This window comes from Podarcis melisellensis, assembly GCF_964234715.1.
Source record: "Podarcis melisellensis genome assembly, chromosome: 7".
NCBI classification, from domain to species: Eukaryota; Metazoa; Chordata; class Lepidosauria; order Squamata; family Lacertidae; genus Podarcis; species Podarcis melisellensis.
This window is the reverse complement of record NC_138539.1, coordinates 14,188,450-14,241,825: the sequence shown is the minus strand read 5'-3', so window position 1 is coordinate 14,241,825 and position 53,376 is coordinate 14,188,450. Positions and strand designations below refer to the sequence as shown.

General features: G+C 46.4%; 1 protein-coding gene and 2 long non-coding RNA genes across 3 annotated transcripts in view; 1 reads left to right on the top strand and 2 right to left on the bottom strand.

Moving 5' to 3' along the window:
* The window catches only part of LOC309373966, a 1,272-nt gene extending 145 nt beyond the window's left edge, over positions 1–1,127 (bottom strand). Inside the window, exons 1-2 of the long non-coding RNA XR_014170318.1 lie at positions 176–1,127; positions 1–139 (exon numbers count right to left, since the gene is read on the bottom strand). The exon at positions 1–139 is cut by the window's left edge and continues 145 nt beyond it. This is a non-coding gene — a long non-coding RNA (uncharacterized lncRNA). The remainder of the gene's footprint in view (positions 140–175) is intronic.
* A 7,703-nt stretch (positions 1,128–8,830) lies between these two features.
* FBXO32 (F-box protein 32) lies at positions 8,831–40,955 on the bottom strand. The gene is made up of 9 exons (XM_081918939.1): positions 40,647–40,955; positions 27,297–27,409; positions 25,887–25,936; positions 24,714–24,806; positions 15,068–15,161; positions 13,327–13,511; positions 13,028–13,210; positions 11,679–11,822; positions 8,831–9,311 (listed from the first exon to the last, which is right to left on the bottom strand). The coding sequence occupies exons 1-9, from the start codon at positions 40,769–40,771 to the stop codon at positions 9,222–9,224; spliced, it is 1,077 nt and encodes a 358-aa protein (XP_081775065.1). The 5' UTR covers positions 40,772–40,955; the 3' UTR covers positions 8,831–9,221.
* On the top strand, positions 38,924–44,913 carry LOC309374269. The gene is made up of 3 exons (XR_014170474.1): positions 38,924–39,184; positions 43,469–43,491; positions 43,628–44,913. It is a non-coding gene; the product is annotated as an uncharacterized lncRNA (long non-coding RNA).
* The last annotated feature ends 8,463 nt before the right edge of the window (positions 44,914–53,376 follow it).

The following is a 53,376-nucleotide window of genomic DNA, read 5'->3' as shown; positions in this document are numbered from 1 at the left end:
ACTTAATTCGTTCCAGAAGTCCGTACTTAACCTGAAACTGTTCTTAACCTGAAGCACCACTTTAGCTAATAGGGCTTCCTGCTGCTGCCGCGCTGCCGGAGCATGATTTCTGTTCTCATCCTGAAGCAAAGTTCTTAACCTGAAGCACTATTTCTGGGTTAGCGGAGTCTGTAACCTGAAGCGTATGTAACCTGAGGTACCAGTGTAATGCGTTTGGACATTTCGGTTACCAAAAACTGAATAAAATTAAGTGAAGTGGAGCTTTCCCACGGGGACTAGAGTACAGGAATTAGCATGTGGGAGCAGCAGTAGAAAACAGAAATGTGTGTTCGTATGTGAAATCCCTCAGTGCATTGCAGAAATGTCATTATTTTGGCAGCAGCAACCCACTTACTCTTCCCTTTAGTGAGCCCTTTCTTAAGTAAACATGTTGCAGACTGCATTCCGTGTGTGTGTGTGTGTGTGTGTGTGTTTGATATTTCCTGCAACTTCCAAATACTACTCAAAAACAAAACGCTGCTCAAGTAGGCTGTGGACTCAGCAGAAAGAGAAGGTTTATATCTCCACTCATTCTACAATGCTGGGTATTTCCTGTACTTCTCTAGATCTCCCCCACTTCATCACAACTGTCTAGACGCATCTCCAAACTACCATTAACCCTGAGTCCCGTCTTCGTGTTAAAAATAGCGGATGTATAAGCATGAAGCTTGCGGTGACGGGAAAATGGTAGGTTGCACTTCAGTACCCCACAAGCCAGCTATTTTGAGGAAAGAAACATTTAATTTGCAAACAAAAAAGGGACTTGAGGAAATTCTGAAATGAGTGCAGCAAAGCATGTCTCGTTGACACTGAGGGTGCAAAATGAGATTTCAGCAGGAGACCGATTAGGATTGTGGAATAAAGTTGTTTAGTCGTGTCCGACTCTTCATGACCCCATGGACCAGAGCACACCAGGCACTCCTGTCTTCCACTGCCTCCTGCAGTTTGGTCAAACTCATGCTGGTAGCTTCGAGAACACTATCCAACCATCTCGTCCTCTGTCGTCCCCTTCTCCTTGTGCCCTCCATCTTTCCCAGCATCAGGGTCTTTTCCAGGGAGTCTTCTCTTCTCATAAGGTGGCCAAGGTATTGGAGCCTCAGCTTCATGATTTGTCCTTCCAGTGAGCACTCAGGGCTGATTTCCTTCAGAATGGATAGGTTTGATGATCTTGCAGTCCACGGGACTCTCCAGAGTCTCCTCCAGCACCATAATTCAAAAGCACTAATTCTTTGGCGATCAGCCTTCTTTATGGTCCAATATAGTTAAAAAGTAAAGGTATAGGGACCCCTGACCATTAGGTCCATGACTGACTCTGGGGTTGCGGCGCTCATCTCGCTTTATTGGCCGAGGTGGCCAGCATGACAAAGCCGCTTCTGGTGAACCAGAGCAGCACACGGAAATGCCGTTTACCTTCCCGCTGGAGTGGTTCCTATTTATCTACTTGCACTTTGACATTGGCAGGAGCTGGGACCGAGCAACGGGAGCTCACCCCGTCGCGGGGATTCGAACCGCCGACTTCTGATCGGCAAGCCCTAGGGCTCTGTAGTTTAACCCACAGTGCCACCCGTGTCCCTGAGCCACACTGGATTACTCTGGATTAAATCTCATCTGCACCAAAAGTCTTGATTCAGTTGATACTTTTCAGGGTGGGGCAATGCATCTTAGGCATTGATTTGGACAACAATCCAAACAGACACACACACACACACACACAGAGAGAGAGAGAGAGAGAGAGAGAGAGAGAGAGAGAGAGAGAGAGACCCCAACTCTCAAGAGTGCACGTCACATCTGACACAATGCATATGTGTTTTGTACAAGTGCGGAACTATCACATATAACACAGCCCCAACTCTGACTTAAGGGTTGCAGAATGTGAAATGCAATTGGCAAATGCTGATAGGATAGAAGCTCTGTGGCTTCAAAGGTAACCTAATTTCTCTTCTGTGAACAGGACAGGAATTAGGGCTTCCAATCTCTGCTTTTCACTCTGTAGCTCCCACAAATTCATAGGAGTTGCGGACTGCTGAAGAATGGGGAAATTGACAGAAATCCCTCCCCTCTTGCATGAATAAAAGAGCCTGTAAAACTTGTATTTAAAACAAGTTATTTTAGGGAGGAAATCCCAGAGAGAATTGTTAGATGTTTAAAAATACAGTGGTACCTCAGGTTAAGAACTTAATTCGTTCTGGAGGTCCGTTCTTAACCTGAGGTACCACTATAGCTCGTGGGGCCTCCCGCTGCCGCCGCGCCATCACCACTCGATTTCTGTTCTCATCCTGAAGCAAAGTTCTTAACCCAAGGTACTATTTCTGGGTTAGCGGAGTCTGTAACCTGAAGCGTTTGTAACCTGAAGCGTCTGTAACCCGAGGTACCACTGTAACCAATATAATGATGATGATGATGATGATGATGATGATGATGATGCATGTATTTAGTGTTTCACAGATTTGGGGACAGATCTAGCTCTTCAAACATTTCTTTATAAGCGTGAAAGCAAGCAGCTTATTTATTCAACAGCAAAAAGGGTTTTGTTTTTTTAAAAATTCAGAAGAGCAACATTAAGAGATTTTCAGCTTATCTAAAACTGTAAAATGTTTGGACTGATATGTAAGAACATGAGAAGACCCTTGGCGGATCATGTCAAAGGCCCATCAGTGGCCAACCAGATTCCTATGGATATTGTGATTGGAGAGGAATGACTTAAAATAAAATTCGGAAGAATGGAGAGACACAATACAGTGGTGCCTCGCAAGACGAAATTAATTCATTCCGTGAGGCTCTTCGTATAGCGGTTTTTTCGTCTTGCGAAGCAAGCCCATTGACAGCTTAGTGGATTAGCACTATTAGCGGTTTAGCGGCTTTTAGCGATCAGCTGTTAAGCGGCTTATCAGCGGATCAGCTGATAAGTGGCTTAGCGGCTTAGGAAAAGGGGGGGAAAGGGAAAAAAACCTGAAGGAACTCGCAAGACTTTTTCGTCTTGCGAAGCAAGCCCATAGGGAAATTCGTTTTGCGAAGCGCCTCCAAAACGGAAAACCCTTTTGTCTAGCAGGTTTTCCGTCTTGCGAGGTGTTCGTCTTGTGGGGCACCACTGTACATTTAAGCTGTCCCCATAGTTAGGTGAGCAAGGCAGGGGGGAGAGAGATAAAAGAGAGTGAAGCAAACCTTGGGACGTGGATCAAGCCGGGGCAAGTTTGAGTCAAACAAAGACAGGGGGGAAAACACAACATTCATAATTTCTGAACATTTTATTTATAATTCAGTGTCAAAAAAGTTTACAAAAAATCTTTTTACATCGCTGCTTGTTCCAAACAGTTGTAAAAATCAAAAACGGCTGAACATGCAAGAAAAGAATGTGCGACATTTATATGAAGAGATTTTCAAGCACCCCATTATACTTAGCACAAAAAGGGTTTCAGTTACACAACAAGGTATGCTTTTCAACCTCTGAACCACCCTACTGAGCTACATCAAAGTAAACCTCCTTTAAACAAGTAAAGTTTCCACTTTTAGACAAATATAGGCAGCTATATATTATTAATGGCAATGGAGTTCTTTTTTAAAAAAAACATGATTTTCTTTTTTTAAAAGAAAATAATTCATTCTTGAGCTGGCCTATTGGCATGATGTAGAGTGAGATATAACTTTTTTCTGTCAAGACAGTACGTGAGAGGGAAAAAGGCAGGAGTAGCCGGAGGGCCAAACGGATGCCTCTCCCTTTCCCCCAGTTTCCAAACAATGCACGATTCTGAATGAATGGAACGATTTTCATTTCTATAAGGCAACGATGGAGAGCTTTTACCCAGCCCTGCTTTACAGAGGCTGCAGCTGAACTCCGCTGATGTCAACATGCATTGTCGTGGCATCTTTGGTGCAGCACAAGGATGGGCAACCTGTGGTCCTTCAGGAGATTTTGGATCATCCTTCACATGCTGAAAGACAACAGATTCCTCATCTCTGGTCTACAGCCACAAATCCCAGCCAAAGTACTCTGGAGAAGATCTGATGGTAACCAACAAGGTCATTCTGGAGTCAAGGTTTCTGAGGGCTTTCCCCAATGTGGCACATACTACTAATCCCAAACACACAAACTCAGAGATCCATTGAACATGAAGATGGAGGCCCCTGGATGTAGGAATGCTACAAGGGTCTTATGGCTGTATCTTCAGGTTGCTGTTCTCCATCCCGTGAGGGATGGAGAAATCTATCCATTTTGGTTCTCCCAAGTTTTCTTTAAAACAACAACAACAACAACAACCCTCAAATTCAGTTCTCCGCCCTTCCACAATATTTTGCAATTATTTTTTAAAGAAAACACCTCATGAAAACTCATCAGCATTTCCATGCTAATTTCTCCTAATAGATGCATACACCGCCCCGCCCCCCCAAAAATCAATTTCCTCTTAGAGAATGTATTTTCGCACACATCGCTTGGCTGGAGAATCGCGCTGCAAAATTTTGGAAAGGTGCAAATTTCTAAAGATGGCTTTGTTCCAGTTCACGTATTGCTTCAAGATATTTGCTAATGGGGCAAATTTGCCTTTAAATGCTAACTGGATCGAATTGCTCCCCAATTCCTGGCTGCGGTTGGGGGGGGGGAATGCCTGGAAAATATGTCTGGAACAGGGAGAGAATTCTTTTGGGAGAAATTTGTGGAAGTGTACTGAGATTGTCATTCTATTTGCTGGATGTTCAACAGAAGGGAAACCTATGGTTTTATCCTCTCAAAGAGAACAAACCCTACCCATTCATTCCAATAAGAAGAAAAGGCAGTGAACATTCATCACCGTCCCAAGGTCATGTCAGGAGAATGACCCATGGCACCCCTCCTCTAATTTGCCTCTGCCTTTTCGTCCTCTTCACCATCAGAGCTCCAATTTGGGGGAAGGGCAAGCAACAGCACAGGCATAGGCAAACTGGGCCCTCCAGAGACTACAACTCCTGAGACTACAACTCCCATTGTCCCTGACCACTGGTCCCGTTAGCTAGGGATGATGGGAGTTGTAGTCCCAAAACATCTGGAGGGCCGAGTCTGCCTATGCCTGCTATAGCAACAGTTCTTTCCACGGCTGCTGGGAGGAAGCCCCTCTATCGAGAGCAGATTTCCCTCTCTGCCCACAGAATACAAGATTGGACATATTGTATGGCCCTTGGGACACTCTGAGGAACCATAGGATTGTGCACCCAAGTTCGTTAACCCTGAAATCAATGGGCTTTAAGTCCATCAGGATCAAGCCCATTGCCTTCAAGAGGTTTTCCCTGCACTACATCACGTTTTGCAGCAGTACTCCTCTACATTCCCAGAGTTAAGACGCTACAGATAGAGATTGTTCAATGAGTGAAAATCCAGCAATGTTTGTTGGACATAAAACCTGTACGAAAGACATAAGACTCAGTTCTGACAATGGAATGAGAAGGGTGCATTTTCCAGACACATCAGCATCTGAAAGCTAAAGGAGCTCTTTGTCACTTCCAGTTGGAAAACGTCTTAATGACTGCCGTCACATTTTTAAAAAAAGGGTTAAAAAAACAACCTTGTCAGTATTTTGCCTCACGTATGTCACAGGCAGAACTCCAGAATGCTTAACAATTTTTCTAAAATAGGGGTGGAGGGGGAAAGAGTTAACCTCATCTGCAAAAAAAAAGGAAGCGTGACTTTAAGTCATAAAGGCTTCACATTGACAGCAACTCATTGTTTTCGCCAGCGAGTCAGCTAGCGAGAGGAGTGGTTTCAATTAAGTAGATGGGTTTATGGCAAGATGCAAGAAGGGTCGTTAAAATGAGCCTTGCGACAGGTTGCACGGAAATCTGTGCCAACATCTCCCCCTTTGCCCGCCCGTAGAACAAGTGGATGGTTTCAAGCCCAGGAACATCACGTCAGTTTTACGAGAGACTTAACTGCACTTGGAAAGATCCTGGTTTGTTTCAGCTTAAGCCATCCAGGGACAGATAAATCTGGCAAGGAGGCAAAGTTAGTTTACTGTTGGGATGCACTCAAGGAGGAGTTTGGTGTCTGAAGTTGTACAGTACTACATATCCACAGGTATCCATCCTACAGGTGCCCCAGCATCTGATTTTATGTCTTACAAAGAGTCCATACTTGCCAACCAAACTGCTCCCAAAATGGTGCCATTGAGGGTTTTTGGTCACCTGCATGCATGTTTTTCGACACATGAAAGAGATTGATTCATCCAATAGCTAAACAATAATATATACAAGGTGCATACAAAACTCCCCCAAACAACGGGTGGAATAAGTGCTTCTCTAGTATAAAACTCACACGTTTTGTAAAAATCAAAAAAGTCCTATCCTAATATAAACCAGGGGAATTTGTTTGCCAGAGGCTAGTTTGGATGTAGGTAATGCTCGATAGGTTCAGAAATGTCATTGGCGCCCATTGGTACTGGTAGGGCAGAAGGCGGGGAGGCCAACAGTAGGTGGCGCCAGAGCCCATGACAGGCACAGCCAACTCATTCTAGGTTTGCCCCCATCCTCCCCGCTACTAAATTCATGGCAATGCTGAGACCATGGAGGAGGAAGTCAATAGCCAGTGGATGCAAGTAAGAAAGGAGCTGGAATTGGCTGAGGGAAGACAGGATATTGGTGGGACAACTTCTCATTCAATCTAAGGGACCACTGAATCTCCTCCCTCTTTCATTCACGCATCGTCTAAACGCCAAAAGCCACTTTCTGCTTACACTCAGACCCATAATCTATTCTCCTAAACTATATAGGCTGCTAAATTCATTTCCTGAAAGACCCAACCACACGGCCAACGTATCAGTTCCATAACAACTTATACCAACTCCTCGCGTCAACCACCACCAACGCCTCTGCTCTCAGTTCCCTGTTCCAACCTCACTTCCATTTCTGCAACTTCCTGGCTCCAGCGATGCCCCTAAACAACCCTTAGCATCGTTAAAAACCTGTGCTTCTATATTAAATCTTAGAAGAAAAAAAGGTATTTTATGCACATACCCTGCTGTCAGACTGTACCTTTGTTTTGCTTTACTGCTTTGAATAATACCAATAAAATGATCGTGATTATTTGAAATCTTTTACATCCCTGTGCGGGGAATTTCTGTGTTTCAGCACCAAACCTGATACAGTATATAGGAGCAGCAGCTCCAAAGGAGAAATGTTTTCACACGACACAGGGCAACTTTCATCATGTTGGTTCTTTGGATAAGGTAGCTTGTTTGAGTGCAGCTGTACCCTTTATTAAACCATGTGTGGTACCAACATAGGCTAAGCACAGATACATGTGCCTCATGGGGGTTTAGACATTCTTAATGCACACACCTGCCTGTAGTCTTATTCAAGCAAAAGGTAATAGCTCATCTACAGTTCTCCAGGCCACACACTTCTCAGAATCCAACATCAACACTTATTAGGAGGACAGAGGCAAGTCCTTCACCTTTGGTGGAGTGTTAGTGTTTCCCCTGCAATTAATTTAATACTGGGCCGGTTCTGCAAGGAAGGAGAAGGGTAGTGGTAGGGGCATCCACTTTGCAAACAGAAAGCCTCAGGTTTAATCCCATCCCAGCGGGATCTACAGTTTGAGAGCAGGTGATGTGGAAGTTGCAAATTTGTTCTGGGGGGTGTGTGGGAAGGAGGAGGTGGGTTCACAGGCACCAGCCAAAGAGTGGATCTTCCACATTCAAGCTCCACAGAGCTTAAAGCCTACACAGCAGAATGTATTGCATATCAGAGCTTGCCCAAGAACAGACAAGCGACGTCTCTTTGCAAAAAGCAAGGCTGGCTACACCACTTTCACAGCACAATGTATTTGTACGTACGCAAAGTCAACCAGTGCTGGAGGTGACATTGCAGTGCCGCTCCTCCCTGGTCATTCTGCTGCTCCATCACGCTGAGAGCTAAGCCATGGCTTGCTTGCGCATGTTGCCCGAACCCGGACTTGTGGTATAGCCCTTCCACACAACCCGTAAGCTGTAAACCACAGAGCAGACCTTAGGGTACAGCTTGTGGTTAGTCTGGACCAACCATAGGCAAACTCAGCGCTCCAGATGTTTTGGGACTACAAGTCCCATCATCCCTGACCACTGGGTCCTGTTAGCTAGGGATGATGGGAGTTGTAGTCTCAAAACATCTGGAGGGCCGGGTTTGCCTATGCCTGGTCTGGACAGAGCTTAGCCATAAGACTAGGTTTGGAAGACATGCTAATCCAAACTATGGTTTAGTTCAGCACAGTAGCTGAATGACTCCAGAGGAGCAATGCAGCTGCGATCTCCGCTCCCACACCCAAGCATTCATGCTAAGCCAGTTTGGGCTCAGTGTGACATGTGAATTTGGGCACTGTATTGGAGAGAGATTGAGAACAGCAACAGCAGGCCTCTAGAAAATACACAGGGCCGATGTGATGTGGCACACCAACCAGAATCTCCAGCATTAGCTCTTCTTCATGTTTGTTGTTTTACCAGCAATCACAACAGGCCCACTGTTCTGCTGGAGCCTTTCCAAATTTCTGAGAACCAGGTTTTTCGAACAAAAGAGCAAGCAGACTCTTAAGCAGTAACAAAAAAGGTGTTAAGTCTACTTTTGCCATAACCCCCCCCCCCCTTTTAAATCTCTACAAAGTACAAACACTTCACATTGCATATCGGGTTGGCTGCAAAGCTTTTCAGAGGTAGAAAATGGTGTGGTGTGTACATTTTACATTGATTTTCATTTTATCTTAAAGGAGCTATGCCCTTGTAAGCTACCGATTCTAAAAATGTCTTCGGTATAAATATCTATTGTAAACAAAACCCAGAGAGGGAAGTAGTTCAACAGCTTTAGCCTAATCATGGTGTTTTAATTTCTCTAGGCTTTGAAACCAGAGAGACATTTCAAACGGATGCAAAAAAACAAACAAAACAAATTTGAATTTCCTAAGCAGAATAAGGATTCTCCCCAGTTGCTTGCACTCAGATTCTTACAAAGCATCATATATTTACAGTGTTTACACATTTATCAGTTCAGTTGGAAGGCCATATTCTCAAAAAGAGTTCAATGCCACTGAATCATGACTCCCTTCGCCTCCTAAAATCCTCTTGTCCTCTTGACTCAGGAACTCCAAAGCCGTAATATTTACACACAATATACAGGTTGAGCGGGCCTGTTCGGCAGTATAAAGTGTCCCATCAGAATAGCAAAATATTTACACAGTGAAATTGCTTGGGGATTCAAAATCTGAACAAGTTGATGAAGTCCTGGGGTGAAAGAGAAGTCAAGCAGCCCTCTGGGTTGTTAGCCGTGCATGGATGATCGGTGCCCTGAAAAGGAAGAAAATCTGGTTGTATAGAGATGGTACCAATGTTGATGGCATATCTGTAAGGTAGCTTAGCGACAATAAAACAGCTTATTTGCAGCAAGGGGAGTTCTGCTGCTGCTGGAGGTACAAGTTGCAAGCTCAGCAAAGTCACTCATGCCGTCAACGTAGTACAAGTGGCTGTTGGTCCACATGCATCAGAGATGGGGAACTTGGAGCCTCAGGGCTACAATTAGGACCCTCGTACCTATGGGACCACCTCTCTTGGTATGCCCTGCGGAGGACCTTAAGGTCCATAAACAACACCACTTTGGAGGTCCTGAGCCTCAAAGATGTTATATTGGTTTCAACTAGGGCCAGGGCCTTTTCAGCACTGGCCCCGACTTGGTGGAACGCTCTGTCACAAGAGACCAGGGCCCTGCAGGATTTGACATCTTTCCGCAGGGCCTGCAAGACGGAGCTGTTCCACCTGGCCTTCAGCTTAGACTCACTCTGACCCCTTTTATGGAATTTGGTATACAAATTTTCCCTTGGCTTTTTTTGCTGGCCCATGTAGGACCAGCATGGATAGCTGGCTCGGGTGAATATCTGATGTTTCTTCCCTTTATTTTCCCGATTTATGGGCTACTACTAAAATGAGGCTGCATTTTAAGCTGTATTTTAAGCTGTATTTTAATTAACTGTTTGTTTGTTTGTTTTTCTTTTCTATTATGTTTTATTGTAATTTATATTTGGTGTTAGCCGCCCTGAGCCCGGTCCTGGCCAGGGCGGGGGGGGGGGGATATAAATAAATTTTTAATTTATTTATATTATCATCAACATCCCAGACCATTGGCCATATTGGCCAGGGCTGATGGGACATGGAGTCCAACCACAGCTTCCCTTTTCCCCACCATGGTCTTTAAGTTTTAGGAAGTGCACCAAAACTTGTCATTGTGGGCTATACCACTCACATCACAGCAACAAACATGGGTTTAAGGATGCTGAGGGGAGTCAGGAAACCCCTCGCAGAGCTACAATTCCCAGCACCCCTAATAAACTACAGTTCTCAGGATTCTTTGGAGGATGCCATGACTGTTAAAGTGGTATAAGACTGCTTAAATGTATGGTGGGGACTGTCAGTTTGCATTTCTTAGTGCAGAAAGTATTGATTTGATGTGTAGAGATCTTTCCTATTCTACTTAATTCAAGAGGGTTCTGGAAGCTTCTCTGTGCGAAAGAAACAAGCAGAAGGTTCATGATGTTTGGGTTATTCCTTCAGAGAAGCTCAGCACAGCTGCCTTAAACTACAGTCATACCTCATGTTACGTCCACTTCAGGTTGCGTGTTTTCGTCCTGCATCCCGTGGCAACCCAGAAGTACCAGAATGGGTTACTTCCAGGTTTGCCGCTTGTGCATGTGCAGAAGCGCTAAATCTCGCCGTGTGCCTGCACAGACGTGGCGCTTCGAGTTGCGGGCTTTTCACATTACGGGCGGGCCTCTGGAACGGATCCTGTCCGTAACATGAGGTACCACTGTAGTTCTCTTATCTCTTTCTGTCATGGTCATGCTGACTATCTAAGGCCAGAAGGAGCCTGGGTTTCACTTTCTCTTTCTATCTCTTTTCTTTCTGGTGTGGTGTTCTCTACATAGTATGCTTAGTGCTAAGGTTTAGACGTACTATAACTTATTGTAAGTTTAACTTAATTCTGCTGCAAGTGGATTTCTTATGGGCAGTGACAATCCTGAATGTATTGGATTTGTGACCATGATGCTCATTTGCCTTCAGTAGCAATAAGGCTCTGCTGGATGATAATTGTCTATTTTTGGGGAATCCTGCAATGTGTTTAAGTTTTTACTCTGCTAAGTATACATTGGAATCTACAATATTGAGTAGAATTTCATGGCAGGGATTGCCACTGATCTGTCTAGCTTTCGGTTTATTGCATGGCTGAGATCTCCACCCAACAGAAACGCTTTCACCGTTGTAACACCAAGGAATGGTTTGTGAAAGCGACTGACATCTTGCAGACTAGGCAAAGAAACCAGAGGACGGACTAGGCAAAGAAACCAGAGGACAGGAGTCACCTAACCAGCCCCTGTGCAAGGACTTATGCTCATGCAATGGGTCTCTTGCACCTCCATGAAACTGGCTCTGGTGGAAAGTCAGGAGAACCTTCAGAACAATGCGTGGAGGAGGAGAAGAGGAGAGATCGTGTCATCTAGCAAGCAGAACAGCTGGGAGAGTGCAGCACTGAATTCCACCCAGAGTCCAAGAGCTCAAGCTTTAAGATGCTTCGAGTGAGATGCTGCAATTGCAGTCCATGCAACATATCCTCTGCCCCAAGCTTAAACCTCCAGCCATCAAGAGGATTTGGGACTGGCCACCTACCTTCCAAGACAAGATATGGCAGTGTCTACAGAGCTGCAAAGAATCGCCGTACTGCTCCTTCCTCGGGTAACACCTCACAAGCTTGAAATACATCTTCTTCCAATCCAAATGCCCCTTCTCCGACATGATTAGCCGTTTACGAATCTGAAACGTAAGAAAGTCCCACAATGCAATCACAGGCCTGGGAAATTTGTCCAAGGACTGGCTAGTTTAGGGCAGCTGCCGCAGCTAGAGTAACAGAGCCCCTGCTCTACATGCGGAAAGTCCCAGGTTCAAATCCTTGGCATCTCCAGATTTGGCTAGGGGGAGACCCTGAATGAAGCCCCGAAGAGCTGTTGGCAATCCTCACAGGCAATACTCAGCTGAGTGGATCCCAATGATCTGACTCTGTATATGGCAGCTTCCTATTCTCCTATGAGCCACACAACAGTGAAATGAGGATCTGGCAAATCCAAGAACCCCCCAGAGAGAATATGCACCACAACCAAGCAAATTAAACACCCAAGTGTGGCATAAGTAGGAGACAGGAATAGTAGTAAAATTTACATAAATTCAGATTGATAAAACTAGGACTGCTGCCTGTTCAATAGTGAGAATTGTTCAGCATAGGATACGAACTAGGATCTGAAGCAGATCCTACGCAGGAGGGGGGAAATTCAGGAGCTTTTTGTGGTGAGTTTTGCAGCAAGCCGCTTTTTCAAATAAGGGGGGGGTCTTGTCTCTTTGGGGGCAGAAAATGCAGATATCTTGTTTCTTTGGATCCCCACCGTAGGACTTAAGAATGGTACAGGCATGCTCTCAGGAATTTTGCAGAAAGCTGGCAAGTACCTTCAAGACCCAAGACTGGTCTGGGCAGTATGGATGGACTAATCTGTCAAGTTAGGTTGCTCATATTTCCAGTCTTAAATTTAGTTATTCACATTAAAGTTTACTCGTGTGTGTTTTAAAGTCCTCCTGAAAATCCACCAGCGTGTAAGTGCTAATTTCGCCTAACACACACACTTTTATCTGCAATTTTGACTCATTGACACTTTTTTTGCAAAGCAGTTTTTTACTATTGCAATGCAACTCTGCATGATACCATCACTAACACATTCATTTCTGCGAACATTTGTTTGGTTGAAGAGCTGAACAGCAAACTTCAGAACAGTGTGATTTTTGAAAGATGGTTTATGTATTGTTTCAGAAACTGAGTTACACAGGTTCGCCTTTAAACGCCTAATTTCTCCTGCTTCACAACCGGGCAGTAAAACTAAACAAAACCCTGGTCTTATTTTCAGCATTTCTGCTGCTTCTGTGATCATCACTCTCCCCATAGTTTCAAGATTACAGCAGCCTATTATTATTACCTGTCTGTCTGTGAAATGGTAGTGACAAAGCTTTTTCCACAGCAGCCGGTCCTCACTGAGCACCTGAAGACTTGGAGCTACTTGCCCAAGGCTCACCAGGTCTCTCCCATCTGTCAGACGTTGCATGATGTTCAGTTGCAAACACAAGGGGAGGTCTGTAAAAGTCAAGCCCTTAAAGGCAGGCTGGCAGGGAAAAGACAGAGCGTGCAAAAAAAATAAGGTGTGAAAAGAGCTTCGTGGAAGAGTAAAGAAGCAACGTTTTCAACAAGAAAACAAACAAGGCAGGATACTCCACTCACCCTGGTGATTTGGATATTGTTCAGCTGCTGTTGCCAGTGAAGAATCGTCTCCATCCTATGGACCCACATGTTGATGTTGCCAACCAGGACAGACTTGCCAACGCTTTGGACCAACGTGCACAGAGACAGATACAGAGTCTGCAGCAATTCCCTGATTAGCCGGATATTCTGCTGGTCCTCCAAGACTTTTCGAATAGGAAAAGAAAAGAGGAGTGAAATGAGACACAAAGATGACAAAAAATGCTAAAGAAGCGTGCATTCTATTCTTAGCAGTGAGACCATGTTTGCTTATTGCAGGGGTAGGCAACCTAAGGCCCAAGGGCCGGAGGCAGCCCACGAAGGCCGTTTAACCAGCCCACGAGCTGCCCCTGAACCGAGCTGCCTGCTCGGTGAGTCCCCACGCGCTGCACTAAACTGGCGCAGCACGGCAAGGGGATTCTCTTTTGTGGCTCTGGAAACTGCTTCTGTGCATGCCCAGACGCCGTAAATCACGTCTGTGCATATCCACGGTGCCGGAAGTTGCTTTTGCGCATGCCCAGATGCCAAAAATCGCTTCTGTGCAGGCGTGATTTTTGGCGTCTGCAGAAGCAGTTTCCGGCGTCGCGGACATGTACAGACGTGATTTGCGGTGTCGCGCTGTGCTGGTCCGGCCCACGGAGGATCTCTGCAGGAGTGATCCACTCCATGCCCAGTAAGCCTTGCCGACCCTTGGCTTATTGTCCTTTGGCTCCGGCAAGATGTGGCTCCACCTCAGACAGCAGGGGATGGCTATTCCAAAGCCATTCCTCCTAAACTCTCTTGTCCATGAAAAACACGAGTTGTGCATCCCACACTTCTGGCCCTGGACATCCTAAGTGAGCCTTTTGTGCAGGTACCAGCACTAAGTAAGGGCCCAATCTGCACTATACATTTAAAGCGCTAGCATAGCTCTTTAAACCGTCATGGCTTCCCCCAGAGAATCCTGGGAACTGTGGTTTAATGGTACTGAGAGCTGTTAAAAGGTAAAGCGACCCCTGACTGTTGGGTCCAGTCGTGGACGACTCTGGGGTTGCGGCGCTCAGCTCGCTATATTGGCCAAGGGAGCTTCCGGGTCATATGGCCAGCATGACAAAGGCACTTCTGGCGAACCAGAGCAGCCATTTGCCTTCCCGCTGGAGCGGTACCTATTTATCTACTTGCACTTAGATGTGCTTTTAAACTGCTAGGTGGGCAGGAGCAGGGACCGAGCAACGGGAGCTCACCCTGTCGCAGGGATTCGAACCGCCGACCTTCTGATCGGCAAGTCCTAGGCTCTGTGGTTTTAACCCACATTAAAACATCAAACAAAACCAGACAAAACAAACCCAAGCTTCAAGGAAAATATTTCAGATCCTTCTCTGACATTTTGCTTCCCCCAGTCACCATCCTGAGATCTCCACATGGTCGCAAACTGGACCTGCGCCAGGTGCAAAACACGCCCGGCTCCCAGCTAATTTCTAACACTGCCAATGGGGATTTGAACCATGGTCTCTCAGGTCATCATCCAACACCTCTGGCTCTGCGGAAATGCACTGAGAAGTGTGGGATGAATAAGGGAAGACATAGCCATCGCACGAACAAACCAGGACGAATGTTCATCATTGAATGACCTCTATTTGAACAAATCAAATGTTCAACAAACAGCTCATCTGGAGGAACCCACAGCCTACTGCTTGCGAAGTTGGTAACCTTAGATTTTCACCTCCCCGCCTGTTGCCTTTACCTTTCTGCACTACTTTTTCCAAGATGTTCATAAAGTTTTTCTGGGCAATTCCGCTCAGTGACGTTAGCTGAGACTTCGCTATCAGCTCCAACAGCTGTGGATAAAAATAAAGACATTCAGCCTTAAAGAGCACAAAGGCACTTTTCTAATCTTAGCTTCCTGGTCATGTGATGCACAGTAAAACAGTTCAGATGCTTGTTTGTTGCTTGACACACACTCTCTCTCTTTCTCTTTCTCTTTTTGGAGGAGGGAGGGAGGGAATGGCTAGATAGACAAGAGAGCCAGAAAGCAAAGACAGATGCAGCAGCTTAAGCGATAGCAATCTTTCTGCCTCTTCTCCTTGGCTTAATTACTAAGCCAAGTCATTAAAACTGACAGCAGAGGAGAAAAATAGATTGTGGTCATCTAAGCTGCTTTGCTGAACATGGGAGCATCTTAACCACAAAGAGGGATGTGGGCAATTGCTTTTGCTACAGCAAGCAACTAAATTTTTAGGTTCAGCTGCAGCCTCCACGGCCAGCTACATTAAAAAAAACTTGGGGGACACACTCGTTTCCGAAACATCCTTTCATATTGGCTATAGCACTAAGCATAACTTCATACACACCAGGGTCCCTGCCCCCTGGGAGCTTGCAATCTGAATTTCACAGTAGGAAATGCAACAGGATGTGGAGGGAGTGACAAGTGTAGCAATGGATTGTTATGAGCAAATGCGGTGAGATAATATGTAAACTCAGTTGGAGGACCAAGGGTCAGGCTTCCAAGGCAATGGAAGATATTGGTCCTGATTCAGTAGGGCATGCACACATTGCCAGCACGGATCAGATGCAGATACGTTCCTGGTGTCTGCCGTCCCCATTCAGGTCTGCACAACATAGATGGTGATAGGTCCCCTCTCATTTGTCTTGTGACACAGGGAGTGTGCAATAATGTGCGCATTGGCCCAAACTGCATTAAAAAGTGTGCCCACAACGTTAACAACAACAACATTTATACACCACCTTTTAATAAAATATCTCAGGGTGGTGTACAACATTAAAAACATTTTATGGAACATAACAAAACAAAGCATAGTAACGGACAGCAATATGATAAAATAAAATAAAATAATAATAATATAATAAAATAATAATAATAATAATAATAATAATAATAATAATAATAATAATAATAATAAAAATAATAATTTATTTATACCCCACCCATCTGGCTGGGTTTCCTCAGCCACTCTGGGCGGCTTCCAACAGAACACTAAAATACAATAACCTATTAAACATTAAAAGCTTCCCTAAACAGGGCTGCCTTCAGATGTCTTCTAAAAGTCTGGTAGTTATTTTTCTCTTTGACATCTGTTGGGAGGGCGTTCCACAGGGTGGGTGCCACTACCGAGAAGGCCCTCTGCCTGGCTCCCTGTAACTTGGCTTCTCGTAGTGCGGGAACTGCCAGAAGGCCCTCGGAGCTGGACCTCAGTGTCCGGGCAGAACGATGGAGGTGGAGACGCTACTTCAGGTATACAGGACCGAGGCCGTTTAGGGCTTTAAAGGTCAGCACCAACACTTTGAATAATCAAAATAACAGCCCCTCCTAACACCTTCAACCTGGCCATAGGTTATTCAATGGCTAAAGGCCTAGGTAAAGAGAAATGTTTTTGCCTGGCACCTGAATGTAACAATGGCACCAGGCGGGCCTCTCTGGGGAGAGCATTCCACTGATGGGGAGCCACCACAGAAACGGCCCCTTCTCATGTTGCCACCCTCTGAACCCCTCAGGGAAGGGCCTCTGATGAGAAGAGCAGGGTCTGGGTCAGTTTGTATAGAGAGAGGCGGTCCTTAAGGTATTGAGATCCTGAGCCGTGTGAGGCACTACAAATGCTGTTGAATTTCCACAAGGACCTTTTAAAGGAAAAAACCCAAAACTCGCTGTGGTGATCACACAGGGTCCCCCGATATTTCACCGCCTATTGATCCCTGTGCCACCACTTTATTTCTCGCTGCCCTACCTGGTATAATACTGGGTCCAGTCAGGGTTAAATTGGAACATAAACTTCTGTTTATTTATTGCAGTTTAACAAGCGTGTGATTTCATAAACTGTATCAGTCAATTACAATCATGGGGTGCCTATCCAGACCTATAACTTCCGCTACCTGCTCTCACTCACTAAACCACCTCGCAGATATTTACTTGTCTTCCTACCTCCTAACTGTTCCTGATTCAGCTTATTTCGCTACACTAACTCAACCTACCCAGAGACTCTATCCCACTGCAACCAACCACCCAACTCCCAACGAACTCCTCTTTCACCCCTCCCAGAGCTTGTTTTATAGTCCCTCTGACTCCACCCCCTTGGGTTCTGATTGGGTAACCTGTTTAACTATTTCACCTACAGCACTCTCATATGTTAACGTCTCACTTGCAAACTGGTTTGGAAGTGTGGAGATATGAACCTACGATTAGAAAAATGAGAAAATGTATTTGGCTGATTCACTTATCCCTAGTGAGAAGGGATTTCCCTTCTCTTCTAACCCTCTAGAGATGCTATTGCAGGCACAGGTAGTTGCAGTGGAAAACAGAGAACAGGTAAGTTTCCTTCCTTGAACCTCCCCATGTTAACGTAACTCAGGATTTGAGCCAGTGTCAAACATGCAAGATCTCTGCTGCAAGAGCTAAAAGGAACCTGCATGTGCAGATGCAATATACCTTCACGCCCCCCCCCCCCAAACCCCATGTCCTGTTCATGAATTGTCACCTTGCTCTCCGTCGTTGGAACAACAACAACAACGCCAGGCAGTTTGGACTTGTCATGAACCCGGCCAGGAAATTCTGACCATGTTATAATGATAAAACACATCAAGCCATGGGTTGAAAAGTGCTTTGCCCAGTAGGAAGAATGATAAGAATTTGTTTGCACTTATCAACGCCTTTCTATAAAGCCAGAACACATGGGACAAGGAGGAAAAGGGGGGGCGTGGAGGCGTAGAACAGGAGAAGGAGATCGCTTCAGCTGCTCTCTCCTCTTACACAGCGCTGTCACCACCGTGTGACTATCAGCTCAAGGCGGGGAAGTGGCCGAGGGTGACTGATCCACCCGTCTGTTTATCTCCCCGGCCAACTTCGAACGCCAACAGATGGCTCTCCTGCGTGAGTGTTCTATTAATACCTTGCGTGTGGCCACATGACTGGTAGAAAAACCGAGGGAGACCGGGGTGGGGAAGGAGCCCTGGCTAATTTGCTAAGCCGTCTAACCCCGGCTAATCGCCTTCATTTCTATGACTCACCATTTCAGGGGAAGTTTAAAAAAACCAAAACATGAATACGCACACAGGTGTGCATTTTTCAAATAGCTCCTGATGTGCTAACTAATCGCACACACAGACACGACAAGCGGAGTGATACACAAGCACATGACATCGAGATGCTTTCAAACACAAAATCACATTTCCGTGTGGTACAGCCCTTCACAACTTGGGCCCTGTTTACCTGCCAGACTGCCTCATTCCATGCATGCCCAATCAACTTCCTTGATCAGAGGAATCAGCCCTATTACAGGTGCCACACAACACCTGTTCTGCATCTATAAGGACCTGATGCGCCATCTACACTTTGGAACTCCCTGCCTACTGATATCAGGCAGGTGCCTTCATTTGTATGCACCGCCTAAAAACATTGTATGTACCTCGGGTTACAGACGCTTCAGGTTACAGACAATTCAGGTTACAGACTCCGCTAACCCAGAAATAGTACCTCGGGTTAAGAACTTTGCCTCAGGATGAGAACAGAAATTCGGCGGCATGGCAGCAGCGGGAGGCCCCATTAGTTAAAGTAGTACCTCAGGTTAAGAACAGTTTCAGGTTAAGAACGGACCTCCAGAACGAATTAAGTGCTTAACCCGAGGTACCACTGTATACACAAGACTACCTGGATGTTTAGAAAGCTGATGAGAGTCTTGATCTGTTTCTTAGGTCTATTGCCATTTTACTTTTCAAACGTTTTAAACTGTTGTTAATTTTGCTTAGTTGTTAATTTTATTGCTTGGCCTTTTTTTTTGGAAACTGAGGATTTTTGACAATCCGGCGGTGTATACGTTTTATGAAATCAACAAAAAGTCCTGGGGAACTGTGGTACATGGCCTGCTTGGGATTTGAAGCTGCTCCAAGAATGGTGGTGTTGTGGTAGTGTTTTTTAATTAAGCTTTTAGACCTTAAGATTGTGGGGTGGGGAAATGTCCTGTATGGCTTGGTACCAGGAAATCCTGACCCCACACAACCATGCCTGGGTTTCTAAGAGTTTATTCACACTTACATTTTTTCCGCTCTTTCCAGGCCTAGTCCACGCTCCTCGTCCCAAGTGCCCACTCTCTTTTTTGTTTTTGCTCCAGAGCTTCCCCTGTGAAAAACCCCTCTTTACAGCTGAATCGGGAGGAAATGTCAAGTCGTGGAAAAACCTAATTGCTGTTTGCTCCGATTCAGCTTTAAAGAGCAGGTTTTTGTAGTGAAAGCTCCAGAGCAAAAAAAGGGGGGGGGGAAGGGGTGGTACTCAGACAAGGATATTTAAAGCCCAGACCTGTGCCTAGAAAGATTAGTGCAAAAGGTAGGTGTAGATAAGCCCCAAGATTACCACCTGAGGTGCTTTTCCAGGTACGCAGCTATCAGAAATTAGGTGAGCAGTAAAACAAGAAAGAGCTTTTTTTAGCCATGGCAGCCTGCCTTTGAAAGGGAGCCTCCCCAATTACTTTTGCATATCACACAAAGATCTCTACATTTGCTCAGACCTTTTCATGTTCTTTCTGCTGCTACTCACTGATATTTTACTAGTAAATTTTATAGGTTTACTTTCTTAAGACACCAAGACTTCCAAGTTCACCGAATCCCAAGAGAGGATAAAGGGATACCTTAAACAAAAGTCAGTAGAGCATGAGTCTCTTAATCACAGGGTTGTGAGTTCGAGTTCCACACTGGGCAAATGATTCCTGCATTGCAGGCGGGGTTGTACTAGATGACCTTCGTGGTCCCTTCCAACGCTAATTCTATGAAAACAACATTTTTATTCCATCTTATATACTGTTTGGGGACGCGGGTGGCGCTGTGGGTTAAACCACAGAGCCTAGGACTTGCCGATCAGAAGGTCGGCGGTTCGAATCCCTGAGACGGGGTGAGTTCCCGTTGCTCGGTCCCTGCTCCTTCCAACCTAGCAGTTCGAAAGCAGACAGTGCAAGTAGATAAATAGGTACCGCTCCAGCAGGAAGGAAAACGGCATTTCTGTTCGCTGCTCTGGTTCGCCAGAAGCGGCTTAGTCATGCTGGCCACATGACCCAGAAGCTGTATGCCAGCTTCCACGGCCAATAAAGTGAGATGAGCGCCGCAACCCCAGAGTTGGACCTAATGGTCAGGGGTCCCTTTACCTTTTTATATCCTGTATGATCATTGCAGCAAATATTGTGTTCTGCTAGATAAAGACCCCATACATTGTCTTCTTTTGCCTCTGGCCCCACTGGTACATGGTGCCCAGAAAATTGTCCAAATGGGAATGTGAGCCTTGTTATGGAAAAGGCTCTCTGCCCCTGTTGTCCTAAAACTGTAGAAGACAGTTCGGCCCACAGGATCCCGGGATATGTGGCTGGAGCCTCTAGCGAATGGTGTTAGCCTGCGTGTAAACAAAAAGTGAGCCAGGACCTTCTCCCCGTAACACAACACCTCTGGAATAAGTTCCGTTGGATTTCCCCTCGTAAATTAAGACACACATTCTTTCTCCTGCTTTTGCAGTGCGGGCGACTGAGTGCTTGCAGAACATTGCTTAAGAGTGCATCACACGGCAGATTCTTCTGGAGTAAGGAATCTGTCACTGTCATCTGCCTGTACATAACACCCCAGACAGCAAGCAAAGCTGTCTGAAATGGGACAGTTTGCAGGGCAGGGAAGGAAAGAAAAGGATACACTCGGGCTCAGGTTCAAATAAAGTGGTCTCCATTCTAACTAACTGGCTTTATTTCTAGGACTCAAAACAGGAGAGGCACCTATGGAGGTGTGATTACCTCGCCAAACAGGCTTTCATCTTTTAGTCCGGCCTATTAAGTATAATTGTTCAATTGACACTGAAATGGAGCATGACTGTGTGTATTACTGAAGGCTTCAACATGTGGATTTTCCATTAAGCTCTCCGAGCTCCTAGATGGTTTGATAATTAACTACTGTTGTTCTCTGCTAGCTAACATGTGAGTGTTTAACCTTAGATCACATGAGAGGTATTGAATTGCAAATCACCATCTTGGGGAGATGGTCTTTGTCTTTTGTTCCGGGGCTCCGAGGGGGAAAGAAGGAGGTGCAAATGAATCACTCCAGGAGCTCAACAGCCTTGGGGCTGGAATGCAGGCTAATGACACCTGTGTGAAAGAGAGCTATCTTTCTCAGCTCTGATTATACGTTATTTTATTCCTAGGAAGATGCTAAACCTATGCCATGGAAGGCATGTGTCCGATGGAATTATTTGCAAATATCTTTGATTGCTTTTGCTCTCTTTTGAAGAAAGCTCTGCAAGTAAAGCTTTGAGTAATATCTAATGGGTCTGGACAAAGTTTTATTCCAAAAGGAGTCAGTTTTCATGCACCCAGCTGCTTCAAGCTGCACAATATTAACACCTGCAATATGGCCTTTTAAGATATACGTTTGCTATTAATGCACAGGGAAATTGTGTAAGAATGCTTTTAAGCATGCAACTTGACGGACACATGTTTGAAGTGGTAAAATCTTGCCTGGACTGTTCTCTATTGCCCTGCTCAACAAACATGAACTCTAAGTATGCAGATATAGAAATAGATACAGATATAGATATATAGAAGCAGCTTTTAGTTGTGGGGTGGGTGGGGAATGTATTTATTTCATAAAATTTATACATTACTTGATTGTTTAAAAAGAGAGAAACTTCAAAGTGGTTTGCAAAAAGATAAAACCATCAACTATTTGCAACCATTTGCATTCCTCCAAATCATACTCCTTATTCAAATTGCACCAGAAGCACCGGAAAAGTGCCAGAACTTTGCTTCTTTTAAAACTATGCCTCCCCTCCCCCCGCCAAACCCCGCCCCCTCTGGCCCAACAGCTAAAGACAGCCCAGTAGTCCCATAGACATGGCTTGAGCCAAAGGAGGGTCACTAGTCACAAAATAGCAGTCATTTGTGTCTTCTTCTGAATTGCAAGTGAATGACTCCAGGCATAGCAGAGGTTTTCCACACACACACACGCACACACACACACACCCTGCTCAGCCATTCATGTGGTATCTATGACGTGAGCTATTATTCACCAGGGACTTGGCTGATAGGATCAATTCATTTTTAACACAGTGTTCTTGTTTGAGTTGCGGTGCTCGGACGGAAGGTTTCGTTTTCTCCCTGCCAAACCGAGAGCCAGTTTGAATTAAAGGAGTTTTCAACTTCTAGGTACCACTCAGTATCCGAGGCTCCAGGAAGTTAGAGGATTGGCTGGAGAAACACACACTTTTATGAATTCTTAAATGGTGCAATTTCTACATGTATTAATCTTAGTGAGGAGAAAAATAAAGGACTTCGGAAATGGCCTAGATGAAGATCCATTCCACACGTTACATGCCACTAATCTTGTCCTCAATTTTATTTAATGTTGTTTGAACTTTCCCCTGCAGCTTAATTTTTATCTATTGCTATATTATTCTGTTTCTTATGACTGCTGCTGTTTTAATATTTTTTAAAAATTGTTTTCTAAGCCATTTTGAGGGCACTTTGGGGCAGCCTGTACATTTGAAAACAGTGGCACCTTGGTACTCGAACGGCTTGGCTCCCGACACCGCAAACCCGAAAGCAAGTGTTCCAGTTTGCGAACGTTTTTCGGAAGCCAAACTTTGGACACGGCTTCCACTTGTGTGCAGGAAGCTCCTGCAGCTAATCGGAAGCCGCACCTTGGTTTTCAAATGGTTTCGGGAGTTGAATGGACTCCTGGAACAGATTAAGTTCAAGAACCAAGGTGCCACTGTACAGAGAAATTAATCTTCTGGAGAATTAAGAAACTGGATTTCTGGACGCTACCTTTTCAAACCGCAGTGGAAGTAGAGTGTGTGTGTGTGTGTGTGTGTGTGTGTGTGTATGTACCTGAAGGAGCGTCTTCACCCCCATCATCCAGCTCGGACACTGAGGTCCAGCACCAAGGGCCTTCTTGGCAGTTCCCTTGCTGTGAGAAGTGAGGTTACAGGGAAGCAGGCAGAGGGCCTTCTCGGTAGTGGCACCTGCCCTGTGGAACGCTCCCCCACCAGATAGATGTCAAGGAGATAAACAACTATTTTACTTTTAAAAGACAACTGAAGGCAGCCCTGTTTAGGAGTTTTTAATGTCTGACGCTGTATTGTTTTTAATATTCAGTTGGAAGCCGCCCAGAGTGGCTGAGGAAACTCAGCCCGATGGACGGGGTATAAATAAAATAATAATAATAATAGCAGAGACAGAGATGTAAGGCAGGATTATTGCTTTGCTGGCTGATAGGAGTTGCAGTCTAACACATCCAGAGGGCACTAGATTGGGAAAGGCTGGTGTATTCCCTTATTACACCAAAGCCAATCTTCTCTGCTCAATTCTGATCTGAAAAGCAGGTGGCGGGCAAGCTGTTTCCTAAAACGCCATGCCCTTCCTGTTGTTCTGCCAACTCAATTTTTAAAAAGATCACATGTCAGTGAAAAAGGGCAGTAGTTGAACTGAAGAGTTAGGAGTCAGAGTGACACCAAGACGTATCATGGCAAGTTCTTAGTCAGACAAGGGGGGGAGCAAATTGCCTGCTTGGTATATATTGTGCAGTTCTCCACTGTAAGCAACTTTGTTGTGTTCACGCAACACACAAAAAGAAAGGAATATTTTTTAAAAATTCCAGGGGGTAGCCATGTTACGTTTGTTGCAGCAAAAGGCAAGAGAGAGTCTTGTGGACCTTAAGGACTAACAGTTTCTTACGGGCAAAGGCTTTTGTTAACTAGAACCCACTTCATGAGATGCATGGAGTTTGACCCTCAGCTACTAGGTACATACTAAAGGTAAAGGTAAAGGGACCCCTGACCATTAGGTCCAGTCACGGACGACTCTGGGGTTGCGGCGCTCATCTAGCTTTATTGGCCGAGGGAGCCGACGTACAGCTTCCGGGTCATGTGGCCAGCATGACTAAGCCGCTTCTGGCGAACCAGAGCAGCGCATGGAAACGCTGTTTACCTTTCCACTGGAGCGGTACCTATTTATCTACTTGCACTTTGATGTGCTTTCGAACTGCTAGGTCGGCAGGAGCAGGGACCGAGCAAAGGGAGCTCACGCCGTCGCGGGAATTCAAACCGCCAACCTTTTGATTGGCAAGTCCTAGGCTCTGTGGTTTAACCCACAGTGCTACCCGCGTCCCTTTTTTAATTGTAGCCTGTGGCAATTCAGTTAAGACTCAACACATGTGAAGTTTGTCTGAAGTGCACACTGGTGATCTTAAATCGAGGATGGTGTCCACAAAAATCAAAGAGACTACTCTTAAAAAGAAAAACACAATTTAAAAGGCTATGCTATGCAGACACAGGTTTTTTTCTGTCTCGCCCCTGGATTACCTGAAAGCCGCAGTTAGATTTAACAATTCAGCGGTGCAAGCCGTTGGTGATCACTCACCCGGACAACGTAGTTGAATCTCCTCGAGTCCAAGATGGCACTTGAGAAATCCAACCTATTGAACGCTTCTCCAAGAGTGCAATAGCCATGTCGCTGAGAGGAGGGAGGGTGGGGAAAGAGAGGAATACCACAAGTGATTCATTTGTACTCAGGATCTAGAACAGAGGCAGTAGTGGCAAGCTTTTAAAACTAACACTACAGGCCGAGTTTGGATTCCAAAGGAATTGGATTCCTTGCTTGGCCTCACCCAAGATTGACCAAGCGCTTGCGCCCACCTCCCAACACCTTAATATGGTCCGAGAATTCCTAGGGCAGAGATATTCTTTCAAGCTCCAGATCTGGAGAATTGGATATAAACTTATCTTCTCTCTGAGTCAAACCAGAAATAGAAGCTACCTTATAGCGCATGACATTATTTGTCCTCTTAGCCCAGTATCTTTCATTCCGACTGGAAATGGCCCTCCAGGATCTCAGATACTGAATGATCTTTTGCATAACCTTCTACATATTCATGTAATTGGAGACTGCAGGATTTGATCCCATGGCCTTCTGCAAGCAGATCACACGGCTCTTCAACTGAGCTACGGTGCCATCGCATCAGCCTCTAGTGTCCATTAACTTAAGGCATATCCACACTTCCTCTTGTTCCTCTGCTCCCTTCCTGGGGAAAACCACTCTTTAGTGCTCAATTGGAGCAAACAGCAATTTGGGGTTTCTCTGGACTGACGATTGCTCCAATATAGAGCTCAATAGCTGGTTTTCGCTGGGAAAGGAGCAGGACAAGGAGGAAACCCCTTGCACGGGTCAAGCAGGAGTGCAGATGAACCCTTAAACAGATTATCTATAGTTTTAGCAAATAGGATATAAAAAGGCAATCCAGAGGCACCAAGAGTATAGTGCGTTTCTGGGCTGAACTGGTAAAGTTGCAATCTCCCTGCACTGGGCAGCTCTCTAGATATGCCAAGTCAAAAGTCAAAATACGATGCAACAGGCCACATTCGCTTCTACCTTTACTCATACTTAGGTTGGTTGAGAAATGACCCAGAACATGCCAAGAATGATTGTTGACTCAGCCCTAAGCCATTTTGGTTATGGCAAATGGGCTATTTCAGGCAGTTTTAAATAACAATTTTGAGCAAGGCTACTATGTTTCACGTAATAAGGGATACTCACCTCTTTCGTGCTTCCTTTGTGCACATAAATCCACTTTTCTTGGTGAAAATCTGTTGAAATGAAACCACATTTTCTTGATTTAAAGCCATGCAAATTATGACCCTCGCCTCAATTTGCTTCAGTCTGTCATTGGTTGCCATCGATCACCAGGTCTCATGGACGAATGAGTTTAATAAATGGATCAAATCGGAAGCATATCTGAAAGACCATCACATCCTTCCACACCGACCCTCTGGGGTGTTTAGATTGGCAGAGAGGGCCTTCTTGATAGTTCCCCTGCCCCCAAAATTTGGAGAGGAGGAGTGGCCTAGAAGAGGGCATTCCCTGTGGCAACACCTTAGCTGCAGAATTCCCATCGGTGCTTACATTTTAACAAGAACAAAATAATAATAATAATGAACAGAAGAGGTGGCAGGGCTTTGGGATTCCTCAAGAGCAGACCATGAGTCTTTGGAAGCACTTTTTCTTTCGGCATGGTGTGTTGGGAACCCACTCTGGGCTGTAGGCGCAAAAGCTTTGACCTCTATGGTGAGTCAACCCTCCCTAAGCCAAGCTCAAAGCTGGAAGATATTTAGCTCTCTCAGGAATTGCAGAAACACTGGCACATATCCAACACAGCACTAAATAATCATACCGCCAGCACAAGGATTCCCGCTTCCACAAGGGGCCATCTCCTCTCTTCTCCTCAAATACATCCCCAATGTATTTTCCGGAATTCCCCCAACTCCTGGGAGATTTGGGGACAAGGAGAGTGGGGGGAAAGTCCCATTGCACAAGTGGGGATCCTTGCACAGCACTGCAACTGGATAAGAGCCATTAAATAAGACTCCAGGCCAGCGGTTCTCTACCTGCGGGTCCCCAGATGTTGTTGGACTACAACTCCCATCATCCCTGAGCTCTGGCCTTGCTAGCTAGGGGTGATGGGAGTTGTAGTTCAACAACATCTGGGGACCCACAGGTTGAGAAAGGCTGCTCTGGGCAGTCTGATTAGAAAGGGGGTCCCCCACTTTGAAAGTGTTCAAGTGAATGGTTTTATTCCCTCTTCCCCCATCTGGTTTTAGACACCATCTTGTGGTTGGGGGGTGCATGTTTAAAGAACAGTGGGGAAGGGGGACAGGTTCAAGCTGTGGGGTTATGTACCTGCCAAGTGGGCTGGGGGGAGAAGACGTTGGAAACAGATTGCTCTCCCCCCCACCAAATACAAGTGATAAACACAGAGGAAAGATCCCAGGCATAAGATTCTACATTGCAACGGATCCAAGTTCTCTGGCTAAGGGTCAAAGCAAAAGTGCAAAGCCTATTGAGGGTCAGAGGTCAATTCACTGAGCGAGAAATTTGGGTTTTCTTCCACCCCCTCTCCAAACACAGCTGTTTATTGTTATTAAAATAAAACAATCTCCCCAGCCTTACACTGAATCTTGGTCTTGTTGTTCAGCTGGTCCTTCTTTCTCTTCTTCACAGCAACATCACAGTTCATGCTATTCAAAATATTCTCCTTATTGTAGTCCTCTTTTCGGCAGTAACTGGGGATGAGACCAGAAAAGGAAGGGGAAAGGTTTAATCTCTTCTGCAATCTGACTAATCTCTTCCCCAGCTCCATTAAGAGGAGTCTGGAGTACAAACACCAACAGTTAAGTCAATATATGATACAAGATTGCCTCAGCAGCCTATTAACTTTTGGGTCCGGTTCAAAGAGATCTAGTTTCTAAAAGCAGGGTTGGGGAACCTGCGCTAGGGATGGAAGAGAAATTCGATCCAGTTCACATTGAAAGCTGGCTCTACCTAATTCACATTTTCTGAAACAATACGAGAAGCACTGCAGAACCAGTTTCTAAGATTCACAGTTCTCTGAAATTTGCAGCGTGTATAAAGCAATGACAAACCTAGACAGCATCTTAAAAAGCAGAGACATCACCTTGCCAACAAAGGTCCGTATAGTTCAAGCTATGGTTTTCCCAGTACTGATGTATGAAAGTGAGAGCTGGACCATAAAGAAGGCTGATCGCCGAAGAATTGATGCTTTTCAATTATGGAGCTGGAGGAGACTCTTGAGACTCCCATGGACAGCAAGAAGATCAAACCTCTCCATTCTGAAGGAAATCAGCCCTGAGTGCTCACTGGAAGGACAGATCCTGAAGCTCAGGCTCCAATACTTTGGCCACCTCATGAGAAGAGAATACTCCCTGGAAAAGACTCTGATGTTGGGAAAGATGGAGGGCACAAGGAGAAGGAGACGACAGAGGATGACATGGTTGGACAGTATTCTCGAAGCTACCAGCATGAGTTTGACCAAACTGCAGGAGGCTGTGGAAGACAGGAGTGCCTGTCGTGCTCTGGTCCATGGGGAAGAGTCGGACACGACTAAACAACAACAAAACGTGTGCAAAAATGTATATGCTGGGGGGAAAGTGTGCGTCAAAATGCACACATAAGTGAAATTTAACATACAAAAATGTATTACGTTCGGGGAAATGGCTTTTGCCAAAATGTGTCTAGTAGGCAAAATTGCACACAAACCTGCCTATGTGAAAGAGAGAGTCACTCTAAAATGTAGAATTTTCAAACAGGTTTATTTTTTTAAAAAAAAATGCAAGTTGATGTGGAATGTGAAGAACTGAATTTAAGACTGGGAAAAAGGAAACCCAGAGAAACCAAAATGGACAAATTTGACCATCTCTCCATGCAGCCGTCCAGAAATTTCTGGACCGCTGCTCCTATATTGCTGGTGGGAGTTGCAGTGCAGCAACACCAGGAAGAACAGATCCCTTCCCTAAAATTTGGGTTTTGAATACTTGAGGAAACATCTCCTCCTTCTCCCACACCTTAAGAATATCATGTGAGGCTCTGGTTTGTGGTCCAGTCACTTATGTGGGTGAGATCATCAAAGGCAGCGAGCAGCAGCAGACTTGTAATGACCGACGTCAACTACTCTCTGGGAATTCCCCACCTAGAGCACCCAGAGAGGCTACCTTCCCCTATGCTTCCTTCTGCCAGTTTGATATTATTATTATTATTATTAATTATTGAGTTGATATACTGCCCTATACCCGGAGGTCTCAGGGCGGTTCACAGAAAAGATCACAACATATATAATCAGAATAACAACAACAACCCACTAAAACCCCACTCCCAGAAAAGAGCCACATTTGAAAAGGGTATACGATGCCAAACAGATCAACCAAAGGCCTGGTTAAAAAGGAATGTTTTTGCAGGGCACCTAAAGGTGTGTAATGAAGGCGCCAGGCGAACTTCCCTAGGGAGAGCATTCCACAGGCGGGGAGCCACTGCACAGAAGGCCCGCTTTCATGTTGTCACCCTTCGCACCTCTTGAGGAGGAGGCACACGAAGGAGGGCCTCAGAAGAGGATCTCAGGGTCCAGGGAGGTTTATATGGAAAGAGGCGGTCCTTGAGGTATTGCGGTCCTGAGCCATTATTCTGAGATAATGGATTGGACCCTGCCCAAGTTAACTGAACTTCTGTCCTTCTGAAATCAGTAGGCTGAGTTAACCATAACTTAGGTCACTAACCTCTTAAGGAGTTCTACTCCTGTGTAAAAGCAACATGCAAATAGGGAGAAGGGCAAGAAGGACACACTGCGCTGCTCTCCGCTACCTCCCCCACAAAAGGTTCAGTCTCTCTGTGTGATTTAGGACTAGGTCTTTCCAGGGTTCACTCCAATGGGGCCTCCACTGAGTGCAAGAGGCTCCCCACTTCAGAAGATCACCCTCCAATTCAAGGAAGCTTCCCACCAAATGTTTAGAAATTGTTGTTGCTGCTGCTGATATTTATCCATCCCTCACCCTATGCTTTAAAATACAGTACTAAAAGCAGTTTAAAATGACTTGCAATCATAGAAATAAGGTGGGTCCTAATATATACGCACTGAGGGTCAAAAAAAAGAGGGGAAAAAAGAGGGTCTGGGTAAAGTACTGGGTAAAGTACTGAAGATACTAGCTGAATCTGTTGGAAGAGCTTTCCACAAGACTGGGCCACAAGGCAGAAGGCTCAATTTTGTACTGCCATTAGGCAAGTCTCACCAATCCAGGAAGACACCCAAAGATGCTCCTATATATTGTCTCAGAAACTTAGTGTTAGAATTCCTGCTCCGTGATTGCAGTCATGGGATTGTTGTCTATCACATGATGGTGTATGTTTTGACTCCACAGAGTGGGAAGTGACGGAGACAGGATGTTTGTGTTACTGTGTTCCATGAAGTGGGACTATTGTCCTTTGTTCTCGCTCTTTGCTGTCTGAGAGAGAGAGGGAGCCATGTTGCAGTGCTCCGTGTGGGTTTATATGTAAATAATGTAGATTAGCCAAAATGCTGAGTTGCTGAGTTCTGTTACGCGAACTGCGGATCCCTGACTGTGCCAATGTCTGTTGGCATCGGTTGCTGTGATGTTCAGGCAGAAGAAAGCTTGTGAAGCTCCCGAATGAATGACCAGGAGGGAGAGAACAACCCAGTCAGGCATGTGGCTCTGCCAGGGTCCTACTCGAGTGTAGGACGAGCTCCTGACGCTTAGTTGGTAAGTAAACGTTATTGGGGTAGAATGGGAAGAAGAGAAATGGCTTCTGGGCAGCTACTGCGATATACAGTAGAACCTCATGTTACGGACGGGATCTGCGCATCTGCGCACACATGCAACACGATTTATCGGTTCTCGCATGCATGAGCAGCGAAACCCAGAAATAACCCATTCTGGTGCTTCTGGGTTGCCACGGGACACAACACAAAAACACATAACCTGAAGCAGAAGCAACATGTACACAGTTTTTAAGTTGGTACATTGGACCCTAAGGGACCAAACAGATTTCTATAGGAAATTAAGTCTGCTCCAAATCTGTTTCAGTCTGCTAGATGTTGGCACCAACCTTGTCCTACACATCTGAAAGAATTTTATTTAAATGCTCTTTTATATAAACAAGATGAACCGTAGAGCAAACTTCCTTTCCTGTACACACCCTTGGACGTTCAGGAAATGTACCAGGAACGATCACTTTCAGGACTAGCTCAGTGACACTTTTATAGGCTGTCTTGATGAAAAATGGAACGTGGAGGCAATTACACCCATAATTAAGTGGCAGTTGCATAACAAACCTCGTGACCTGGGTGCAACATCAGTGCCCTTTCTTTAGCCTTCTCCTGCTCACCTGATGTCATCGCTTCCTGCTTGTGTCATGAGATGTCCTCAGGCAGGGACACACTCAGGTTACAGGCATCTGTCTATTGTCAGACATATTTTACAAGGCCTGCAAATAATACTGTGTCGGGAGAGGAGCTTCAGCAGGACAAGGATGGCTAAGGAGAGCAATGTGGGAATGTGAAAAGTTCTATACACTGCAAAGGATATGAAGATAATAAATGATCAATGCCCAAACGGAACTTGGATGCGAGGAAGAAATGTTCTGGTGTAGTCTTCTACCCTCTGTGCTACTTTTTTCTAATCGCAGGGAGTTTATTCCCTATGGGAAACACTAAAAACATACTATTTCCATTTTCAGCCTAAAGTGATTCTGACAGAGATCTCTGTACTACAAGCTGAACTGCACCTGTAGAACGGCTTTAAGGCTGCAGTTTCCAAACCATTTTTCTAGAGAGGTCTGTCTCACTTGGCCACAAGGCAATTTAAGAATGGTCCTCACCATTCACAAGTCTGTTGTGGGATTGAATTGCCTCTCTGAATCTAGCCTAGCATGGTTGTCTTACAACATCCTGCCAAGCTCACACCCTGCGGGCCAACGCGAGTAAGGAGCAAAAGCAAGGTTGTAGACAGGTGAGCCAAATGCAAAATGGAGGTTCACAGTACAAATCTACATCTGGGAGACTACAGATAAGGATTTCCAGCAATTGTTTCCCAGACGGTTGTGGGGCAGGAAGATTTTGTTTGTTGCTGCTAAACGTTGAACAATTGGGAGTCAGAAATCTTTCCCAATCTGTGGTTGATCATCTGTTGGGGGGGGGGAATTATTGATCAGTAGATCTCAATCTAATGTCCTTTTCTTAGACCACCACACCCTTCGGATCAGGCATAGGCAAACTCAGCCCTCCAGATGTTTGGGGACTACAACTCCCATCATCCCTGACCACTGGTCCTGTTAGCTAGGGATGATGGGAGTTGTAGTCCCAAAACATCTGGAGGGCCGAGTTTGACTATGCCTGCCGTAGATTAACATTACAAGGGGGTAGGCATAGGCAAACTCAGCCCTCCAGATGTTTTGGGACTACAACTCCCATCATCCATAGTTTGCATTGCTTTTCCATTACACTTTATTACTTTATACTACAAAGGCAGTGAAGAATTGCTCTGAAATGGAAGTTGGGTTCAGCCAATAAAGTGACAGAACTGAAGGTTTCAACACAGCCTTGACTGAAGTGTTGCTCCCAAGGATTTCAGTTAACCACCTGCAAAATGTGTGCCCATGTACACACACACACACACACAGAATAATTGTGTCAGGGTAACCACATTGCAGTTCTATCTACAATTTTACAGCTTCATGCACAAGTTGTACTTATTTACATAGCGACCTGTTTCATTACCCCATGCTTAATGCTCGGGTCGTAAACTATTTTAAAAACTTGTCTAAACGGAGAGGGGGGTGGGCGGGCAGTACAACAAAATAATGCTCTGCTGCAGAAAGATATCACATTCCTTCTTGTATTTGTAACAAGATCCTGTTCAGCGTCATCTTTAGACAGCTGTCTCTATTGCAGAATCTCCTGGCCAGAGCTGGAGTTTTATATTAAATTTCATTCTTGACTGCCTCAAAGTAATACAAACAAATACCCAAAGAAAACGACTTGGTCCTTTACTAACGTACAGCATGGCAGAGATCAGTCACCTCATACTGAAGATCTTGCTTGTTTGGGCAACAACTGAATAATCTTAATTTCACATATGCGCTCATGGGGTCTGAAGTGTCCAGCGACTCACCAGGAACAAGACCTTGGGGTTGTAGTAGTGAATATATTGACCCAGTGTGTAGCAGCTGTGAAAAAGGCGAATGCTCTGCTAGGGATTAATAGGAAGGGAACTGTAAATAAAGCTACCAATTTCATAATGCCGTTATACAAATCTATGGCGCAACTAGATATTCGGCCACGCTCTTTAAGGCAGAGGTGCGCAACCTGTGGCTGTGCAGATTTTGTGGACTTCAACTCCCACCATTCCGGAGTACTGGCCATTCTGGCTGGGGCTGACCGGAGTTGGGGTTCAACAATATCAAGAAGGCCACAGGTTGTCCACTTCTGCATTAAGCTAGTGAAGCTCTGAACTGCATGGGATCAGCACTTTTAGTACTGGCTTCCACTGAAGCATGGGATTCAAACTTGTGTTGATGCAGCCATGCGCATATTAAAATGACACTGTGGAACACAATGTGGTCAGCAGGGTGCCTTGAAGCTCCGTAACTGTAAGGTGTAAATTCAGAAGCAGGTATACTCTGTGTAAAATCCAGCTCCTCACCCCCACCCTGCCCAGTTTCTTCTAGTCCTTAAGGCTGAAGAAGAAAAAAGGAATAAAAACAAATCTCAGAAGACATTCCTGGTTGGGAAGGAGGGCTGAGCTGGATTTCTAGCGGTCAGGAAAAACGTTTTGGCTCAAACGTTTTGGCTCCCGAGCGCTGCAAACCCGGAAGTGACTGTTCTGGTTTGTGAACTATTTTTGGAAGCTGAACGTCTGATGGGGCTTCCGATTGGCTGCAGCCAATCAGAAGGCACACTTTGGTTTCCAGACATTTTGGAAGTGGAGCGGAATTCCGGAACGGATTCCGTTCGACTTCCAAGGTACGACTTTATATAATTTGGTTGTAGCTCAACTGTTCTGCTGGAAGGCGGAATTGTGGATTTATAGCAGTGATCCCTGACCCTTGGATACAACTAGATGTGCACCTCTGTTCTTAGGAGCCAGAGTCCAATATATTTACATGGGCTCCAATTCCACAAACGTTTATGTCCCAATAAACCCACTGGTCTTTCAAATCTCTTATTCTTGTAGTAACAGACTTAAGATGGCTTCCTTACTAGAAAGAGCCTGATCTGCAAATCACAGTACAGTGGTACCTTGGTTTAAGAACAGCTTAGTTTATGAATTAACTTGGATTAAGAATGCTGCAAATCCGGAAGTAGGTGTTTTGGTTCGTGAAATTTGCCTTGGAAGCAGAACATGTTTCACTTCCTGTTGAGTATGTTCCATTTGTAAATTGAGTCCCCTGCTGCTATGGGAAAGAAAGCCTTGGTTTAAGAACGGACTTCCGGAACGGATTAAGTTCATAAACCAAGGTACCACTGTATAAAGTGTTTAGGGTTATTTCCAGCCCTTCGTTTAGGCAATCACAGGAGGAATCAAATTATCTGATCAAATACAGAACAGAAAATACCTAACACTACAGGTGTGGGGAACTGACCAGGTCTATACGTATGCACAGGGAAATTCCTAACACCACAGGTGTGAGGAGTAGATTCTGGCTAATCCAGAAAGGCACTGTTTTCAGACAGCTCCTCAGAAAATGCCCAGAAAGCAGAGGTATTTCTGGAAGTGTCCAGTAATATACTGTTTAAAGGTAAAGGTAAAGGGACCCCTGACCATTAGGTCCAGTCGTGACCGACTCTGGGGTTGCGGCGCTCATCTTGCTTTATTGGCCGAGGGAGCCGGCGTACAGCTTCCGGGTCATGTGGCCAGCATGACAAAGCACACAGAAATGCTGTTTACCTTCCCGCCAGAGCGGTACTTATTTATCTGCTTGCACTTTGACGTGCTTTCAAACTGCTAGGTTGGCAGGAGCAGGGACTGAGCAACGGGAGCTCCCCCCGTTGTGGGGATTCGAACCGCCGACCTTCTGCTTAGCAAGTCCTAGGCTCTGTGGTTTAACCCACAGCGGCTTGGCTTATAAACTGCATGCTCTTGATGGTGCAGCAACAGAGAACAATTGAAGAGAACAGGTGCTATTTGAAACCTGAAGGAGCTACAGTTCTGCTGCGCTGTCCAAGGAACCCTCACCCTTCCCCCATCCCCTTCTCATCTCTTTGTGTTTTCCCCAAAGCAAACGTCACCCACTCCTTATCTTCAGTAGAAACTGTATCTCTGTTTACTGGGCTGCGTTACTAGGACATAGAAATGTCACTGGATCAGATGATTCAACAGTGCTTTATTGCCCAATGTCATGTGATGTGACCTGGAACTTGTTAACAGTCCCATCTTGAGGTGCCAGGGGCAAATTTATGCCGCAGAGGTTACTGAGAAGGTTTCTACCGAGATTTCAATGCGCAGGGAAGCAACGTGAATCACGAGAAGCAGACTGAGCAGCGTCTATCAATTACCCCAGGGTTGCTTACTTGGGTTTGCAGGAACTCTGGAGAGCTCTTTCCCAATAAATGTCAACCGATTCCTTCAGCTGCAGCTACCAGGCATTGAAACTGTGGTTTTCTGCATGCAGTATGTGCTCTACCCACCACACAAGCTGCAGTTCCTTCCCCTATATTTCCAAAGAGGAAATCCTGCCTCTCAGGGCCGGGTGGGCAAGGAAGACCACCCCCTCCAGGGGCACAGGCAAGGAGGGGGCGCAATATCTGCTGAAAATATTTCCAATATGTCTATAAATATAAATATCAATTATTTCCTCATATGAAAAAGGTTTTAAATAGAGGGTCTTCCCAGTGTATGTTGGGACGCGGGTGGCTCTGTGGGTTAAACCACTGAGACTAGGACTTGCCAATCAGAAGGTCGGCGGTTTGAATCCCCATGATGGGGTGAGCTCCCATTGCTCGGTCCCTGCTCTTGCCAACCTAGCAGTTTGAAAGCACTTCAAAGTGCAAGTAGATAAATAGGTACCTCTCTGGCGGGAAGGCAAACAGCGTTTCCGTGCGCTGCTCTGGTTCGGCAGAAGCGGCTTAGTCATGCTGGCGACATGACCCAGAAGCTGTACGCCGGCTCCCTCGGCCAATAAAGCGAGATGAGCATCACAACTCCGGAGTTGGCCACGACTGGACCTAATGGTCAGGGGTCTCTTTACCTTACAGTATACGTTATGCAGGGGCCCTGTTTTTCCCTATTTTTTTCCTGTGCCATATTCCCTAGGGGGTGCAATCTGGATGGTTCTGCCAGGGGCGAAAGATCACCTAGCTACGGTTCTGCTGCCTCTTCCTACAGGGGGGTTAGAACCAAGGGCAACCTTCTGTCCTGCAAGCAGTGGTCTCTCCAAACAGCCAGCCATAATTCCTTCCTCATCCCTAGCAATGCCCCCGCAATGTACTCTAACCTTGATATAGAGATTTAATACTTTGGCAGCTGCGCACCTAACTTCTCTTGTTGTGCAAGAGCCCACATCTAGCCAGTTTTCTTTTTCAAACTGTGAAAATCAGCACAGCCCCAAGGCAAGGCTTTTCCTTCCAGTCTATTTCATATGGATGAGCTACTCTTGCGCAAGGAGTTGGTGGAGCATCACACAAGGGCTCCAAGGCTGGTGTGTCAAGGCATGCTTTGACAGATGGCATGTTTAAGCAGTGAGAGATGCCAAGCGAATGACAAAGAAATGATCAGGGCACCGTTCCCATGTGCTATGTCATACTGTTGCCACTCACGTCTACTCCAAAAGTGGATGCATTTAGTTTTGCCCTTGCAGTTTCAAAAGCCAGGAATTAAAAACAAAACGAAACAAAAAACCTGGGTTCACTTTCTCAGTAGAGGTAGTAATATTTAGCAATGCAAACGTTTAGCAAAATGAGCAGCCTAGACAAAAAAGCTGGGGCTACAGCTTACTAACAGTAGAATTGTTTTTAATTTGGTTGTGAAATCTCCTGCATGCTGCACAAGCAAACTGAAAGATCCTGAAACCAATAGCTGGCCCAGCCAAATCTATCATGTAACTTGTTCACAGTTGCCACTAGTTTCGTGGGACAGACAGGGATGTAAACAGCCTGCTCTGTGGCATTTCAGTATCAGTCCCTGCTGAAGACAGGATACCGGAACTCGATGGCTCATTGTTTAACAACATTTCATTTTTTTGGGCAGAAGCCTTTAATATGCAACGAATACAGGCCTCTGCTTAAGTGGTCAACGTTCTGTTAGATGCCAAACAAAATAAACCAGAATGCCCCTGCCATAGCCAAGGCTTTTGTTAACTAAACACAGTAAACCAAGAGAGCTCCGAGTTTAAAAATAGACTCAACCCATTTTGTTAAGTTCCACATCTCAACTACCGCATGCTCTGAAGCCACTTGAACTGTCAGTATTGATTTCTTGTAATTAAACAGATACCCGTCTGAGCGAAAGTTTTGAAGCACAACTCCGCTAATGGGGACGCAGTGTTCCCGTTGCCACAAATTTATGTTTCAACTAAAGAACCACCCACCGTGGATTTCGCAAAACTAACCCATACATTACTCAAACTGATGTTTTCCTGGAAAGCTTAAACAGAAGTTACAGGAAACAAGCCTTCCAAAATTATCAGGCAGGAGTCTCAATCTATATTGCCTAGTTAGATGTGATGATACTTCCTTCCCAGATAACGTAATGCTAATTTAAGTGTCCCACTAAATTCAGTGCTTGCATTTAGTTTTGCAACTCCGTTGCCAAAAAGCAGATATTCCAAAATAAATTCAGCAAGCCTAGCTACCCAAGTGATCAGCTTTGGCAGTCCAATTCTATACCTTACTCAGAAGTAAACTCCACTGTGTTCAGTGGGATCTACAGGCAGGTTGGCGTGCAAAGGATTGCAGCCCCATTAAATGGAAGGGGATTTGTGTCAGTTTAAATCCAAACATTGTGGCCTAACTAGGCTGCAGACTGGGTTGTATCTGTTTTCTCTTCATTTTCTTGCTTGCTCAGCGAACCCATCCAAGAAGCTCCAAAACCCTAATAACAAAAAATCTGGCTCTCATACAGAAACCATCCATCTAAAATCTGGGTTTGCTGCACATTTTAGGCAGAAGCAGGGGGGAAATATCTGTTCGCCAAGCAAAATTCTCACCATGAACTGCATAATGAAACATGCACATGATTCCATCAAAAGAATCCTCACTATGGGGGCTGGTGGGTGTTTTAATTCATGAATAAACTTCATACAAATCGTAGAATTTTAGAGTTGGAAGGGACCACGAGGGTCATTTAGTCCAACCCCCTACACTGCAGGAATCTTCTGCCCCATGTGGGGCTCGAACCCAGGAACCTGAGATCCCTGAGAGTCTAATGCTTTACCAGCTGACCTATCCAGCATTCATGCTTAGCAGATAACCTGCTTCCTCAGTAACGGACATACTATCTGCTGCTGTTCCAACCCCTCTGTTCTTTGGTGTGCCAATTTATTATTTCAGTTTCTCATTAAGTTCCAGGAGGAGATGGTTTTCGAGGAAAACAATTTGCAGCATTGTTTGCTTCCCTGAACCAAAGCAACAACATTGAGAATATTAGACTTTCAAGCACTTTTGCCCAGCTGTACGCTGTGACTGAGGGAACCTGGGTAGGGATGGAGGCAGAGCAGCACAAACTCTGTGTGTGTGTGTTGCATCAGACCAAACAGTCTCCAGGGACATGGAGATACTTAGCAGCATCCTGGACAAAACCTGGGGGAGAAGACAAAGGTTGGATAGAGTATGAGAGGTGGGGAAATGGGTGAAGGTGGGACAGAACTGGTACTTATTTTAAAAAGGTACTATATGGCTGAGTGTCTCTGAACATGCACAGAATTATTTTCCCAAAGGGAATGCTTCCTTGCCTGTTCAGAAACAGTCTGTCCTGCTGTGTTTTGGAATCTGGTGTCGCACCATCTGCTGGTAGTGGTCACATGAGATCCCTGTTGCAAAGCAGCCTGGAAACCTCCAGGTATTTTGGGACACCAACTCCCATCAGTCCCAGCCAGCCTTGCCAATGGTCAGGCATGATGTGAGTTGTAGTCCAGCAACATCCAGAGACCAGAAGATTGGGGATGCCTGTTCTAGGTCACCTCAAATTCGGCCCTCCAGATGTTTGGGACTACAACTCCCATCATCGCTAGCTAATAGGACCAGTGGTCAGGGATGATGGGAATTGTAGTCCCAAAACATCTGGAGGGCTGAGTTTGGGGATGCCTGACCTAGCGCACAAGGGCAAGCAGGTGGTGTCTGATACCCACTGTGACTGATAGGGTGGAAGGCAGGGAGACGAACATTAGGTGGCGCCAGAGCCAATGAGCAGCAGATGTAGTTCAGTCTAGTTCTTCTGTCCCCATCCTCCTCCCTGCTGAGTTCTGCAAGGACAACCTGAGGCTGAGGAGGAGGAAATTGATGAGCACTAGAACCCCCTGGGCTGGATGTTCTTAAGAAGGTAGGCAGACAAGGGCTGGCAAAAGGCCATGGGGGAGAGAGGCCAAGGTTCTGGGGTGGCTGGTGTGCCTGCACAGCAGCTAGGAGAAACACACACACACACACACACACACACACACACACACACACACAATGACAGAGCCACAGCATGCAAACCAACTGCAGTCAACCACCTCCATCATCCTCTTATCAAGGGGCAGAGTTCGAAACAGCAACAGAGGACATATGCATGCGCTTATGTTCACAACACACCTGCTTTGGAAGGCACAATGGTTGCAACATGGTGCCAAAGATACAACCAGAACAGGTGACACCTAAGATCACTAACAACAATAACTTTCCGGCAAGGGCTTATTGTCCAGCTTTGAGTCTCACATTTCCAATGATCAAATTCAAACTGGCCCAATAAAAATTCTGGGTGGATGGCAACCTCATGGAAAGAATGGGAGAAGATGAGAGAAGAGCGCCCAAACAGAACTGATGAAGGTTTATGCCTGCTCTTTAGCCGTTGTTGCTTTTGCCAGAATATGCTTCTAGGACAACTGAAGATTTCTGGAGAGTTTTTTTTAGGGCTCAGGATTTCTGGAAACACCCAGTCCTACGGCTTATCACTTAATGTCAAATTGTTCTTGGGGACATATATGAACAACCCTCACACACACACACACACACACAGAGAGAGAGAGAGAGAGAGAGTTCCATCCAACTATACTCAGAGAAGCCCAATGAAGTTAATGGACCCAAGTTAGTAATGCTCATTATTTTTAATAGGCCTGCTCCGAGTAGGAGCAACCTTAAGACACAGCCCTCCACTCCCTCCATATCGCGATAATAAAATGGTGGTTCTCCGATCCACAATCCCACAGATTTGCTTCCACTCTCCAACCAACCCCAAATACAATAGACGGACATTTCGCTTTTAAGAAATCTGGAGCAAATGCGCGAACGCATTTAACGGGCCGAGAGTCACATCTGGAGAGCTGGAAGCGGCACGTTCCTGGTAGCGCCGCAGGAGGTGGGCGCTGCGCTCTCGCTCCTGCCTCCGCCTCCGGGTTCCTGGAGAGGGTTTAGCTCGCCAGATGATCCTCCTTCCCGCAATGACGCCACAACCCCAAGAACGACACAAACCGAGGCGTTGCAGCCTCGCACGGGCAGAGATGCACTCGGGGAAACAACGGCCTCGTTAAGAAAACAACCGCCATGTCTGCGCGTTCTTTGCAAAAAGCAAGCCTTGCCAATTATTATTATTATTTTTGCAAAGATGCAAACCGGTGTGTGTGTGTGTGTGTGAGAGAGATCAGCTACGTATCTCTCTGCCTGCTACCACCCGGCAGCCCCACCAACAGCTACAACAACATTTGCTAGCAACTATGTCCGGGGTTGGGGGGACGACACCCCACCTGCAAGTGGGGCAACCCTCTCCAAAGGCGCAAGGCACCCGACTCTCTCCGCGCCGGTCTCACCTGTTCCGCTCGCTGGCGAAGCTGCTGCTGCTGTTCTCCCTCTCGGCCAGAAACCTCGTCCAACCATCCGCCGTCTTCACCCAGTTCTGCCCCGGGGAGCGCCAGTCCTGGCCCAGAAAAGGCATCCTCGCTAGCTAAAGAAATCCAGCAACCCAAGTTGTCCTTGCGCTCCCTTGCGCCTTCTTCTCCCAAGCGAAAATACTAGGAGCGAAATGTCCCTAGCCAAAGGGCTACACAGAAATTATTACTGTTATTCTTTGCTCTCTCCCTCCTCTACTATGATCCACTCCGATCCTTGTCTCTGCCCTCGCTCCGGCCGCCTCCGTATTTATCTGCGGGCTGCAGGGGCTCTTTGTTGCCGGAAGAGCGCCTGCAAGCTCCGCCTCTCGCCCGGGGAGGGAGGAGAGACACGTGGCTTTGTTTATTGCTGCGCTCTTTCCTCGGGAGGAGCGGCGGTTGTTGCTCGGGCTGCTCCTTGCCTGTTGCGCAATCCCTGGAAATGGAAACTTGTGCCCTGGCGTCGGGGTCCCCTCTCTCAGCTGCCCGGCTTCGGTTTATTTATAGGGTCCCCGAGCCAAGTCAAAAAAACACCCCACAGAACAACAGCAAAGGCCCCCCAGTAGAAGTAAAGGCTAGGAATATGCATTAATTGTGCTTGTTGTGTTCGGCCTTTTTCTTCCAAGGAAGGCAAGGCGGGGGCTCTGTTCCACCTCGTTTTTGGTCCTCCACAACAACCCTGTGAGGTAGGGTTGGCCGAGAGGCTAGCCCAAGGCCACCTAGTGAGCTTCATGGCTCAGGGGGGATTTGAACCCAGGGCTCCCAGGCAGTGGCGTAGCGTGGGGGGTGCAGGGGGGGCCGGGCGCACCGGGCGCAACATCTGGGGGTTAGGGGGCGCAAATCCACAGGTTAGGGGGCGCAAATTACTTGCCTTGCCCGGGGTGCTGACAACCCACGCTACGCCACTGCTCCCAGGTATCCAGTAAGACACTCTGGCACAGGCTGAGTTGTTGGTGTAGCTGTTACTCAACTGTAACTAAGGGGTGGGTAACCTGAGGCCTGGGAGCCAAATGCGGCCCTCAAAGCCTTTCTGTCTGGCCCTTGTAAGTCTTCCCAGGCCGCACCTGCTACTGACCTTGCTTTTCTCCTGTCTGGAGTGTTTTTGGCTGTCTGGAGTGTGCCCTTCAACTCTGGCTTCCCTAGAAGGAGATTTGGGTGTGTGGGAGGGAGTGCATGCAGTGAAGCAAATTTAAAATTTGCTTTTGTAGGATAAGTTCCACATGTGCTCATAAACTCCTCTCTACCCTCCATTGTAGCAAGCATTAGCCAGGAACACACTCCAGACAGGCAAAAGCCTGTTGAGGCTTCCGAGGAAACATTGAAAGACCTGGGGGGGGGGGGGAGACACCTTTTGCTTTCAATACCTGAGGTTCCCCATCCCTGATGCTCCATGGAACTGTGGACTCCCTCCACCAACAGTAGCTTCCTGTACTCAAGAACAGTTATGTACATAGAATCATAGAATTGTAAGGGACCGCAAGGGCCATCTAGTCCAACCCTCTGCAATTCAGGAATCTTCTGCACAGTATGGGGCACAAACCCTTAACCCTGAGATTAAGAGTATCATGCTCTACCACACACATAGGCAAACTCGGCCCTCCAGATGTTTTGGGACTACAACTCCCATGATCCTTGACCACTGGTCCTGTTAACTAGGGATGATGGGAGTTGTAGTCCCAAAACACCTGGAGGGCCAAGTTTCCCTATGCCTGCTCTTCCAACTGAACACATCTGTGAAAATAGCTACTGAGATTTCCCCACAGTGGACACAGATGGAGGGACCTGAAAACTACTCCTAAGTAAGGCATAGGCAAACTCGGCCCTCCAGATGTTTTGGGACTACAATTTCCACCGCCTCTGACCACTGGTCCTATTAGCTAGGGATGATGGGAGCTGTAGTCCCAAAACTTCTAGAGGGCCAAGTTTGCCTATGCCTGTCCTAAACATAGGTAAAAGGTAAAAGTACCCCTGACCATTAGGTCCCAACAGCTCATCTCGCTTTATTGAGAGAAAATCCAGCCTAGGAAATACAGGTGTTCCAATCATAGACTCATAGATTTGGGACCATGAGGATCATCTTGTCGAGGGGTCTTTTGCCCAACATGGGTCTAGAACCCACAACCTTGAGTTTCATGCTCCGAGCATGAATTTTTGCGCTTAAGCACCTGCACATTACCCACGTAAACTAAAAGGGCAAATTAGCCCCTGCTCCTTTAATTTGCTTTCCATTGATTATTTACCAAGGACGGTATGAAACTAAGTTAGAGTAGACCTGCTGAGCCTAGTTTGGTCACGTTCATTCATTTCACTGGGTCTGTTCTGAGTAAAACTTAGTTGAATGCCACCCTTCACCCCCCCCCAAATAATTAAAATGTATACTCATGTTCTTCTCTTCCACAAAGGGCTTGCTCAAAGGAACTTACAAATAAAAAGCAAACATAAAAACAGTTCTACATGCAGGCCATGGGGTGTCTGCATGTCACAACAGGACACCCCCTCGACATGCGTGAGTGATGTTGGCATGCCCTGGGCACCCTCTGTTGCAGGGGCAAGGCAGCGCTCCAGCACACAGTCGTTCTAGAGTCTAGAACATCCCTCAGGATCCGCTGCTATGCATAGGCAATATGCAGCAGGCGCTCAAATTCTTTGGCAGGCAACCAACGTGGAAAGAATTTCCTGAAGGTAGAAAGTCTGCAAATCACTGTCTTAGGGCGAGTGATCGTGTAACAACAGACCTTCTTATCCTCTCCCAACTCGCTTCACAGGGCTGCTGAGAAGGTTAGCTGAGGTAAGGTTAATCAGTCACACTGCACCCTGAAAAACATCTAACAATAACACCACCATAACTTTTGAAATACCTAACAATGTAAGTGCTTCTAATGTTTATAATTTCCCTTTGTCCTTTCTGTTTCTTAACACTTTAGGTATGCAAGAAGGAACCCGGTCTGTATTTCTCAAAACTTTCAAAGATCACACACTTTTGGGTTCTCTCCCCTAAGCAGTCACCAACCGCTTATATTTATTTCTGTCAATCAAGCGTCTTGGTTTTGTTTGAGCTAGCTGTCAAAATGAGAGCTTGGTTTTGTACACGCTGTGCAGCAAAGCATAAATCAGCTGCAAAGTCCTCAAGGGCCTGCTCAGAGCATTCCTGGAGCAAACCTTTACTTGCCACAGAGTTGAACTGTGCGTTATAGCCATATGTGTGCAACAAAATCCCATCAGGCATTTGGAATCCCTTGGTTGAAAAGTGGCTGGGCATAAGAACATAGGAAGAGGCCTGTTAGATCAGTCCAAAGGTCCATCTAAGGTAAAGAACCCCTGGACAATTAAGTCCAGTCAAAGACAACTATGGGGTTGCGGTGCTCATCTCGCTTTCAGGCTGAGGGAGCCAGCATTTGTCCAAAGACAGCTTTCTGGGTCATGTGGCCAGCATGACTAAACCGCTTCTGGCGCAACGGGACACTGTGACGAGTGCAACAGCGCACGGAAACACAGTTTTTCTTCCTACCAGAGCGGTACCTATTTATCTACTTGCACTGGTGTGCTTTCGAACTGCTAGGTTGGCAGAAGCTGGAACAGAGCAACGGGAGCTCACCCTGTCGCGGGGATTCGAACCGCCGACCTTCTGATCAGCAAGCCCAAGAGGCTCAGTGGTTTAGACCACAGCGCCACCCACTCCTCTGAAAGGTCCATCTACTCTCATGGTGACCAATCAATATGCCCATGGGAAGCTTGCAAGCAGGAACTGGGCACACCACCACTTTCTCCAGCTGTGATTCTCAGTGATTGGCATTCAGAGGCACGCTGCCTGTGACAGGGTTAGTAGCCATGGGTAGCCTTCCATGAATTTGTCTAATCCTCTTCTCAAGCCATCCAAGTTGGTGGCCATCACAGCCTCCTGTGGGAGCCCGTTCCATAATTTAGTTATCCTGGCTGTCCTGAATCTTCCAACATTCAGGTTCATCAGATGTCCTCAAGTCCCAGTATTATGAGAGAGGTCGAAAAACTTCCCTCTTTCCACTTTCTCCAACCCATGCATAGTTTTATTCTATTGTGTCTTCTCTTGCTCGCCCATCCTCTAAATCAGGCATAGGCAAACTCGGCCCTCCAGATGTTTTGGGACTACAACTCCCATCATCCCTAGCTACCAGGACCAGTGGTCAGGGATGATGGGAGCTGTAGTCCCAAAGCATCTGGAGGGCCGAGTTTGCCTATGCCTACTCTAAATGAAAAAGCCCCAAATGCATTCCTCATAGGGAAGTTGCTCTATTCCAGCGGTTTTTAACCTTCAACCTTTTTGAGTCCATTCCTCCCTTGACCAAGCACATTCTTTCTGTGGCCCCCCTGTTCTGCCCCTGTCCCATTCCACCCTGCCCCTTTTTTGGGGTGGGCTCAAGGAAGGAAGGCTGCCAGGAAGAGAGAAAGAGAAAGAGAGAGGGAGGGAGGGAGGGAGGGAGAGGGAGAGAGAGAGAGATACAGGAAGATATTGGACTGCAGGTTAAAGCCTCAGGCTCTCCTTAATGAGCAGAGAAAGAGAGACAGATAATGTAGGGCCACAAGTCACGGCCGCAAGTCATGGCTCCCTGGGGCTCCCATGAACATTCCTCAAGTCTTCCCAAGGTGCCACATCATCCTGGTTGATAACCAAGGTGCCACATCAACCTGGTTGATAACTCTATTCCCTTGAGTAAGTGAGCAGAGAAATATTGGTTAGTGGAAAGGGTTAAGCAACCCCTAACAACAACACGATGGACGTGGGTGGCGCTGTGATCTAAACCACAGAGCCTAGGGCTTGCCGATCAGAAGGTCGGCGGTTCAGATCCCCATGACGAGGTGAGCTCTCGTTGTTCGGTCCCTGCTCCTGCCCACCTAGCAGTTCAAAAGCACATCAAAGTGCAAGTAGATAAACAGGTACCGCTCTGGTGGGAAGGTAAATGGCGTTTCCATGCACTGCTCTGGTTTCACCAGAAGCGGCTTAGTCATGCTGGCCACATGACCTGGAAGCTGTCTGCAGACAAACGCCGGCTCCCTCGGCCTATAGAGCGAGATGAGCGCGCAATCCCAGAGTCGTCCCCGACTGGACCTAACGGTCAGGGGTAACTTTACCTTTACCTTTAACAACAACACGCCCACATGGCTTTCAGCTGCCTTTTGTCTCCTCCCAAACCTGCCTTTCCCCTAGAAAAAGCAGGTGCTGGGTTATTGCAACCTGAATATGCATTTATAGTTAGCTCTTTAGCATCGTTCACAAGCCCTGTGGGCGGGTTTGGGAAGATTGCCTGCATGAGAATCTAAGCAAATGTAATTTTGATTGTGTGATTAGCAGGTACACCTGCTTTTTAAAAGAAGTCAACACTAGAGACATAGTAAATGGAGGTGGGTGGGCGGGATGGTTAACCCTTCCTTCTCCAGCCATGATCCCAGCACAAATGTGCCTCCTGCTTATTAGTAAAGAGAAACCAATGGTGGCTTTCCCCCTTAAGCTTAACTGCAATGTGAGGGACAGGATCCAAGGTGAGGAGGGAAGGGGTTACAGCTTCCCACAGGCAGAGGTCCTGATGATGGGAGGAGGAGGGGGAAACCTATTATTAAACAGTTCCTTTATAACCCAATCATGCAATTAAAGAATCCCAAGAACAAAAGGCAAAACGCAGTTTGGTAAGGAGGAGATTGGATTTGATATCCTGTTTTATCACTACCCGAAGGAGTCTCAAAGCAGCTAACTATCTCCTTTCCCTTCCTCCCCCACAACAAACACTCTGTGAGGTGAGTGGGGCTGAGAGTCTTCAGAGAAGTGTGACTTGCCCAAGGTCACCCAGCAGCTGCATGTGGAGGAGCGGGGAAGTGAACCTGGTTCACCAGATTACGAGTCTACCGCTCTTAACCACTACACCACACTGGCTCTCTGGTAAGCCTGAAGTTGGCTGTGCATGGTGTTGGTTGGCCTTAGAGAAATGTAAGGCTCTTCTGCAGCAGACCACAGACACCTCATGCCCAGCTATCTATTCTCATGGTGGCCAATCAGGTGCCTATAGGAAGCCCTACTGGCCATTACCAGCAACAGAGGCAAGACATAGCCATTGTGGCTACTAGCCATTGACAGTGGCATAGTGTGGAGAGCGGCACAGGGTGGTTGCCCCGGGTGCAAAATTCTTAGCGGAGTAAAATTTCAACACCTGGTGCTGCCTCAATATAACTGCATGCTTCTGTTGCTGGGCTCTGTGAGAAATGACTTCTCCGTGTGAAACAGGAAGTGACCTCTCCAGACAATGGAATGACTCTTCTTTTCTTATTTCTGTGGTTGCAATCTCCTGGGTGACGCAGATGCCATTAGGCAGTTGAATGCACATACGTACTCTGTCGGTTTCCTTTATTCTGTGCAGCCCCGGCTACACCACTGGCCATTGATACTCTTTATCCTTCATGAAACCTCCCTCTTTCAATTGCGAGAACAATTTTGCTCTTCTTTTTTTTAAAAAAAAAAAAGTCCCATGGTTACCCTTTTAAAAACAGCAAGGCCGCAAAGAAACAGGTATGTGTCTTTTTAAAATTAAAAAATGAAGAGCAGACAGCTTACATGAAGCGTAGGACTTTCATTTTCTCATATTCTGGGGTGTGTGTGTTTTGGAATCACACAATGTTCATGTTGTCAGCTGCCTTGGGTGCTTAACTGAAGAAAAGCAAGTTATAAAATGAGCAGAACAAGGCTGATTCCCAGGCATTGATTTGCTGTTATTTATGTCCATCATTTTTAGTTGCAATGCTGGGCCCACACCACAGTTCTAGAGGACCTGCTGTGAGGTATCTGCAATTCTGGTTGTCGTCTTTGCCTTCCGTGTTTCTCCTGAGGATGCTGGTTTTACACAACTGGTCTAAATAGACAAGCCCTCCCTTTGCTACTAATGGAGGAAGAGGAGGGAAGGTGGCCTGAGTTTGCTTATATAAGAGTGCTTGAGAGATAAACACCCCCACAGAAGTCTCGCTGCCCTAATCCCAGTCACGCTGTCACCTCTTCTCCTGGGGGTTGATAGATCTGCTGACTTGCAGAGTTACAACAACAGCTGGCATTTGATGTACAAGGTGATATGTGCTCTTTCAAAACAACGTCTGGAAAGCCAAGTGCTCGAGGTTGTAAACATAAATCTCTCGAGTTTTATCTCTCCCTCGGGGTGGGGGAGGGGAATGGCCTCGTGGGCACCAGCGCCAAGTGATTGAGAATGGTTGACTAGAACGGACTGCTTAAGTCCTTCAGGCCTATTGGAATAGACTGGGAACAGAATTGTGACTTTTTAGAGAGTTGAAGATGGTTTGAAAGAGGGATCGTTGCTTTTGTTGTGTTGTGTTTAGGCATCTGAAGGCAGCCCTGTATCAGGAAATTCTGAATGGCTGGTGTTTTATTACCGTTTAAAAAATATGCAGCTCATCTGGAATGGGAACAGGACCAACAGGTGTGTCAGCATCAGGGGGCAAGGTTAGAAGTGCATTCATGCTTCCAGCAAACATAGAATCATAAAACCATAAAGTTGGAAGGGACCCTGAGGGTCATCTATTCCAACCCCCTGCAATGCAGGAATCTCAGCTAAAGCATCCATGACAGATGGCCATCCAACCAGTGCTTAAAAACCTTCAAGGAAAGACAGTCTATGCAAGGGAGAAGCTCTGAACTGGCCTATAGCATACTTGAAAATTCCCTAGTCCTCTGGAATCATCATCATCATCATGAGATGTCATTATAGATACCACAGCTGTCATTTGACGAACTTTGTTGTTGTTTAGTCGTGTCCAACTCTTCGTGACCCCATGGACCAGAGCACGCCAGGCACTCCTGTCTTCCACTGCCTCCTGCAGTTTGGTAGCTTCGAGAACACTGTCCAACCATCTCGTCCTCTGTCATCCCTTTCTCCTTGTGCCCTCCATCTTTCCCAACATCAGGGTCTTTTCCAGGGAGTCTTCTCTTCCCATGAGGTGGCCAAAGTATTGGAGCCTCAGCTTCAGGATCTGTCCTTCCAGTGAGCACTCAGGGCTGATTTCCTTCAGAATGGATAGGTTTGATCTTCTTGCAGTCCGTGGGACTCTCAAGAGTCTCCTCCAGCACCATAATTCGAAAGCATCAATTCTTCGGCGATCAGCCTTCTTTATGGTCCACCTCTCACTTCCATACATCACTACTGGGAAAACCATAGCTTTAACTATATGGACCTTTGTTGGCAAGGTGATGTCTCTGCTTTTTAAGATGCTGTCTAGGTTTGTCATTGCTTTTCTCCCAAGAATGATGAACTACCTGCCATTTAAACACACACATATGTAGAGAGTTGGGCTGTGTTAAGGAAGCACATGACAGGCCTGATTTCTGCAACCCACTCATCCTCTCCCATTCTCTGATTCGTGAAGTAGTGGTTTGTGGCAACACAGGAGAGGCAGACCAGTTTTCATTCAGAAGGTAACCCTAACCTTGCTATATATAAACACGGCAAGCATGTGTTTGGATCATGCTATTGCCCACACCTGTTAGCTGCTGAGTCACTGTCTCATTTGCCACCTCTTCTGCCATGTGGTTCATTGACACATAAACCACTTGGTTCTTTCCAAAAGGTTGCTGACTAAATCCTCATCAGAGCTATTCCCCTGCAGTCATAGTCAATCCTCATCAAAGCTATTCCCCTGTACCATAGGTACATACCATGGGAAAGACAGGAAGCCTTGAAATATCTGCACCCGAAACAATCTAAGGTTGAAATAGAGACAGCAGAATCTGTCAGTTTTGGTTTCTTCTTCCCTGTTTAGGGAAGTTTTTAATCTTTGATGTTTTAACGTGTTTTTAATATTCTGTTAGGAGCTGCCCAGAGTGGCTGCGGCAACCCAGTCAGATGGACGGCTTACAAATATAATACAGTGGTACCTCGGGTTAAGTACTTAATTCGTTCCGGAGGTCCGTTCTTAACCTGAAACTGTTCTTAACCTGAAGCACCACTTTAGCTAATGGGGCCTCCTGCTGCTGCTGCGCCGCCAGAGCACGATTTCTGTTCTCATCCTGAAGCAAAGTTCTTAACCCGAGGTACTATTTCTGGGTTAGCGGAGTCTGTAACCTGAAGCGTATGTTACCTGAAGCATATGTAACCCGAGGTACCACTGTAATAACAATAACAAGAATAATAACAAGAATATCCTCATTTTTCTGATATCCACATTTCTGCATCAAGTTTGTGATTTAAATTTTTTTTTAAAAAGTCTTCATGAAAATTCACCAGCATTTTGGTGTGAATTTCTTCTGAGGCACACATTTGTCTTTGCAATTTCCCCCGACATTTCTGCATGCAATTTCCCTCACATAGTGGATTTTTACCATGTTATTTTCACTGTGTTATAGACCTGTGGCTTTTTGTCCGATATACGGGCACACCACGATAAATGTCATTTGTGGCAGTGGGCGTGCTGTAACCCAGCAATGAACGTCAACATTGGACAGCTTTGCTTCTGTTTCCACCGTGAGTATAGCAGGGGAAAACTGTGTGCCAGAAGAGCACCTCACAGGCATCTGGTTGATGACCAGAACAATGGACCAGGTTGACCTGATCCAGCAGGCCCTTCTTGTGTTCCTGCCAGTGGGTTTGCACCACACATCATCATCATCATCATCATCATCATCATAATTTATTTATACCCTGCCCATCTGGCTGGGCTTCCCCAGCCACTCTGGGCGGCTTCCAAAAAATTATTAAAATACTGTAATACATCAAACATTAAAAGCTTCCCTAAACAGGGCTACCAGATGTCTTCTAAAAGTCTGGTAGTTGTTCTTCTCTTTGACATCTGATAGGAGGGCGTTCCACAGGGCGGGTGCCACTACCGAGAAGGCCCTCTGCCTGGTTCCCTGTAACTTGGCTTCTCGCAGTGAGGGAACCACCAGAAGGCCCTCAGCACTGGACCTCAGTGTCCGGGTAGAATGATGGGGGTGGAGACGCTCCTGCAGATATACTGGACCGAGTCCATTTAGGGCTTTAAAGGTCAGCACCAGCACTTTGAATTGTGCTCGGAAACATATTGGGAGCCAATGTAGGTCTTTCAAGACCGGTGTTATGTGGTCTCGGTGGCCACTCCCAGTCCCAGTCTAGCTGCTGTGTTCTGGATTAGTTGTAGTTTCTGGGTCACCTTCAAAGGTAGCCCCACATAGAGTGCATGGCAGTAGTCCAAGCGGGAGATAACTAGAGCATGCACCACTCTAGTGAGGCAGCCCACAGACAGATAAGGTCTCAGCCTACGTACCAGATGGAGCTGGTAAACAGCTGCCCTGGGCACGGATTTGACCTGTGCCTCCATGGACAGCTGTGAGTCCAAAATGACTCCCAGGCTGCACACCTGTTCCTTCAGGGGCACAGTTACCCCATTCAGGACCAGGGAATCCTCCACACCTGCCCACCTCCTGTCCCCCCAAACAGTACTTCTGTCTTGTCAGGATTCAACCTCAATCTGTTAGCCGCCATCCATCCTCCAACCGCCTCCAGGCACTCACACAGGACCTTCCCCGCCTTCACTGGTTCTGATTTGAAAGAGAGGTAGAGCTGGGTATCATCCACATACCATCCCTGCTGCCTTGCCCCCTCCTAATGGTAAGATACAGCAATGCTAGTCAGGTGAGCACTGCTGCCTGATTCCTGCCTTATCTTTCCAGGTGATCAAAGCTGGGTAAACCACATCACAGGTACACACCCTGGATACTTCCCAGTAATCATAATTCAGCATTACTTGAATCACAAATCTGCCCGGCTGTGATGGAAGCAGAAAACATACCGTAATTGAATCTGGGGACAATCCAGCCTCTGTTGAGCATTTGATCTCCCCAGAGGTAAGCCCATTCCCAATGCTCTCTCTCTCCAGCTGAAATCAGCAGGTATTTAAAATGGCCCATGGGTCTTAAGCATGACCAATAGTCAAGTGTTGATGGATCTTTCAGTCCAACAATGTCTAGAGGGCACCATGTAGACATAGGATGTTCTAGACTTGGGTCTCCAGCTGTTTTTGGACTACAACTCCCATCATCCCTACCTAGCTAGACCAGTGGTCAGGGATGATGAGAACTGTAGCCTGAAAAACCACTGGAGGCCCAAATTTGGGGAGGACTGTTCTAGAGCTATATGTGCACTGCGATATGAGTTATCTGTGACAGAAAGAGCTCCCTGCCAAGAACAGGCACGTTCCAACAATGTGCCTCACTCAGAACGTCTTTCTTCCTCAACAATACGGTGAGCTTACCGTCGGCTTCACTTCCAGGTGCTTGCAAGGTGATGTCATTATAGTCACAATTCTTGGAAGTGTGCAGGTGAACCTGTCCGTACAGGTTATACACATGGGCTGTTGAAACACTGCAGCCCAGAGGGTAGATGAAGTCATCTCATATCCTCCTTCCATCATTCTGTGACCTTTGTGGTGCAGTGGAATACACAAGCTAAGAAAAGTGAGGATATGGCTTGACCTTTCATTGTTTTTCCCCCAGGAAGGCAGCTCCTGTGTATTATAGGGGTGGAATCCCATTCCTGTTGTCTGTCTCTCCTCTGTCAAATTTGGAGCTGGTGTCTTGAGGTCAGTATTGCTTAGGCACCTGCCAAGTCCCACACCCCAGCAGGGGTTCTGCTGCTGATCCCTGGGCCAGTTCCTCCTTCCTGTTGCTGCCTGTTCTCCCATCACCTTCAAGTGTGTGAGTGGTGATAAGTATTGTCCACTTACCTTGCTTATTCCTCCTTGGCAGTGGTGAGATTGGGCATAGAGGGCAATGGACAGACAGTGGTGACAGTAGCAAGGAGGCCGCTTAGATCTGGGAGCTAATACTGGTCAGTTTATAAATTATAAGACCTTTGTGGGCAGATGCCATCAAGCCACAATCCAGGCACAGATTGGGAAGCTGCACCAGTGGTGTAGCGTGGGTTGTCAGCACCCGGGGCAAGGCAAGTAATTTGTGCCCCCTAACCCGTGGATTTGCGCCCCCTAACCCATGGATTTGCGTCCCCTAACCCTAACCCCAGATGTTGCACCCAGTGCGGCCGGCCCCCCCTGCACCCCCTACGCTACGCCACTGAGCTGCACAGGAACCAGCTAAGAACCCAGATCAAGTTTAGGGCTCTGAACTTATTGTTGTAGACCAGGAAGTCAGTGTTTCCAAGGCTGGCAGACTGGAACCCTCCCAAAATCATGCCAGGCCACCAGGGCCTCATGGACCCCCACAGACACCTTCCCCTGAGGAACCAGGTGCCTCCAATCACACATCACCTATCCAGTAGCACGGAGAGTACACCAGGAAGGAGTCTATGGAATGGAGGAAGCTTGGGGCGTTGGCCCTTTAAGACTCTTAAGTTCATCACAAGAGGGTGGAGCCTGGAGGGGGAAGTCTGGAGACAGCAGCTTAAAAGGCTTTAGGCTGCTCTTGGCCTCTGCTAGAGCAAGTGGCTCACTTGGAGCTGTCCGTGGTCCTGCAACTTCTAGCCAGCCTTTGCCTTGCTTCCATGGGATCCAGCATTGGACCAGAACATGAGGTCAGGTTACTGTCCACATGTTCACTTTGATGCACCATGTTTATGGGTGGTGCTATCACAACCTCTAATAGTGAACTCCGTGCCTGCTGTGCCAACATGACTGGAGCCAGACTGGGGCCACCAACAAACCCTACTTTGTAGCAGAAGTA

Excerpts from the sequence above, each read along its gene's own strand:
- FBXO32 (XM_081918939.1), bottom strand. The coding sequence starts at position 40,771 with ATGCCTTTTCTGGGCCAGGACTGGCGCTCCCCGGGGCAGAACTGGGTG. Across the intron at positions 27,410-40,646 it reads TTCGCCAGCGAGCGGAACAG|TTACTGCCGAAAAGAGGACT; the intron begins GTGAGACCGGCG and ends TCTCATCCCCAG. Across the intron at positions 24,807-25,886 it reads ACAAAGGAAGCACGAAAGAG|CGACATGGCTATTGCACTCT; the intron begins GTGAGTATCCCT and ends CCCTCCTCTCAG.